This window comes from Benincasa hispida, chromosome 4 (genome assembly GCF_027475165.1).
Source record: "Benincasa hispida cultivar pf3 chromosome 4, pf3_genome.v1.1, whole genome shotgun sequence".
NCBI classification, from domain to species: Eukaryota; Viridiplantae; Streptophyta; class Magnoliopsida; order Cucurbitales; family Cucurbitaceae; genus Benincasa; species Benincasa hispida.
This window is the reverse complement of record NC_143481.1, coordinates 39,655,969-39,717,028: the sequence shown is the minus strand read 5'-3', so window position 1 is coordinate 39,717,028 and position 61,060 is coordinate 39,655,969. Positions and strand designations below refer to the sequence as shown.

The 61,060-nt window shown below is 35.1% G+C and overlaps 3 protein-coding genes and 1 pseudogene across 7 annotated transcripts; 3 read left to right on the top strand and 1 right to left on the bottom strand.

Moving 5' to 3' along the window:
• The first annotated feature begins 31,952 nt into the window (after positions 1–31,952).
• On the top strand, positions 31,953–37,270 carry LOC120074994 (protein DSS1 HOMOLOG ON CHROMOSOME V-like). 2 transcript variants are annotated; one of them, XM_090312895.1, is made up of 3 exons: positions 31,953–32,103; positions 34,585–34,711; positions 36,926–37,270. In XM_090312895.1, the coding sequence occupies exons 2-3, from the start codon at positions 34,621–34,623 to the stop codon at positions 37,051–37,053; spliced, it is 219 nt and encodes a 72-aa protein (XP_090169021.1). In that variant the 5' UTR covers positions 31,953–32,103; positions 34,585–34,620; the 3' UTR covers positions 37,054–37,270. The 2 variants fall into 2 exon arrangements, with proteins under 2 accessions (XP_090169021.1, XP_038884052.1); XM_039028124.2 differs by having other exon boundaries at positions 31,964–32,103; positions 36,914–37,270.
• A 1,156-nt stretch (positions 37,271–38,426) lies between these two features.
• On the top strand, positions 38,427–39,872 carry LOC120076198 (BTB/POZ domain-containing protein At4g30940 pseudogene; annotated as a pseudogene).
• A 3,564-nt stretch (positions 39,873–43,436) lies between these two features.
• On the top strand, positions 43,437–49,863 carry LOC120074933 (Zn-dependent exopeptidases superfamily protein). Of its 2 annotated transcripts, XM_039028040.2 has the most exons (11): positions 43,437–43,987; positions 44,490–44,547; positions 44,625–44,735; positions 45,018–45,155; positions 45,609–45,678; positions 45,923–45,978; positions 46,228–46,353; positions 47,585–47,724; positions 49,143–49,215; positions 49,308–49,382; positions 49,468–49,863. In XM_039028040.2, the coding sequence occupies exons 1-11, from the start codon at positions 43,836–43,838 to the stop codon at positions 49,780–49,782; spliced, it is 1,314 nt and encodes a 437-aa protein (XP_038883968.1). In that variant the 5' UTR covers positions 43,437–43,835; the 3' UTR covers positions 49,783–49,863. The 2 variants fall into 2 exon arrangements, with proteins under 2 accessions (XP_038883968.1, XP_090168988.1); XM_090312862.1 differs by lacking the exon at positions 46,228–46,353 and having other exon boundaries at positions 43,526–43,987.
• Positions 49,864–50,030: 167 nt separating this feature from the next.
• On the bottom strand, positions 50,031–54,445 carry LOC120074932 (Pentatricopeptide repeat (PPR-like) superfamily protein). Of its 3 annotated transcripts, XM_039028036.2 has the most exons (5): positions 52,343–54,411; positions 51,366–51,518; positions 51,190–51,261; positions 50,549–50,735; positions 50,031–50,332 (listed from the first exon to the last, which is right to left on the bottom strand). In XM_039028036.2, the coding sequence occupies exons 1-4, from the start codon at positions 54,158–54,160 to the stop codon at positions 50,625–50,627; spliced, it is 2,154 nt and encodes a 717-aa protein (XP_038883964.1). In that variant the 5' UTR covers positions 54,161–54,411; the 3' UTR covers positions 50,031–50,332; positions 50,549–50,624. The 3 variants fall into 3 exon arrangements, with proteins under 3 accessions (XP_038883964.1, XP_038883966.1, XP_038883967.1); XM_039028038.2 differs by lacking the exons at positions 50,031–50,332; positions 50,549–50,735; positions 51,190–51,261 and adding an exon at positions 51,609–51,727 and having other exon boundaries at positions 51,378–51,518; positions 52,343–54,445; XM_039028039.2 differs by lacking the exons at positions 50,031–50,332; positions 50,549–50,735; positions 51,190–51,261 and adding an exon at positions 51,609–51,714 and having other exon boundaries at positions 51,378–51,518; positions 52,343–54,369.
• Positions 54,446–61,060: the final 6,615 nt, after the last annotated feature.

Sequence of the window (61,060 nt, the reverse complement as noted above, 5' to 3'; positions counted from 1 at the left end):
TTGATGGGAGTTCATCCAGTAGGTCGGTTCCACCTCAAAAGTTGAGGGAACCTCAACGTAGTGGGAGGGTTGCGAACCCACCCGTTCGCTATCTGGGTTTCACGAAAATCCTTGCTATGGTAGCAGATGAAGACGTTGAAGATCCATTGTCTTATAAGAAGGCAATGGAGTATGTTGACCAGGATGAATGGGTCAAGGCCATGGATCTTGAGATGGAGTCGATGTACTTCAACTCAGTATGGGATCTTGTAGATTAGCCTGATGGGGTTCGCCGTATAGGTTGTAAATGGATCTATAAGTGCAAACGGGGTACTAATGGGAAGGTACAGACCTTCAAGGCTCGACTTATGGCAAAAGGCTATACCTAGGTAGAGGGAGTCGACTATGAGAAGACTTTCTCGCCTGTTGCCATGTTAAAGTCGATCCGCATCCTCTTGTCCATTACAACTTATTATAATTATGAGATCTAGAAAATGGACGTCAAGACGGCCTCTCTGAACAACAATCTTGAGGAGACCATTTATATGGTGCAGCCCAAGGGATTCACAACCCAAGGTCAAGAGAAAAAAGTTTACAAACTGAATCGGTCCATTTATGGACTGATACAGGCGTCTCGATCTTGGAACATACGGTTTGATGTTGCGATCAAGTCGTATGGCTTTGACCAAAACGTTGATGAACCTTTTGTCTACAAGAAGATCATCAACGCTTCAGTAGTCTTCTTAGTGTTGTATGTAGATGATATCCTACTCATTGGGAATGATGTAGGGCTACTGACTGTAATTAATAACTGGCTAGCGACCCAATTCCAAAAGAAAGACTTGGGAGAGGCTCAGTTTGTTCTAGGTATACAGATCTTTTGGGATCGTAAGAACAAAGTACTAGCACTATCTCAGGCATCGTACATTGACAAGATGTTGCTCAAGTACTCGATGCAGGACTCCAAGAAGGGCCTACTGCCGTTCCGGCATGGAGTCACTTTGTTTAAGGAAATGTGCCCTAAGATGCCTCAAGAGGTTGAGGAGATGAAACAGGTCCCATATGCGTCTGCCATTGGCAGTTTTATGTACGTGATGCTCTATACTCGTCCAGACATCTACTACGTTGTGGGCATAATCAGTAGGTATCGGTCTAACATAGGCCAAGGTCACTGGATCGTAGTGAAAAACATCTTCAAGTATCTTCGGAGAACGAGGGACTACATGCTCGTGTATGGTTCGAGGGATTTGATCCATACAAGATACATGGATTCTGACTTTCAGACTGATAAGGACTCTCGTAAGTCTACATCAGGGACAGTCTTTACTCTTAACGGAGGAGCTGTAGTATAACGAAGTACTAAGCAGGGGTGCATCACCGACTCCACTATAGAGGCGGAGTATGTGGCGGCTTGTGAATCTGTTAAGGAAGCCGTCTGGCTTAGGAAGTTCTTGACAAACCTGGAAGTTGTTCCAGATATATCTAGGCCCATTACCCTCTATTGTGATAATAGTGGGCCGGTGGCGAACTCCAAGGAGTCAAGGAGTCACCGACGTGGTAAACACATAAAGCAGAAGTATCATCTGATATGTGAGATAGTGCATCGAGGAGACGTGATCGTCACGCTGATCGCTTCGAAGCACAATGTTGTTGACCCGTTTACGAAGGTTCTCACGGCTACAGTGTTTGAGGGTCACCTACAGAACATGGGTCTCCAGGATCGCCCGCGACTAGACTAGAGCAAGTGTGAGATTTTCATGTACTAGGCTTTAATATGCCCTAGTTTATTGTTTTGTACTAAGTTTTTTGTACACCCCACTTCACTTTAGGACAAGTGGGAGATTGTTGAGGTTGATGCCCTAAAGTCTCTTGTTCTGTAGTTTGTAAACAATATATATGAACACCTGTGTTGTTAATATATGATATTTACTTCACTTCTTGTTTTTTCCTCGGTTATTTGTTTTATTTGCTTTACCACAAACTAATAAACATAAAATCCCTGGTTATCTGTATGTGACTCAAGCATGTATGTGGTGACATACAAGTGGATCATGTTTTATTTGCATTACCACAAACCAATAAACATAAAATCCCTGGTTATCTGTATGTAACTCAAGCATGTATGTGGTGACATACAAGTAGATCATGTCTTGAATGATAACCAAAATGGTTTGTAGTATATGGATAAAGGAGGGAAACTTTATCCTGGTAACGCTACGGACGCGACCCGCTTTGTGGAATGGTCACAAGTATTGTGACTTGTCACAGATGATCTGATCTTGATCATTCATGTTGGGGACATGCAAGCGGGGGCATCCTATATAAAAAGTTTATATAAGACCTGACCACGAAGTGTGAACATCTCGTTATATAATGTCATTTATGACAGAGACTTCACTTCATTAGGATAACCATAAATAACATGACCTCAATCCTGAGTGAGTTGGGAACTCCTGCCATTGAGGGCGATCTTTTGATTTGTATGGGTGCAAGTGGCCAGGTCGCCGATTCAAACATACCATTTTGGGGATTCGTCTGATTTAGGAGCTGAGAACTCAGCTACACAAGATGGAATTCACTCATTACCCGAGGTAGGGGTAAGTAGATAGATGGCTCCCTTAAGGGCTGATTTTGGGGCTTGAACAATGTGGCACCATACACCTTCTCTTGGCCCGAGAGGTGTTCACACGTAGTTGGACTATGTTGTATTATTCATTAGAGGAATCAATGGTACTTAAGAAGTGAGATGTAACTACAGGGGAAAAATGGTAAATTGGCCTAGCTATACTTATGAGCATCTGTGAAGGGTCATCGTACTCATGATTGGTTATATTTAATGGACATAGAAATATATTTGTGGTAAGAAGAGTTTAGCTGTTGGTCTTTAGTGGAATCACTGACAGTTGACAGATGGTGGATCTCGTGGCTAAAGAGTTTAGTCAGCTATTCACGTACCATTGGAGCTTCGAGCCACAGGTCCACTAAGTCACCTTGGTAGCTTGGATAAAGTCGAGAACCAATGTTTGGATTAATTTAAAATGTTCAAATTGACAAGAGGAAGTTCAATTATATATGATATAATTGGACTAGTTAATTATATATGATATAATTGGCTAAATGTATGAGATACATTAATTTGGAGGAAATTATATATAAATATGATTTATATCAAGTAGAGGAGAAAATACTATAGTAGATATGTGAATATCAAACTATAGGATATAAATATAATATGATTATATTAATTAATTAATTAATTGTTTAATTATATGATAATCAACGAATTTATCCACGTTCGGACGTGGGAAGTGGGTTGCAATGATTATGGTAACCGGCAGATTAAAAATGAAAATCGTTTTCATTTTTCATAATCGTGCATTCAAAGTTTCGTCTGCCCAAAAGAATTCATGAAACGATTGCGAGAGCCTATACGATAGAAGCTCATCCATCTAAACGATCGTCTATCTCACATTTTCTCAAACCGATCGAATACATTTTTCCTAAACGATCGTTCAGTATTTCATACACGATCGTTTAGCTCTTCTATACGATAAACATTTCTGCTATACAATAGCACAATTTCATCTCCCACTTGTTTATTGTCTACACGACGCGTCGTCCTCCGTCCTCTACCAATCTCACTAAAGCCCACTCTTTGGGTTTTCACTCCGAGGATACTTGGGTTTCACCAGTGGTGGTGTCGTCCCCACTGTAGTGTTCGTGTACGTTCTGATCGTGCTGTTGCAGTCGACATACCTATCGGGTGCTGGTAGATTTGTTGGGAGGGTTTTCGCTGCTTGGGATTCAGACGTTCGAAGAGAGTTTTCATCTGGTATGAACCCTTTCCTTGTTAATTATTGTGTTCTAAGCAAGCCGATAATTAGGTTTATATGCATAACTTTTTGTGTGAAATGTATATCTTTTGTGTTTTGGTCACTGTGAAATCGGAGCGATCTGAATCTGCTCAAGAAACTCTCGGTATGAGATCCTTCAGGACTATGATTTATTGTTCATTAGAGGAATCAATGGTACTTAAGGAGTTAGATGTAACTACAGGAGAAAAATGGTAAATTGGCCCAATTCTACTTACGAGCGAAGTATAAAGGGTCATCGCACTGTTGATTGGTTGTATGGACACAGAAATATATCTGTGGTGCAAAGAGTACAATGTCCATCTTTAGTAACCGACTGTTAACGAATGGTGGATCTCGTAATTAAAGAGTTATTCAGTTTTTCACGTTTCGTTGGAGCTTCGAGCTACAGGTCCATAAGGTCCCCTTGGTAGCTTAATGGATTCAAGTTGAGAATCAGATTTTAGGTTAGTTTAAAGTGTTCAAATTAACAAGAAGAAATTTGATTATATATGATATAATTAAATTGATTCAATTATATGTGATATAATTGATATGATATATTTGATACATTGTTAATTAGAGGAATTAATATAAATATGATTCATATTAAATACCATAAAAATAGAAAAAGAACTATGGTTTATATGTTTCATATGATGAAATATGAAAACTATAGGTTATAAATATAATATGATAAATTGGTTATTATATTTATTTATAATATATTAATTACATGATAATTAAATATTCTTTTTCACAATAACCGACTTCAGTGGGAGGTTATTGTCTGTTTGTGGTAACTGTGAGATAAAAGAAAAATAGTTTTCCAAATCATTAAGTGATTTTCATTTCAGATTGGTCTCACAGAAATACTATCGAGTAAAATTTTTTTACTAAACGATAGCATAGAGAGCATACACGATCGAGTACTGAATTTACTATACAATAGTTACTCGTTTACTCGTTGCTACACAATCGAGTAGCAAGTCTATACGATAGGCTTCTTCTTATTGAACGATCGAGTATCAAGTCTATACGATAGACTTCTTCCTTCTCCCACTTACTCGATCGTTTACTCAATCATTAACCTACTTCATTCCTCTATCCCTCACACAGAGCCCACAACTCCTGGATTCTCACACCGAGAATATCAAGGTAACTCTTGTGGTGGTGTTCTTGTTCCATTCGAGGGTCGAGGATTGAGTTGCACTTGATAGTGATCGAGGATTCTTCAATTCGTGCTCTTGTTTGTTCTGATCGTTGCGTTCAAGTTCGTGCTGTTGAACGAGTTGCTGAATGATCAAGGGATACTTGAAGAAAGAGTTTTCAAAGGTTTGCAACTCTATCCCTTTTTTAATTAAAGAATCATGCTTGTAATTTATTGTTTATGCATAATCTGTTCTTATAGACTGTAATTGTCTGTGTTCTTTCTCAATGAAATTTGGAACAATCCACTTCCGCTTACTGGTTCTCTATTTAGAGTTCCTTCAATTGGTATTAAAGCCAGGTTGTTCTGATATTCCAAATTCCATTGTTGTTTTGAACTTCTTTTACAGTCTTTGTGGGTTTTAAGTTTTCTACAATACATTTAAGTGTTTAGTGTGTTTATGGATGGTTTGATGGATGTTTCATGATGGTTGCCTCTGTTTTAATGCTTTCTTTTACATTTCAAAGTTAATTTTTTATGGCCTCTGTGTTTTTTGGCATAATTAACTTACTATCGAGTCTGTATTCAAAGTTTTTAGAGTGTTTTGAGTCATTCATGATGAAGTTTCAAAGCATGGAGATGTTGTTCACCTTGAGGAAGAAGACAAGCGTTGGTTGTGTCGTGTAGCCCAGGCTAAACTATCGTTTAGATTTGGCTAAATGATCGAGTAGAAAAGTTCTAACTCGATCATGTAGCATTTACTAAACGATCACATGCCTGATGCTAAACGAACGAGTAAAGAGTTTACTCGATTGGTTTGCATTGGCTTCTCGATCGTGTAAACGATGGTAGTAAACGATCGCTTAGTATATGATACTCGTCGCATGGTAGGTGTGCGCATTAAACGATCGAGTAGGCCAACATGCCCATCACATGTCACTGGCTATTCGATTACTCGGTATGTGATACTCGACGATTGCTCCTTGATTGCTTAGACGATCATGCTTTATCGCATAGTTGTCATCTACTCGATCGTATAGGCATTCGTTATACTCGGTACATTGCAAGGTCGAGTGGCCTTCATGCTTCATCACATAGTCAAAGGCACTTAATCCATGTTACACGATCGTGGTTACTCGCTCAACGTTACTCAAAGATCACAAGGAGTGGCTACACGATGACCAGAGGCTTCGCTCGGGCGGTTCAAGACCCGGTTCGCCTGTTTGAACCAGTTGACTAGATGATCTATGTAATAATTAGTTTTATTTTTTCTGTTTTGAGGCATATTATCCTGATCCATCAATTTTTCTTAATGTACATGAGATGTGTGTTTGTTTATATGACATATAGATTTAAAACCCACCTTAGGTTATGCATTTTTTCATGCATCATATATTATAAATGTTATAATATAGTAGATTGCATGATTAAATTACATTAAAGCATGCTCATGCATCATATAATATAAGAGTTATATTTATCCATGCATTAAGCATATTCATGTATCATCTTTATATTATAAGTGTTATAGTATAAAGGTGTATGAAAGTATGTATGCTTGGTGTTGGGATTGGTGTCCTAATTCTCCCGGAGTCTCGTTGTTTGTAATTTATACACATTGTTATGAATAAAATAAGAGTTATTTCATTCTGACATTTACTCATATCCAATAAACAAAGCTCCATGGTTATCATATGTAAACTTAAGCATGTATATGAGATATACAAGTGGGTCATGCCTTAAGTGATAACCTAAATAGGTTTGTAGTATAAGGATCAAGGTGGGATACCTAATCCTGGTGACATTACGGATACAGCCCGCTTTGTAGAGGTTTGCAAGTGTTGTGAACTACTACAGATGGTAGATCTTGACCATTCATGTGGAGACATGCGAGCGGACCACGAGATTGAGGGAGGTAACGAATGCAAACCCAGACGTTATATAATTCAACATACTGGGGAAGAAGGTAACATTCTCCCAAGACAATTTTAATTTGATAATTGGGTTGTGGTTAATTAAGGAAATAGTATAAAGAAAAACAAGCGGTAAGAGACTGCGACAACCCAAATGATAAGGATAGTTCTTGCAAGAGCGTGGAGATGACATTCGAGAAGTTCACTTTTACAAATGATGAAGATATCTTCAAGGTTGCATTGCCATTATTCATTGAAACGGTGATTATTGGAAAAGACAAGCAAACTCAATTTGATGTGAAAACATTTGAGATTTTAGATGACCTTGAAGTCTTTAGACATTATGACTGGTCGTCCGTCTTTTTTAAACATACATCGAATAGCATGAAGACTATCATACATGGGAAGAAAGAGGCACATGAAACAAAGAAATCAGAAAATGCTCCTCATACCTCATATTATATAAAGGGATTTGCACTTGCATTCCAAGTATGTAGTTTCATTTCCACTTTACTTTAATCTACATTGAATCTGTGTGTTATGTATGTATAACAAAGCTCCCACATTATAGGTTTGGGATTATGAAATTTTATCCACATCAATTAAGTTCATAGCCACCAAAGTTAATAGGGTTGCAATTCCAAGAATTCTTAGATGGACTTATTCTCGTGCTCCATCTTATAAATCGTTGGGTAAGAATGCTTTTAGCCTAAAAAAGTAAGTAACCGATTGTTTAGTAAGTCTTCGCATCTATCATAGTTTCATGCATTACTACTTACTCGTTTGCTTATGTACAGCTATTGTTTTGATGAGACTTGTACCGAGCACAGAGGAGATAAGATACAAAGAGGACCGACTGGAAGGACTCGATGTGATCCATGATGTTGAAGGAAGAAGGATTGAGGAAGTCAAGGGGCATGATCACTTTCTCAATACCCATGAGTCATTTAAGGGCACGATAGGTTCGATCAACATGTTGGGAAGAAAAAATAGCCTCTATCCGATGAATCCCATGTTGGTGAGCAAAATGGGCAACATAAGTCCTCAAAACACGTAGGCCAGTTTAGACTAACCATGAGAAGGGTAAGAGGGGATAGGATGAATCGTCAAATAGGCAACATAAGTCCTCAAAACATCGTCATTCCAAATCCTACAAAGTTCTTATGGAGGAAATTAAAGAAATTTGCAAATATTTGGTGAACTTGACTACCATGGTCTATCAGATGGGTGATACTTTTACTGTCCAACATCATCTAATGAGCCAACAGCTAAACGAAATAAAGCTGCTAGTCCATTGTCTATATGGGGTATGTATTTATATAATCTTAAACGATCGTTTGGAAAATTTTAAGTGATCGTTTGGAAAATCCTAAACGATTGTTTGGATAATCCTGAACAATCATTTGGATAATCCTGAACGATCGTTTGGTTAATTCTGAACAATCATTTGGATAATCTTAAACGATCGTTTAAAAAATCTTAAACAATTGTTTGGATAATCCTAAACAATCGTGTAGAAAAATCTTAAACGATCATTTATATGATGATGTATGATAACTTCTTTACTTATATATTTTGTGTGATTTGCTTAGGATAATAATGAAGGGACTCATGACGGTAATAATAATAATGGTAACAATGAAGAGAGTCATCATGATGATGGTAATAATAATAATGAAGAAGAAACTGGTAATAATAATAATAATGAAGAAACCCCCATGATGAAAAGTCAAAATCTCAATTTATTAGTGATCACTACGTGGTTGCTGAACACAAGACGACGAAAGAAGCAAAATCAGTGAAATACTTGAACTCGTTGTACAATCGTTTAATCTTAGGAGCCACTTCGATTTGGATCCAACCAAGGTTATAGAGAGTGAAACTCAAGGAAGCCATTGAAATCAAAGGTAAGGTCATTGTATGAATTAATTATCTTAACATTATACTAACTAATTTACGATTTAAATGTAAGAGAAAAATGACATCCTAAGCACTAAAAAAGGAAGAAACCAACCAAGTTTTCACCTGAGGATGTGAAAAGGGGGAAAAAGTCACATACGTCAGGTAACAAAGAGGGAGAAGCTCAACCACCTTCAAATGATCCTCATCCTTCAAGTGATCATCAACTGCCTCTTTCAAGTGATCCGAAACCACATCCAAGAGATCCTCAACTATCCCTTTCAAGTAATCCACAATCTCAATCACCTTTAAACTCTTATCAAGAAGCTCAACCACATGTAGTTGAATCTCAACCACATGCCCCTGCATTGGAATTGAAACCAACCACAAGTGTTATCAATTCCAACCCCTTGCTCCCTATACCTAACTTTCCCATAAGGACTGTTAGTTCCTATGACCTGTTGTTCCCAATCTTGAACGTGCTACAGAATGCATACAAAAAATGGAAAAGCCATCTAAAAATTAAAAATAAGGAGCAAACGGTGGTTTATACATTCCGAACCGAGGTGTTCTTCAGGACACTTGAGCAGAACACATGGGGTGATCGGGGATGTAAGTAATTCCTTAATGATAACTTAGAAAATTTCTATTAGATCATTTAGAAAATGTTAAACAATCGCTTATAACATTCTACAAGATTGTTTAGAAATTACCAAATGATCGTTTAGAAAATATTAAATGATCTTGTGGATAATCTTCAACGATTGTTAAGAAAATCGTCAACGATTGTTAAGAAAATCGTCAACGATTGTTTATAAAAGCTTGAACGATCGTGTAGTAAATCTTCAATGATTGTTATGAACAACTAAGCGATCGTTTAGAAAATCTGATTTATACTTATATTGTTCTTTTTTCGGATCCGAGTATGGATCTCCTATTGGTACACGCGCATCATAAGTTGTAGTTAAAACCTAATTCGTGCAAGTATCAATTCACAATGGTTGATTCTAGCTTCACGGTATGCAAAGTTTCACATCATTGTTGAAATAACTCTTCATTCAACTTTATATTTACGTATTGCTTTGCCTCAGGATGCATTAATGTCACCAGAAGGAATTTCTTCTAAGATCCGGCCAGAAGGTGTGGAAATGGAAGATAGAAAAATGGCAGACAGGTTGGATCAGGAAGCACACATGAGGTTTTGGGCAGACATCTGCACACATGAGGTTTTGGGCAGACATCTTATTTCATTGACTATGTGTTTGGACAACACAAAGAATATAAACCATCAAGGATAGATGTTGACTTTGAAGGAAATCGGAAGCGAAATTTCCATGAGCAGTGGAACAAGATTATTCCAAATCACAATCATGAATGAACAAAACATTTACAGTCAACTTCAAACAAACCATTATACAATTCAAATGCAGAAATTACAACATGAACAACATATAAACAATGAGAAAAGCTCTACGCACATAGGCAGCAGCGTCTCCATGCTCTGTTGCGCATGAATGCTCAAACAACAGCAACCTAGAATGCCTGATCTACACGACTGCAACACGGCATGAACACAGTGCAAACACTTCGTGCTCGTTCTCAACGATCTTCTCGGTCAGAAACTCCTCCACAACAGTGCGAACTCCTCTGCAGAACCACGAACGGCCTCCAGAAAAATTCGACGATGTCGAGTTGAGTCTGACACCACTAATAAGGCTGCCTTGGTATTCTCGATGTGAGAATCCAGAGGGTGGACTCTGTTCAAACTTAGTAAGAGGCAGACGAAGGAGGAAACACCGATCGCGTACACGACTGAGAAAATGGGAGTTGGCAGAGACCTATCGTATAGGTCGATGCCCAATCGTGTAGATAAAGCTAAGCGATCATCTAGCAAAAGCTATATGATCATTTAGTTCATCGTTTAGCTGGGTTTGTCGCCTACAGACACTACACGATCGTTTACTTCGGGCAAGCGATTGTCTAATAAAGCTATTCGATTGTTTAGTAAATACTGCACGATCGTTTAGCTCTACTCTGCAGGATCGTTTAGCTCTCGTTTAGTAAATCTGTATTTACTTGACGACCACCGTGAGTTTCTATTGCACAAGAGAAAACTCAAAAACTTTTTTCAATCGTTTGTAAAAACTTCTTTTGAAAATATGAAAACCATTTTCCTTTTAAACTCACGGTTACCATGATCCAATAACCACCTACTTATATGGTTATTAAAAGAAAATGAATTAATTATCTAATAATTAATATTATTATAAATATAAATGATAACAAATTTATCATACTATATTTATAACCTATAGTTTTAATATTTCATCTCATGAAACATATAAATCATAGTTCTTTTTCTATTCCATGGTACTTAATGTAAATCTCATTTATATCAATCCTCCACTAGATGTGTCTCATACATCATACCGATTATATCATATATAATCAAAATACTTCTTTCAATTTGAACATTTCAAATCAACACCAAGAACTGATCCTCAACTGAATCCATTGAGCTATCAAGAGGACCTCATGGACCTGTAGCTCGAAGCTCCAACGGTACGTGAATAACTAACTAAACTCTTTAGTCACAGGATCCACCATTCGTTAACTGCCAGGTACTCCACTAAAGACCGATAGTTGAACTCTCTTTACCATAGATATATTATGTGTCCATCTTAACCAATTAGTAGTGTGACAACCCTTCACAGATCGCTCGTAAGTACAGCTGGGCAAATAACCGTTATGCCCCTGTAGTTACATTTGTCTCTTTAAGTACCATTGTTTCCTCTAATGAAGTCTTCTCTTCCAAAGAGAAGTTGTGGCCACTATGTTCAAGCCCTGGAATCAGCCCTTAAGGGAGCAATCTCTCTACTTATCCCTGCTTCAGGAAAGAACTGAATTCCATATTATGGATTGAGTTCCCAGCTCCCAAATCAGACAAGTCTCCAAAAGGTAGGCATATTGAGTTGGTAATTTGGCCATTCTTACCCATACTAATCAAAAGACCGCCCTCAAAGGCAGGAGTTCCCAAAACACTCAGGATTGAGGCCGTGTCACCTATGGTCGTTTAGGTGAGATGTAAGTCTCTAGTATCAATGGCGTTATATACAGAGTTTAGTCATCTCGTGGTCTAGGCCTTACACAAGCTCTTTGTATAGGACAGCCCCGCTCGCACGTCTCCACATGAATGGTCAGGATTAACCATCTGTAGTAGTTTACAATACTTGCAAACCTCTACAAAGCGGGTCATATCCGTAGTGTCACCAGGATCAGGTATCCCACCGTAATCCTTATACTACAAACCTATTTAGGTTATCACTTAAGGCATGATCCACTTGTATATCACATATACATGCTTAAGTTCACATAAGATAATCAAGGAGCTTTGTTTATTGGATATGAGTAAATGCTAGAATTAAATAACACTTATTTTATTCATTGAACAATGTGTATCTTTACAAAACAATGAAACTCCGGGAGAATTAGGACACCAATCCCAACAGACTTCATATTTTGGCCAAACAACATTAGCTCATGCTTGCCATCAATATAGAAACGTGCACTATCTATGTATTTGACACCATGCTTAACTACATCGGTAGCGACACACTTGATGGTTATCTTCAGCTAGTGGCCAAATCAATACCTTCGATGTTGATTTCCATCGAATATGACAAGCAACGTAGAAAATTCAAGTATGGGCCATGGGAATTGAAGAGATCGAAGGCAACACTTCGATAGGGTAAGTCTTTTGACTATGGCATTTTTTGTGCTATATTTGTAGAATGTCTTATAACTGGTACGGATAAGGATCGGTTAAAACAAAATAATATGGAATTGTTTAGGAGACAATATGTTGCCCAGTTGTGGGCTAATCAATATATATGATAATCTTTACTTGAATTTCTTGACTTGAATTTGCACTATATATTTATGTTCAGCCGAATAATATTAAAAACAATACAATGAAGAAAAAAAACATAAATAAACGATCACACAGAATAACTAAACAATCATCTAAAAATAACTAAATAATCGCACAAAAATAACTAAAGGATTATCTATAAATAACTAAACAATCACCTATATATAACTGAGCGATCATCCACATATAACTAAATGGTCATTCATAAAAAAGTAAATGATCGCACATAAATAAGTAAACAATCGCACATACACAAGTAAACGATCGCACATAAATTACATATTTTCAAGCCTAGATGGGCCAATGTCAGGTGTTACTAATGTTTGTCTGCACGTTTTCTTGTTATGACCTCTTTAACCATATCGTATTCACCTGTGGATTTGTCGTGGCTCCTCTCCAATAGAAGGTATCCTAACGGTTTGACATTGACCCACACTTGGTATCTTTCGTGGTGGTAGAAGTTCGAAGTCTTCAAAATCTGATCTTCGACTCCATTCTTGTCTATGTCCAACAAGGAAGATTGGTTCTGCATAAGCAGCAAACACACACTCAACTGTAAACCATTTTGCACATACTGTTTGAACATTAATGTTTCTAAGGATTTTCGCAAATATTGCATGGAAGCACGGGATCTCCATGCAATTGAATTCCATACAAGTACATGGTCGTGAACGAAGATCAACCAACCCCCCAAATATCCATCGTCCACATTAATTATATGTATGTCCACAGGGGAAATACAATATGTACTAGACATCAGTTCTGATTTCTTAAGAATACTCATTGTGCAATCAGTAACATTTGTGCATGTCATTGCATGTGTACGTCAGACATAAAACTAACCTTGTAGCCTCTCACGAATATGCCCTAATAGCTTCATGATTCGTAGTTACTGTGCATCTTTCAACACTCCACTGAGGTATTATACTATATTTGTTGTTATCTTGTTATACCTACAATGGACTTGATAAACCCTTGCCCACCATTGTAATCCAATCTCCTCAAGATAGGTTGTCACCCTAGGATATTGATGGAGCTTAGCCCAAGACATCTAAAACTCAGACATTCTGTAAGCTTTCGCCACTAGGTAGACGTGTGGGATTATTTCCTTATTCTTGAATCTATCCATCAAATTGTTCTGTATTTGGTTTATACATAGGGCATGAAATGCATCAGGGACAACCTTTGCAATTGAGATGTAACGATCTGATATAAACACTACATTCGGAATGTCTTCTACCAACTCCTTCAAATGAGTCATGAACCAATTTCATGATGCATCGTTCTCACCATCTACAATATTGAAGCCGATAGAATATATGTTGTTATTGTCATCAATACACGTTACTATTAAAAATATACCTTTATACTTTTCGTAAAGATGGGTTCCACTAACAATGATTACTGGGTGGATGCAGTTCAAGAAACCCCTTGTACACATACCAAATTCCATGAGGATGTACTTAAAGTATTATTCGTCCTTTACTTTAACCGCAAAGATCGTACCTAGATTTGCAAGCTTAAATGCCTCGACATATGCCCTAACAGTAAATATGATCCTTCCAACGACCCTCGTGCAAACACCAATCTATACTTTTAGCTTAATAAGACCATTCGTAACTTATACACTCCAAAATCTCGTCAGACATTCTCAACGATATCACTTGAGCGATATATTTAACCAACTTGTTCGTATTTAGACTTGATTAAGTGTCCAATAACTCAACTTTTTGATTGTCGATGATTACCCATTTTCATTTTAAGAGAACTTGTATGTTCAGTTGGATATTTCATCACTTTGAAGGAATCACTTTTTTTCAATTTTTTTGCACGGACCCTCCACTTGCATTCCTCCACTGAACATCGTACAGTTAGTAAGCTCTTCTTTGACTTCTTTATATAGTAGTCAAAGTTCTTTTTTATTGCAAGTATTGACAACTTAATTGACAAGTCATATTTCGAAAAGAAAATCTGACTGACCTTTAAATCCTCGGCATTCAGACAGTCATAAGGTATTGTGATGAGGTCGTTATACGATGGGCCTTTTGGTGGTCTGGGTATATCTACAAATGGTTGGGTTAGAACGATGGAACACATTTGAACCGAAGGTATCATAACTAGTGGGACGGGAGCAAGTGTGGTTGGAACATGAATATAAAGTGTTGGAGAAGTTTGTGGTCTTGAAGATTGTCCATATTCATGGTCAGTATTGAACTGTGGAGTACATCTAAGTTCATTGTTGTGACCAAATCAAGCTTCACCTCGATCCTTCCCTAAGTTACATGGCTCAATATGACCATCCATTAAATACATGGTGAGTATATTACGTGTTGGAATGGTTTCATATCCAAATTTTTGAGTAGTTGGAATGGGTTGGTTCGTTGAATTGCACTATTGGTACATATACTCAGTGTATACTCCATGACTTTTGCGAGGTGTAATTGATACACATAACGACATCCGAGATGCATCACTGCCTTATAAAAAAAACTAAGATCTTCTCGTCGACTATGTCAATTGGAGAAGTCGGGACCAATAGTTTGTAGCAACATTTGATGTGTATACCAAACATATCTAGATCGATATTCAATCCTTAGTACATAATATTCACTAATTCACTAATTCACTGACCATTATATCATTTATGACCTTCAGACCTTTCATATGACCTCCAACATAATTGCTTCAACTAGTCTCATTCCCCACCAAATCGTACAAAGATGCGAAGTAGCGTCATTCATCTACAATCGAATTAACAAATTTTAAGAAATCACCCAGTAATTGATAAGCGATTGCCCAACTATTTATAAGTGTTCGCTTAGAATTGTATACGCGATTGTGTCTATACTACTAAATGATCATTCAGTATCATATACACGGTCGTTTATATAATACTACACATTCATGAAGTAGTATATAAACGATCATTTATATGTTATATAAAACATTGTTTATATAATACTAAATGATCATTTATATTGTAATGAACGATCGTCTATATATTACTATATGATTGTTCATGCAATACTAAATGATCTGGGGGACAAAATATACTATAGAATATCACTTACATTCTCTCCACTTTTGAATCTAATGAATGAATCTTGCTCTATACCCAAATATATAATGGAATGAACAAAGATGAAAGTGATCGACAATGAAGATGTTGGACTGAAACTTTGAGAAAACAATGGGAGAACTTCGTGGTGAGTTTGACGAAAAATGACTAACTGAGAATGATCTTCAATTCTTGATATCAATGTTATTCAATGCTATTAGTAGAATATTAGTTGGGAATAAATGCATTGGTGGAGTATTAGTGTTGCATTGAATACATATTGAATGAAAAGTTGAAGCAATCGTTGAAATAGGAAAAAATGTCGCACGGTTTGAAGAGTTTTTTAAATTGGAGGTAAATTTGGTATTTCACATAGATAAAAGGTCAATCATAGATAAATTTTTAGCAAGAGGTTATTCATAGAAATTTTTTTTTGAGATTTGGGTCATTTTATGAAATTTTTCTATAAGGGGGTGTTTGTTGTGCGATAAAAGCAGAGAGTTGAGTTGAGTTGGTAATTATTATCTAAAGAGTTACATTGTCTGTGTTTGGTGTGTAGAGTTGAGTTGAGTTGAGTTGGTAATTATTGTCTGTGTTTGGGGGCAGAGTTGAGTTGAATTGAGTTTATTGGAATGTACCATCGTGCAGCGAAAGTGACGGGGATCCATAAGCACTCTAATTCATTAATTTTAATAAAATGAAAGCATGCTTCAGCAAAAATAAATGAGTTTTGTGACATACCTTTGTAGAACTTCCTCGAAGCCTGAATCCAGCTGCAAATCTCCTCTGAATCTTGTTGTAGACCACCCCAAGATCTTTCCTATTATCCTCTTGGTGCTCTAGATTGAGTTGTGGGACTCAAAATAAGTCATAGTCAAAGGAAACTTGGAGAATGCTCACAGTAGAAACCCAAAGGAAGAATACCTTCTTCACCCGAATTTTCGGCTAAAATTCTATCGGTTGCATTGCTTCAAAATTACTCCAATCTCTTCAATATATTGCAGATACTCATACAAATAGATTTGTTGCATGAGATGCAACTCATGCTTGGAGTTAATGAAGCTTGAGAAGTGGGTTGTTAGTGAGCTACTTGATGAAGACAATGGAAAATGTTTTTTTTTTCCATTATGTGTTTTTCCTTCTTTTTCAATTTATCAAACATTGATTTCATAAATCAATTATTTTAATAAAATTGAAAATATTATTAGTTTGACAAAATTAATTTCATCAATTAATTTTCTTAATAAAATTAATAAATAATTATTTAAATAATTCTAATTAATTTAATATCAAATATTAGATTAATTTTTACACAATTCCAACTTCAAATAATCATATTTAAATAATATTTCTCCAATTTCATTTAATTCTAATTTGAATGATTCAAGTTAACTTATCACACTACTCTAGAGCTTATCCATTTACGAGCTAGTATGGGACCTCGCGGAACACAGATCATGGACTCCAGCGATCCGAGATTAATCAGCTAAACTCATTAGATCGAACTAACCCACATTCGTTAACTAATGGTTAATTCCACTAAAGCTCATAGCTGAACTCCCCGCACTGTAGATATATTATGTCCACTCAATATAACCATTATTAGTAAGTTAATCCTTCACAGGTTGTTCGTAATAATGGTTGGGTCGAATCTCTATTTTATCTCCAAAATTACCTTTTGTTCTTTAAGTCCCACTGATCCCCTAATGAACAATTGATTTGTGATCCAATCAACAAATCGAATCCCTCTCAGGCCAATGAGAGGGTGAGACCTCTTGTTCAAGACCCAGAATCAACACTTGAAGGAAACAACCTCTCTACTAATCCTAATCGGGTAGGAGTGAATTCCGTCTTGCACCTTATGTCCCCAGCTATTTATCCGGTCTTAACCCCAAAATGGGAGACTTATTGAGTAGAAGCAATTGGTCTACTCTCACCGTTTATAAATCAAAAGATAATCCCGAACAAACAGAAGTTCATAGTTAGCTTAGGATTAAGGTCAAGTTACCTAGGTCATCGCTTTGAAATAGTTGGTCTTAAACAGTAAACAACATTATAAAGTAAGAGTGACTGGTTTCGTGGTCCGATCTTGCACAAAAATCATTTGCACAGGAGACCCCCACTCCTCATGTCCCAACATGAACGAATTAGGATCACTTCGTTTGTAGCACTTTACAACTATTTGTAACAACTACAGAGTAGGCAACATCCAATAGTGTTATCAGAATAAGCCACCCAACCTTATTCATATATTATGGATCATTTTAACTATTTACCCGAATCTGATCCACTTGTATGTCTCCACATAAAGTTCAAGTACTCATATAATAGTCAAGGGACTTAGGTTTATTGGATTTATAAAAAACAATATATTCAATAACAACTTATTGAATTTTCAGAATAAGTTCTATTGTTTACGAGCCACAAGTTTTAGAACATAAAGCCTAACATAGTTCGGGTATCTGGTGCTATTTTTGTAAATGAAATTGATTTTGTCTTTTTTTTTTTTTTTTTTTTGCTATTATTGATTTTAATTTTCCATTATACACGTATTTCCTAACTTTTCTAAGATAAAAACAAAAAAAGAACTTCGAATTCTTTTCCATTTTCAGAACATAACAAATTCTCTACAAAGTATTCATATACAGAACACAAAATTTTTAATTCAATTTTTTATACACTCAAATAGAAGTGATTATTCCATTCAAAACCCCAAAGTGATTATTCCATTCAAAAACCCAAAGTGATTATTCCATTCAAAACCCCAACTTAATCATTAATTACCGTAAAATTTAAAAAGAACTGAAAGGATTAGTGACATCAAATGAAATTATTTGCATTGTTTAGATAGAAGGGTGACACTTAAATGTCAATCTTAAAAAACCAAAATCTTACAATTTAAATCATAAAACCAACTATTAGATAGTTTTTTTTTACCAATTTGTATAATATAGATTTACTTTTTTCTAAAATCGGTGGAATGATTTTAGAAATATTGATGTCTATTTTGTCTACTATTATGTTGCATCAGTGTAAAAACTATCTTAAATAAATAAATAACTTAAGCCATAATTTTAAATTCCACTATTTCATTAGAATTATGTAATATTTGAAATCGTCAAGGGATATGTTGTTTAAAACATATCGTTGAACTTTTGTTTAGTGAAACAATAATAGGACGTCGTATGTAATATTTTTTATACTAAGAAAAAAATGAAATAGAAGATGAATAATTAGATCTGAAAGAACAACCATAGAAAGGAAATAAAAAAAAAAAGAAATGAGAAGTTGAGAAAGAAAAGGGAAAATAAAACTCATACGAGCCAGACAGTGAAAGAAGAGAGAAAATAAGAAAGGCGAACTAGAAGGCGAAAGAAGAGCTTGTTGAGGTTGATGTCCTAAATCTCGTAGGGTCCTATAGTTTGTAATTGTAATGTACAAACATTTTATTTATGTAATAAAATATTCGATGTTTTATTTAAAAATTAGTTGCATTAACCACAAACCAATAAACTAACATCCAAGGTTATCTTGTAGCTTAAACATGTATATAGAGACATATGGGTGGATCATGTTTAAGTGATAACCTAAATGGTTTGTAGTAGATGGATAAGGTAGGATACCTTATCCTGGTGACACTATGAGTATGGCCCGTTTTTGTAGATGGTACAATTGTTGTAAGTGCTACAAATGATCTGATCCTGATCATTCATATGGAAACATGTGAGTAGGGATATTCTATACAAAGGAGTTTGTATAAGACCAGACCACGAAATATTTAGTCTCATTATATAATGTCATTCATAATAGAGACTTACATTTCACCAGGATGACCATAGGTAACATGACCTGAATCTTGAGTGAGTTGTGAACTTCTGCCTATGAAAGCAGTCCTTTGATTTTTATGGGTGAGTGGCTAGATCACTGACTTAACAAGCCTACCATTTTGGAGATTCGTCTAATTGGGAAGCTAGGAATATAGCTACACAAAAAGAAATTCATTCCTTCCCCAACGTCGAGATAAGTAGATAAATTACTCCCTTAAGGACTGATCTTGGGCCTTGAACAATGTGGTGTCACACCCTCTCCTGGCTCGAGAGGTATTCGATCATTGTTGAACTACGATTTATTATTCATTAGAGGGATCAGTGGTACTTAAGGAGTTATATGTAACTACAAGGGAAAAATAGTCATTTTGGCCTAGCTGTACTTACGAGCAATTTGTAAAGGGTCATCATCCTGTTGATTGGTTATATCCAATGGACATAGAAATATATCTATAGTGCGAAGAGTGTAGCTGACAGTCTTTAGTAGAGTGTCCGTCAGTTAATGGAAGGTGAATAATTTAAATCAAAGAGTTTAATTAATTATTCACGTACCATTGGAGCTTTAAGTTATAAGTCCATGAGGTCCTCTCGGTAGCTCAACAGGTTTTAATGAGAATTAGTTTTTTGGATTAATTTGAATTGTTCAAATTAATTGATGGAATTAACTATATGTGATATAATTAATTTAATTTAATTATATATGATATAATTACTATAATGTATTTGATACATTATAATATTAGGTATTTATAAGAGGAAATAAATATTTGAATATGATTCAAATATTAATTATATGAATTTGATTCATATGGTTAAAATTAATATAGATGTGATTTATATTAAAAGTCATTGGTGAGAGAAAGGTATGTTATATTTGATATAACATATAGTTTAATATATATTATATGATAAGGTAATTATCATATGAATATATATTAAATTAATTAATTATTTTATTTTATTTTATTTATTTTTTAATTAATGTTATTTGGGAGGGAGTTGTAACTCTCTCCCCCACTCTTTCTCTCCAGATCATGTATGTGGGTTAGTTACACACTTTATTTTTCTCTGTGTGATGAAGGAAAAAAAAAGATATAGAAAAATCTCACAGAGAGTTCTGAGATCTAATGCTCTTCATCTCTTTCCTCTCTCAATCGCTTCCCTCACCAAAATAGTTAGAGTCCACTCCTCCTAGATTGTCATCCAGAGAATATCGAGGTTGCTTTTATAGTAGTGTCCTTTTTGGTGTTCATGATTTTCACACTGAAGAAGAATTGTGAAGATTTTATTCTTCAAGAGTAAGTCTTCTATTCCTTTTTTTCTCTTCTTAGTTTCTCAAGCATGATGTATATTTTATTTAATTAAATGCATGATCTGTTCTGTTTCTCTGTAAAATTGCGTTATGTAAAGTTTTTAGAATTGGGACAGTCTGCTTCTACTACACTCCCTTCACAGGGATCCTTCAGAGAGAAGATGAGAGAATGAGTGTAAATGTGAAGAGACGCATGGGAGAGAGAAATGACAAAGTAATTGAGGGATTTGGGAGAGTAATGAAAATGTGTGGGATGGGTGAGAGTGAGAGTGATAAAATGGTGGATAATTAAACCCACCATTTTATTTTTATCAGTGGTCGTCGAAGTTGGGCACACAAAGGTGGTAGTTGGAGTATGCCGCCGAAGTTGCTTGTGCGAAGGTAGTCGTTGGAGTTAGTCGCTAGAGTTGCTGTCAGAAGGTGGTTGGTGGAGCTTAGAGTTCTTCGTCAAAGTTGGTCGTGCGCATGTGGAAGTCGGAGTTTTTTTGTACCAACGCGGTTGTTGGAATTGGTTGCCAAATTCTCACCGGAGGTGGTGTTTTGTACCAAGGTGGTTGTCAAAATTGGTTGTTGGAGTGTTTTCAGAGGTGGTTGTCGGAGCTTGGAGTTGGTCGTCGAAGTTGGCTATCCGAAGGTGGTCATCGGTGTTGGGAATGTCCTAGAACTCGCAGTTCGTGTTAAACAATCTATTTATCAATAAAATATTATTGAGTATTTTATTCAATAAAATTGTTGATTTTGCACTCTATTATGAAAATCCAATACTTTAACTTTATGTAGTAACATAAACAGAATCGAGTTAATAGTATATAGCCTAAATGGTTTGATAAGTATATGGATGAAATTGGGTATCTCATCCTGGTAACACTATTGGATGCAACCCATTTTGTATAAGTAATACAAATGATGTGATCCACAAATCATTAATGTAGAGGCATGTGAGTGGGGGCATCCTATGCAATGAGTTTGCATATAGATTAGACCACGAAATAGTCACTTTTCTTATTAATGACTGTTTACTGTTAAAATTGACTATTTCATATTTAAGTAACCTAGGATAACTTGATCTTAATCCTGAGCAAAATATGAACTCCTGTTTATTTGGGATTATCCTTTGATCGGCATGGGTGAGAGTAGTCCAATAGCAGTGCCCAATAAGCCTTCCATTTTGGGAATAAAACCGGGTGAACAGCTAGAGACGTAGCCCTGCAAGATGAAATTTACTCCTACCCATTTTAGAGTTAACAGATAGGTTGTTCTTTTAAGTACTGATTCCACCTCTTCAATAATCGGGGCCCCGCCTTCTCATGAGATAGAAAGGACATGATTCATAAGTAATATTATGAATCGAATTGTTCATTAGAGAGTTAGTAGAAACTTAAGGAACGAAATGTATTTACAGGGGTAAAACGATAATTTTGACCCAACTGTAATTATGAACGACCTGTGAAGGATCAACTTATTGATTATGGTTTATATGGACAGAAATATATCTACAGTGAGGAGAGTGCAACTATCAAGCTATAGTGGTGTGTCTTGATAATTAACGAATAGTAATTAATTCGATTAAAGAGTTTTAACGAATTAATTACATATCATGGGCGTTCATCTGTAGGTCCATCAGGTCTCTCTACTAGCTCATTAAATTGGAATAACAAATTGAGTATTGGTGTATGAAATTCGGGTTACGAATTTGAAATGTTCAAATTCAATTTTAGGGTTTTTGATTGATTGTATATGATACGATTATGAACGTTTATTTTAATTGAAATTAAACGAAATTGAAAAATCGATTAATATTTAAATTGTGATTTAAATATAAAATTGATTTATTGGTGATATTGTATTAATTTAATATCTAGATATTAAATTAATATTATTTTTAATTAAAAAGTTTAATTAAAAATCAACTAAAAATTAGTTTTATCCAATTATTTTTTTGAATTAATTTTACAAAACTAATTTAAAATTAAAAAATTAAAATAATAATGTTTTTTTAAAACATTTTTAGTTAGTGGATTTTTCCATTTTTTGGGAAAAGTCCACCGACCATATTTATTGGAGAATCACCAAATTTCATCGCTGGTTTTAATGATCTTCAAGCTGGAGCTGTTCTTTATGCAACCGTGCACATTTTCATGAATTTTACCTATATATTGAAGTTCCATGCATGAAGATCATCGAGATTGCTTAAATATATTTTCTAAATTGATAACTGAAAACCCTACTCTCATTCATCATCAATTCAACTTGTTTAAGTGTTTTCATCACACATTCCACCTTGATCATAACAGAGAAGATCTCGATGGTAGTCCTCTCGATAATTCAAGCTCTATCTTTGTGTTTTTCAGCTGATTTCGTGGAGGAATCTTCAAAGGTAATATGTGTTTCAAACCCTATTTTGAATATCATATGTACAACATGCTTAAAACTCAAATTAAATGTAGTTTAAGTGCTTATTGATTATGTAGTCTTTCGTTGCTTGATATATCATTCCTTCAATTGGTATCAGAGCATGATTTAAGCGCTTAAATATTGTTAGTTTGAGTTTGGTGGGTGTTTTTTCATAAACTGCATGAAATAATATGTTGATATGATTTTTCTAGTATTTTGGCATTTTAATCCTTTTAACTATGTCGTTTTTCTTATAAGTGGCTCTTGTTTGATAGGCCTTAATATGTGTTTAAGAGTTTGTAATTCATATGTGGTCATTAGAAGTTGAAATTAGGATGTAATTAAAGAAAGAAGTGAAGAAGGTTGAGCTGCAGATCTCCAATTCTTCAGCTATTGTTTGAATTTCCAGCAAGATTGGACCCAGTTCGAGCGAAATTTTGAATCAAGTTTGAGCGAGATTTCTAGCTCGAGTGAGATATCAAGTTCAAACGAGATTTTGAATCAAGATTGAGAGAGATTTCAAGATCGAGTGAGATTCTTATGGAAGTCCTAGCGAGATTTCAAGCTCGAGCAAGATTCTGTTGGAATTCCTAGCGAGATTTCAAGATCGAGCAAGATTTTGAATCAAGTTCAAACGAGATTTCAAGCCAGGCGCGAGAATCTGATGGTTTGAGCAAGATTTCGATGAGCCAACGAGGGATCAAGTTTTGAATGAGATTTCAACTTGCAACGAGAGATCAAGTTTTAGTCAGATTTCAATCCAAGCGAGATTCTTTAATCGGTTTAAGAAGGTTGACTGTTTTGACCGGTTTTCTTCAAACTTGACCTGATTCATTTTTTCAAAATTGTTTTGATTGGCCCGATTCAGGTGGTTTACATACGGTTCAAGTATTTTTTAGTCCGGTTTGGAGCTGTTCGAAGCGGTCTAGAAGTGGTTTGGAGCTGTCAACTACTTTTTTTTTTTTTTTTTTTTTTTTGTAATACATAGGCTTTTGTTTACTTAAAAATGCCAAAACTAAAAACCATATCAATATGTGTTTAATTGTTTATGCATGTGATGTATGTTATAATTAAATAAATTTTGTATATGCATACAATATGCCATGTAGATTTAAAAATCCCACCATAGGAAGCATGTTATATGCATTGAAAGTATGTTATAAATTGTTATAATATATAGTATGCATATATAGGGTTTTCTTTTAATATAAAGGTTGTATTAAAATGCCTTTGATGAATGTTGTGGATGTTTAGCATGTTTAATTTTTGTAAGTTGTTATAAAATTGAATTAGACTTTAAAATCCATAACAAGAGACACAACATGCTCACTTAGGTTAACAACTAGTTTTAACCGTTAAAATAGATTGTTAACTGTAAAATTTGGTTACAAACTCAAATCGGTTCGTAAACTTGTCTAAGGTTGGGGGTACTTAAGTTGACGGTTTACATAACACCTCCTACCTAGGGATTATGACCAAAATATTGAACGTTGTTAACTAATTTTATGAGTTTGTGTGAGTGATGTGAGGTTTAAAATTGGTTTAAACACTTAGACATCGTAGGGTTATATCTAAATATAAATGTTATATTTGGATAAAAATGACATAGGCTTGGGTTGTTTAAAAGTTAGTCGTTTTTTAAAACCTAAGTAAATAGATACCCAAACATTTAGAACACTTCAGTGGGAGATTAAACAATATATTCGATATATAGTTATTAGCTCTCACATCCTCAAAAGTTCACACCATGAGATCCATGCTCGGCTTCGAGTCGCTTTTACCGCGACTACTCTATTCGAAAAGTGTTTGCATGGGTCATAACAAGGTGAATGGGGGAAGTAGTTCCTAGTAAGTGGGTGAAGGAAATATGTCAACATTTTCCAACGGTCTCCTCCATTAGTTTGAACCGTGAGATTCCTATGTTACACCTATTGTCATTTTTAGGTGGCACTAGCTAGTTATTAACCACGGCGATCCCCAGGGAGGGTTGTAACATAGGATTCAGAACAACCCAGGCTTTAGTAAATGAATAGGGTCTTATAATTCCATCTTGGATATTGTCTTCCATTTCGGGGGCGTATTCATACCTTTCAATAAGATCTGAAAATGGCGGGTCACACTTACAAGAATTACTAATTGTTAGTAAAGATCTTGACCGGAAACAATAACCAAAAGATCTATAGGAGTAAAGAGTTATTCTGATATAGTATTTGGTCAAGAATTTGTCTGGTTTAAGTGAAGGAATTGTTGACTGCCCCTCGATGGTAACTGTTCTAAATCACTAAAGTATCGTTACAAATAAATAATGATTTATTGGATACTTTATTTATTTATTTATTTTTGCTAAAATTAGATTTAGATGCATAAAGTTTAATAGAATTTGTTTAAATTATTTCAACAATGTCAAATTCAATCATACAACTACTAGCTTCCGATAAATTTAACGGTGAAGGATATTCAAACAGGAAATCCAACATCAATACAATATTAGTCATGGATGATTTGAGGTTCGTGTTAACGGAGGAATGTCCTTTGGTTCCCAGTACAACAACAAACCGAAATGTTTGGGACATCTATGATCGGTGGGTAAGGGCTAATGAGAAAGCTCGGAGCTACATCTTAGCAAGTATATCTGATGTACTTAACAAGAAACACGAGGTAATGCCCACCGCCTGTGAGATAATGGCGTCGCTTCAGGAGATGCTCGGGCAATCGTCATCCTCTGTTTGACATGAAGCCATTAAGTATGTCTACATTACTCACATGAAAGATGAAACCAATGTTAAAGAACATATTCTTGATATAATGGTCCATTTTAATGTTGCTGAGGCGCATGGGGCAATGATAGATGAGACAAGTCAAGTGAGTATGATATTGGAATCTCTCCCGGAGAGTTATCTGCCTTTCAGAACCAATGTTGTTATGAACAAAATTACTTACAACTTGACTATGTTGTTGAACGAATTACAGACATATCAGTCTATGATGAAACTTAAGGAAAAAGAAGTAAATGTTATTTCTAAACCTAATAAGTTTTTTAAGAGGCCATCGTTTGGAACAAGAGCCACTGATATAAAAAGTTTGTTCCCTCTTCTTCTAAAAGCAAATCTATACAAATGAAGAAGAAGGGTAAAGGAAATAAGAAAACCACTGCTAAAAAACCAAAACCGAAAACAAAAACAAGACTCCCAAAGGAAAGTGTTTCCATTGTGGAGAGAATGTGCACTGGAAGCGTAACTGCTCAAAGTATTTGACTGAAAAGAAAGCGGAAAAGGTGAAACAAGGTAAATCAGATTTACTAGTAGTTGAAACATGTCCAGTGGAGAATACTTACCTAACCTGGATATTAGATTCAAGCGCTGCTAATTATGTTTGCACTTTTCTACAGGAAACTAGTTCTTGGAGAGAACTTTCTGAATAGGAAATGACTTTCAAGGTGGGAACGGGTGAAGTCATTTCAACTCATGCAGTGGGAGATGTCAAACTATTTTTTGGAGAATCTTTTATCTTACTTAGGATTGTGTATTATGTACCTAAGATGAAAAGAAACTTAATCTCCATTTCCTGTCTGCTATAAAATATGTATAGAATATCTTTTGAATCTAATGAAGTGTTTGTTTTTTCAAGAGGTGTTCATATTTGTTCTGCAAGACTCGAAAATGACTTGTACATATTAAAACCAACTGAAGCAAAGTCCATTCTAAATATAGAGATATTTAAAACAGTTGAGACTCAAAATAAAAAAAAATGAAAAATATCTCCTAACGCCTATCTTTGGCACCCCAGACTTGGTGACATTAATCTCAACAAGATTGAGTGATTGGTAAAAAACGGTCATCTAAGTCAATTAGAAGATAGTTCTTTACCTCCATGTGAATCATGTCTTGAGGGAAAAATGACAAAAAGATCTTTTTCTAACAAAAGTCTTCGTGCCAAAGAGCCTCTCGAACTAATACATTTGACCTATGTGGTCCGATGAGTGTAAAAGCACGAGGAGGCTATTAGTATTTTGTCAGTTTTATTGATGATTACTCGAGATATGGCTACATTTACTTAATCAGTCACAAGTCTAAAACTCTTGAAAAGTTCAAAGAATTTAAGAACAAGACAAAAAATTTGTTAAGTAAAATAATTAAAACACTTCGATCTGATCGAGGTGGTGAGTATATGGATTTACAATTCTAGAACTATTTAGTAGATCATGGAATTCAATCCCAACTCACAACACCTTGAACACCACAACAAAACGATGTTGCAGAAAGGAGAAATCGAACCTTGTTAGACATGGTCTGATCAATGATGAGTTATGCTCAGTTACCTCAATCCTTTTAGGGGTATGTAGTACAGGCTATATTATATATATTTTAAACGTTGTTCCTTCAAAAAGTGTTTCAGAAACACCGTATGAATTATGGAAAGGACGCAAAACTAGTTTATGTCATTTTCGTATCTGGGGTTGTCCAGCACATGTGTTGGTACAAAATCCTAAGAAACTGGAAACATGTTCGAAATTATGCCTCTTTATAGGATACCTTAAAGAAACAGAAGGAGGACTATTATATGATCCCTAAGAAGACAAAATATTTGTATCGACAAATGCTACATTCTTGGAAGAAGATCAAATAAAAACTCATCTACCTCGCAGTAAACTAATATTGCAAGAAATGACCAAAGATGATATACAAACATCAACAAGAGTTATTGATCAAGCTGGTCCATCAACAACTGTTGTTGTCCCGTCACGTCCATCTCAAGAGTTGAGTATGGCTCGACGTAGTGGGAGGGTTATTCATCAACCTGAACGCTATATGGGTTTAACAGAAACTCAAAACATCATTAATGATGATGGCTTAGAGGATCCATTAACCTTTAAAAAGGCAATGGAAGATGTTGACAGGGAACAGTGGATAAAAGCCATAGACGTTGAAATGGAGTCTATGTACTTCAACTCTATTTGGAAACTTGTAGATCAACCACATGGGGTTAAACCTATAGGTTGCAAATGGATCTACAAGAGAAAACGAGACCAAACTGGCAAGGTGCGAACCTATAAAGCCAGACTCTTGGCAAAAGGTTTTACTTAAAGAGAAGGGTTTGATTATGAAGAAACTTTTTCTCTTCTATCCATTGCCACATATTATGACTATGAAATATGGAAAATGGATGTCAAGACTGTTTTTCTGAACGACCATCTTGATGAAAGTATTTTTATATCTCAACTAGAAGGGTTCATCGACCAAGGACAATAACAGAAAGTCTGTACGTTTAAACGATCCATTTATGGGTTAAAACAAGATTCAAGATCCTGGAATATAAGGTTTGATATTGCGATCAAATCTTATGGCTTTGAATAGAATGTTGATGAACCTTGTGTATACAAGAAGATAGTTAACAAGACTGTAGTATTCTTAGTTCTTTATGTTGATGATATCTTGCTCATTGGAAATGAGACAAGCTTCCTTGCTGACGTAAAGAGATAGCAACACAATTCCAAATGAAAAATTTGAGTGATGCTCAATACGTTCTAGGAATACAGATCTTTCAGAATTGAAAGAATTGAACCCTAGCACTATCTCAGTCATCTTATATTGACAAGATGTTGTCGAGATATAATATGCAAAATTCCAAAAGAGGTATGTTACCTTTTAGACATAGAATTCATTTGTCAAAGGAACGGTGTCCTAAGACACCTCAAGATATTGAGGAAATGACAAGAATTCCATACGCATCTGTAATTGGGAGTTTGATGTACGCAATGTTATGTACACGCCTTGATATATGCTTTGCAGTTGGAATCGTCAATAGGTTCCAATTCAATCCAGGACACTGTCATTAGACTGCTGTAAAAAACATCCTCAAGTATCTAATGAGAACGAGGGACTATATGCTTGTATATGGATCTAAGGATTTGATCCTCACCAGATACACTGATTTTGATTTCCAGTCTGATGTGGATTCAAGGAAATCTACTTCAGGATCAGTTTTCACTCTCAATGGAGGAGCTATAGTTTGGAGAAGCATTTAGCAAAGTTGTATCGCTGACTCCACAATGGAAGCAGAATATGTAGCCACATGTGAAGCCGCTAAAGAAGCAGTATGGCTATGCAAATTCTTAGCTGACTTGGAAGTAGTTCCAAATATACACCTACCTATCACACTATATTGTGACAATAGTGATGTTGTTGTCAACTCGAAAGAGCCAAGGAGTCACAAACGTGGAAAACATATTGAAAAAAAGTACCATCTCATCAGAGAGATAGTACACTGAGGAGACGTGATTGTCACGAAGATAGCCTCTGAAGACAACCTTGCTGATCCATTTATGAAGGTCATCGTGGCTAAAGTGTTCGAGGGTCACCTGGTTGGACTAGAACTCCATGTAATGTAATCTAGGGCAAGTGGGAGAATCTCTATGGTATTAGTGATGCCTTAGTTTATTTTATTTTCCGTTTAAGTTTCTCAACATTGTATTGTATATATTTATTCTCACTGGAGTTTTAGTCCAAGTGGGAGATTGTTGGGAATGTCCTAGAACTCGCAGTTCGTGTTAAACAATCTATTTATCAATAAAATATTATTGAGTATTTTATTCAATAAAATTGTTGATTTTGCATGCTATTATGAAATCGAATAAATATATCCATGGCTATAGTACGAATACTTTAACTTTTTGTAGTGACATAAACAGGATCAAGCTAATAGTATGTAGCCTAAATGATCTGATAAGTATATGGATGAAATTGGGTATCTCATCCTGGTAACACTATTGGATGCGGCCCATTTTGTATAAATAATACAAATGATGTGATCCACAAATCATTCATGTAAAGACATGTGAGTGAGGGCATCCTATGCAATGAGTTTGCATATAGATTGGACCACGAAATAGTCATTTTTCTTTATAACGACCGTTTACTGTTAAAACTAACTGTTTCATATTTAAGTAACCTAGGATAATTCGATCTTAATCCTGAGCAAGCTATAAACTCCCTTTTATTTGGAATTATCCTTTGATCTGCATAGGTGAGAGTAGTCCAACAACACTGCTCAATAAGCCTTCCATTTTGGGGATAAGACCGGATGAATAGCTGGGGACATAACCCTACAAGATGGAATTCACTCCTACCCATTTTAGGGTTAGCAGATAGGTTGTTCTCTTAAGTATTGATTCCAGGTCTTGCACAATCAGGACCCCACCTTCTCATGATAGAGAAAAGACATGATTCATTAGTATTATGAATCGAATTGTTCATTAGAGGGTCAGTGGGAACTTAAGGAACGAGATGTATTTACAAGGGTAAAATGGTAATTTTGACCCAACTGTAATTATGAGCGACCTGTGAAGGATCAACTTACTGATTATAGTTTATATGGACAGAAATATATCTACAGTGAAGAGAGTGCAACTATCGAGCTATAGTGGTGTGTCTTGATAATTAACGAATAATAATTAATGCAGTTAAAGAGTTTTAGCGAATTAATTACAGATCGTTGGAGCTCATGATCTGTGGGTCCATTAGGTCCATCTACTAGCTCATTAAATTGGAATAACAAATTGAATATTGATGTATGAAATCCGGATTACGAATTTGAAATGTTCAAATTCAATTTTAGGATTTTTCGATTGACTGTATATGATACAATTATAATTTATTTTAATTGAAATTAAACGAAATTGGAAAATCAATTAATATTTAAATTATGATTTAAATATAAAATTGTTCTATTGGTGATATTGTATTAATTTAATATTTAGATATTGAATTGATATTGTTTTTAATAAAAAACAATTAAAAATTAGTTTTATCTAATTAATTATTTTGAATTAATTTTATAAAACTAATTTAAAATAAAAAAAAATTAAAAGAATAATGTTTTTTTAAAACATTTTTATTTAGTGGATTTTTCCATTTTTTGGGAAAAATCCACTAACCATACTTATTGGAGAATCACCAAATTCCATTGTTGGTTTTAATGATCTTCAAGTTGGAGCTAATCTTCATGCAACGGTGCACATTTGCATGAATTTTACCTATATATTGAAGCTCCATGCATGAAGATCAGCGAGATTGCTTAAATATATTTTCTAAATTAATAACCTAAAAACTCTACTCTCGTTCATCGTCAATTCAACTTGTTCAAGTGTTTCCACCACACATTCTAGCTTGAGCATAATAGAGAAGATCTCGATGGTAGTCCCCTCGGTGATTCAAGTTCTATCTTGGTGTTTTTCAGCTGATTTCGTGGAGGAATCTTCAAAGGTGATATGTGTTTCAAACCTTCTTTTGAATATCATATGTACAACATGCTTAAAACTCAAATCAAATGTAGTTTAAGTACTTATTGATTCTGTAATCTTCTGTTGCTTGATATATCATTCCTTCAATCGGAGTATGTCTTTGGAGTGTAGTAGCGGTAATCGCCAACGGAGATTGATGGGTGGAGATATTAAAAACAATAGAGAGAGAATTGGGGAGAGTTAGGGTGAATTGGTAAAATAACCAACTTAATCCTACTAAAATTTAAAATTGGTTGTCAAATAATGAGTTGGTAAAAATTACCAACTCAACCCAAATTTCCTTGGGTTGTGGAACACCTCCAAAGGGTTAAAGGTTAAGGATAAAGAATAAATTGAAATAGAATTTCTAAAGCAATAATGATTTAAAAAGGCATCGGTTTGCCGACTTGTCGCTCAAGATATCTCGATTCATTTTTTTCCACTGGAAATCAAGCAACTCGAGACTCCCTCGATCTTCCCTGCTCGACGGCTCTCACAACTCTCTCCCAAGGTTCTTATCTCCTTCTTCTCTCCATTTTATCTGCCTTGAATTCATGTCACATTTCTCACTCTCCGCTATGCTTTACTGTTTGTCTTGGGAATTCGATGTATTTGATGGCTTGCCGTATAATTTCTACTGTGATTCTCCTCAGAACTAAGGGAAAAGAGAGCGCACTCACATGAATTTGCTTTTTTTTTCTTCTTTTGCCTGCAGTCTTCTCTTCTGCGTCTGCTTTCTTCTCTGTTTTTGTCTAGTATCTGCAATCCCTCTGTACCGAAAAAGTGTTGAATGAGGCCACTCATATAACCATTTCGCACAATCAAAAGTGTCCAGTTTCTGTGCTCTCAATTACGTATCTGGAAAACAGAAAAGCTTTAGAACTTCAAAGATTTCATTTTCCTCTTCGAACAGACTGTTCTTTGAGAACCCCACCCCCCCACCCGGAAAAAAAAATGTCGTGTTCCTTTCTGAACCCAATTGCCAAATTGAGCCTTTTGTAGTATTAATTGATGTGCGTACTCATTTCCTTGAGGTTGAAGGTTCAAATTCCCCATACTTCCAATTGTAGTACTATAAAAAATGTAAAAATCCCCTTTAGTTCATGGAATTATCTCAGTGCAACTTTTAAGTGTGGTTAGATGGATGTGCTTGTGTACGTAGAGAATAGTGGGAGTGGGTGTTACTCCTTTTATTTTATAGTCATCTATTTTTGTAGATCTTTATGGTCTTATTGCTAGTGGGTCTTTAAAATTTAAGAGACATTCATGATTGTGCTACTAGTGAAATTGAAGTTTTAAGACACGTTTATTATTGTTTTATCCATGGACTTTCCAGCGACATTAGAAAATTTTATATGATGTGAATTTGAGGAACAACTAGCAGCTAATCTATTGTTTTTATAAGTCGACAACATCAACATATTACATAGGTTTTATGAGTACGCCAGTAGATTATAGAGCCTTTTGTTTCAACTAGTGATGGTATAAAATATGTGACTACGTCCACTATTAATAAATCTCTATATGTAGGGAGAGTTCAAAAAACCAGTGTAAAACATATTCTATTTGGTCAACCCAGCTCAACCCTTCTGGAATTGGCTTGCTGTGGAAATTAAGTTGGTTAAACAATCAACCCAAAAATTTGGGCTCATTGACATGGGTCTGGAAAATACTTCTCTCTCTTGGTTTGTAAGACTATCGAGATGCTTATGAGGGATTTCTTGTAGAAAGGGGTACATGAAGGAAAAGGGGCCTACCTTGTGAACTGCGATGTGGTTGAGAAGTCTGTGAACATGTGGTTGAACTTTAGAATTTAAGGACTCATAACAAAGCCTTGTTGGCGAATGGCTTTGATATTTCCTTCTTTAGTCTAAAACCCTTGGTGGAAGATTATCATGGGTAAGTACAGTGCCACCCCTTTGAGTGGCAGTCAAATGGTAATAAAGGCCCTTACAGAGATTTTTGGAAGGATATCTCTATTGAGCTCCCTTCTTTCTCTCATTTAGTCTATTGTGGTGTGGGGTAAGGGATGAAAATGTACTTTTGGGAGGATTAATGGGTGAGAGGTAGACACCTTTGCACCATGTTTCCTCATCTTTACCATTTATCCTCTTTGAAAATTTGTTTTGTGGCTGAGGTTTTAGTTTGGTCTGGCAGCTCCCTCTCTTTTTTGTTTGGCTTTTGTTGTCCTTTGTCCGATAGAGAAATGATGGATGTCACACCCTTCTGTCTTTGATAGAGTAGTTTGATTTTAGGATCATGAGAAGGCATATGTGTATTTGATGCCCTAACCCTTCTAGAGGCTTCTCTCGTATTTTTTTTTCCACTGTTTGATGGACCCTTTGCTTGGTAACTCTTGGCTCCCTTGAATATTAAGATTCTAAAGTTCTTTGTATGGCAAGTTATCCATGGGAAAGGTAACACTTTGGATTGGGTCTCGAGAAAGTCACCTTCATTGGTTGGCCCATATTTTTCTACCCTCCGTCAGAAGGCAGAGGAAAACCTGGATCACAACCTTTGGAGATTAACTTCATGCATTTTGTATAGAGTGATTTTTGGAGGCGTTTGGCTTTTCGTTAGCCAGACTTGATTGAGATGATCGAGGAGGTCCTTCTCCATATGCCTTTTAAGGAGAAGGGACGTTTCTTGTGGCTGGGGAGATAGGAATAATTAAATGTTTAGACTTTAGAAATTTGGAAAAGGATCCAAGTGATGTTTGGTCCTTTGTTTGATTCTATGTTTCTCTTTGGGCTTCGGTGGTAAAGCTTTTTTTTGTAATTACTTGATAAATATTATTTTTATCAGAAGTGGAGGCCCTTCCTTTGTTGGCCTCCCCTTGTGTGTGTGTGGTGGTGGGGAAGGGGGGTTGGTGTATGTGTCAATAAAAGGTTGTTTTCTCTTAAAAAAGAAAAAGTAAAGAAAAGAAAAACATGCCTAAAGTTGTGTATCTTTCACTTGTTAATGTATTTCAATTTTTTTGCTGATGTATCAGATTACTAAAGATTTGTAGATTGGTGTGAGCTTTGTGATGGCAACTGAACTGAAAGCAGCTTCTGAGGAAGTGAAAGTTGACCTCTTTGAGGATGATGATGAGTTTGAAGAGTTTGAGATCAATGAAGGTATGACTTGAAATTATTTGTCTTTTTTATTCCTTCCCTTTTTGGAATCCTTCACTATCGGTTTCAATTCGGTTTGGAAATCCTGTTATTGACTCAATCCTAACTGCTAGCATTCTTCACTTGGATGCCCCGTTACTGTTGTTTTGTTCACTCACTATTTCTTCAATGAAATGGTTATGTATCTCTCTAAAAAAAAAAAAAAAATCATTATTTTGCAGTAAATTCTTGGAATCCAGTGTTTGTAAAAAATAAGCCGGAATGTTTCTAAGCTCAATTGCTATAGTAACAATCATCGGGGAAAAAAACGTATTGATCATAATCAAGAAGAGTTGGAATCGTGTATGGTTTCTAAAAGATATGCCCTTTAAGTATACTATATTTAGATGGGTCTTTTTCTCTTTAAGAATTAAGCTATTAAAATCCTCTAGACGTTTGTTTTAAGTTAATGTAATAACGTGTATATTTTAGGGGGAAAAAGGTTTGTTTTGGAGTTAATTTATTTTTTAACATTACATATTCCTTGTATGCTCAAAAGTGCTTGGAGTACTACATAAAGAAGCTAGTGGAATAGCTTTTGAAGGGAGTTTATTCTGATTTTGCTTTGATTACTGAAATGGTCTTGGCAGAGTGAACTTTCAGAAATGGTTACTGTTACTTGATTGTTAGGAAGAGAATGAAAAATCTTTAGTTTTACATTCACGTCATCTTGTCAACTGAAACTATGATTTTGGCCAGCCCGGCCCAAAGAATCAAAGGCCCAAGCTTAGCCCAAGCCCAAGCCCTACGGGCCTCCAACACTAATTGGGCCGGGCTTGAGCCAGCCCAACCTCTTAAACATATGCCCATAGCCCAATCCATGGACCGTGCTTGATGGGTCAAAATTGGATTTGGCTCGAACTAGTCCTTTGGATCGGGCTCAAATTGGCCCTTCAAATATATTACATTATTAATTTTTATTTTAAATTTATAAATAGTCTTGAAGAGACTTATTTATAGAGTATGCACCCCTCCTTATTCTTCAATTTTTCCAAAGTGAGACAAGAATAAAGGGATTTTTTAATGGTTTTCACTTTACAACTCTCACCACCCTTACATTAATCTCTTTATTTATTGTTTTTAGTTCCCGTGCATGTGTAGAATTGAATTTTTTAAATTAAAAAATATTATTATTTATTGATTAGTATTAATAATTATATGTGAAAATATATATTGTTATATTGGATTGGGCTTTTGGGCAAGCCCGATGGGCCAATCCAAATACGACTCAAACGGGCTGGCTCATGGGCCGATCCAATTTAAAAAAGATAGCTCTATATCCAATCCAATTTATGAAAGGGTTGGATTGGGTTGGACTGGTCAGCCGTTGACTTTGGGCTGGGCTTGGATCGACCTTGGGCCGACTGATTATGATTTGAGGATCCTGCAAGTCTTGCATTTCCTTTAAAAAGAGATATTTCAGTGACAAGGTTTGGAGTTTGTTAAATGGAGCATTATATATTGTTGGTGTGTCAATACTAAACTTTTGATAATTTGTTAATTTCACTCCCCAAGGATGTGCTTGTATATGTCGCGCTAGCATAACACTGTTAACTTAAAGTTGTATGTTCTATACATTTCATTCATCGCAATGTACAAAAAATGCTTGTAAGTTTGGAAATGAAGTGAAAGATTTGATGAGATTGCCATTACCAGTTAAGAGTGAACTTGTGACTAGAAGCTGGGTGGGTGGGAGCAATTCTGATCTTGTCTGAGATCATTTATGTATCTTTTATTATTATTATTATTTATTAGCTAACTAAGAGTGTTTGGGCTTCTTAAGTGCACCTCGACTAATCTCACAAAATAGCCACCCAATTCTTTGACGTTATAGCATGTGACTGTCAAGAAACTTGTGAGATTTTGTTCTAGGTATGTAACCACCATAATGACCATCATAATGTTTTTTAACACATTCCTCCGAAAGTCTTTACTTTTTCACATTTGCTAGGGCAGCAATATTAAGGCAAGTCCGGGTGGTTCTTGTTCGGGAGCATATACAAGTTAGAACTTAGAGATCATTTCTTCCTTTTCAAAGTTATTTTGCAATTCTATTCTTCCTCAGATTATAGTGTAAAGCTTATTACTCTTCTTCTTGTTCTTGGCCCAACATCTTTAAGCCTTATGATATTTTTATAATCTTTCCCTCTGGTTCTCATTGGTAAGAATGGATTACAGAGTGGGAAGTGAAGGAAGGCAAAGAAATTACTCAGCAGTGGGAAGATGACTGGGATGACGATGATGTCAATGACGATTTCTCGTTGCAGCTTAAGAGAGAATTGGAGAACAATGCTGAGAAAAAATGAAGACTCTGGGCACTTTCTTTTTTATCTGCCAACATCTTTGTTTTATTTGCACTGTTTGACCTTTAAGATGGTTTGTTATGCCTTCGAGCTCTCAAATAGTGTCTCATTAATATTCTCAGATTCCTAACCTGAAACATTGTTGGTATTTAAGATTAGCATATTGAACACCTGTGGCCGTTGGCCCAGATGATAAGGGCATTCAGTTAATTTGGTGATAGTCTTTGCTTTTACAAGTCACTTCACTTTCAAGTTTTGTCAAGTTATCTGAGTTATCGGAATGTTAGAATTGAATTTGTGATCGGGTAATTGTTCCATGACGTTATCAAGGTATATCAGTAAGCTTATTGTGTAATGTTTTTTACTTCCACTTTTGAAGAAAAAAGGGTTTAATCAATTGGAAATATGGATTGTTTAACCGATTATAATTGTTAAGCAGACCTAAAATTTCTTAAATCACAACACACTAAGTCAATTTATAACGATCATAACATTTTATAACAATCTAATTCGACCAAGGAAGGTACTAAACGTACCACGTCTTTGTACTAAAAAAAACACACACACGTCCTCTATTGTATTGAGGAATTTTTAAGATTTCAATGCAATTTTATGAATTCGCTTTTGAGGTAAGGGAAAATATAATCTTGGTCCCTAGTTTCAGGTTTAGTTTTTATTTGGTTCATAAGTTTTAAAATATTATACGTTTAATCATTAAATTTTGAGTTTATTTTCGATTTAGTTTTTAAATTTCAAAATGTTATAATTTACTTTAAGATTTGAGTTTTGTTTTAATTTGATCCTCAACTTTCAAGATTTGCTTCCAGTCATTAGTGTTAATAATATCGTTTAATTAAATTGAAAGTATAGGTACTAAGTTGTTAATGTTAGGGATCGAAAGTGTATTTTAACTTAAATTAAAGTTGGAGTTCTGGAAATCCCAATTGCAACAAAGCTCATAAATCAATGGGGAGTAAAGGAAAGAAAAAAGGGAAAGGTAAAGTCCATTATTTGTTCACTTTACTTTTTTGGGTAAGAAAGTATTGTCCTCAAATAGAGACTAGCATTGCTGAAATAAAGAGAGGGACAGTCTAAAAGCAAAAGAAAAAGGTACGAAATTCTATATGCTGACCATATTCCTCTCAATTTGTTTTCTTTCATACTAAGAAAATTAGATGCAAATACTGAGAGAAACTTGTCATCACCACAGTTAAAAAGTAACTATGTGGACACACAAAGCAAAAGAAAAATGTAAGAAACTCTATCATATTCATATTGTTCTCATTTGTTTTCTTTCAAACGAAGAAAACTAAATGTTAAATACTACCAAGAGGCTTTCCATCACCAAATTTCTTGTCAGCTAGGATTGAATAGCCATGGCAGTTCAGAAACGAAAGGTGAGATTCAATGTGGGTGGCACGATATTCGAAACGACGGCGACAACCCTTTCTAATGCCGGTGCTGATTCGTTACTCAAAGCCATGTTAGATGATGCCTGGTCAGCACAATATGAGGAATTTGGAGAGCATTTCATTGATAGAGACCCTGCTTGCTTCAATGTCCTTCTTCATCTTCTTCGAACCGGCGAGCTTCATGTTCCTCCAACCATTCCCGACTTGCTTCTCTTTAAAGAAGCTCATTACTATGGACTTCTAGACCAGGTTCGCTCGGCCAGAAACGTCGAGTTAGACGGTGAGAATCTCAAACTTGCATCCTCCATAACTGGAAGAACTTTGCTGAAAGATCATTCATTAATAAGAGCAAGTGCCAATGGTAGTTGCTCAATTGCTAATGGCAGAGTTTTTCATGTCTATGATTGGATGCTCCAAGAACTCTCAATTGGAAACCTTGATTATATGAAGATTGTGGACATGGAGTGGTATGATTCAGAAAACATCTTAATCAGTGGTCAAAAGCATTCAAATCCAAACACTTTTGGTGATGGTGGTGGTGGAATTGGTCTCTTCAATCCACAAACTGCTGAACTTAAACATAGATTTAAGCTCACTCGAACTTCGTCTCCTTATAGATTTCATGGAGGAGATAATCAATTTTCGATAACGAAACCTGGAAATCTGGCAATCAACAAGTCAAACAACAAAATATTTTGTTGTTGTAAAGATGATTCATACACAAAAGTGGATGGCATTGGAGTTTGGGATACAACAACAGGACAGCAAATTGATTTCTTAGAAGCTGAACGTAATAGTGAGCTTGGCGACACTTTCAAGCTTCAATGGCTGCCAAGTAACAACTGTTTAGTAGCGGTGATTGGCAGTCCTCGAAGCAATGGAATAAGGATATTCGATCCAAGAGCGACAGAAACAAATTCGAATCATTGGGAACACCATCCATACCAGGTGATACATCAAGGAACATTAGTAGATGCAATGGGGATTGAGGAAATGAACTGTGTTTGTGTAATGGATGAGAATGGTTTTTTTAGTTTTGTGGACTTGAGAAAGCTTGGAGGTGAATCTCAAATAAACAGAGTTTGGAGGAGCTCTGAAAAAGAAGAGAAAAGGGAATGGTTTCCTTCGTCAGTTGAGAGTGTGTTCATTGAACATGGTGGAAAGCCAAAGCTGGGATGGCATGGAGGGAAGGTGTTTCGTTCTATAAATAGTGTCATTTCAGTGTATTGTGGGTTTGGATTTGAATGGGAATTGGCTTCTCAAGTTCAACCCAAATATGGAGGAGGACTCATCCATGACTTTTCTATAGGAGGGGATAGGTTGTTTTCACTTCAAGGTTTGGAATATAATCTCTATGAGATTAATGTATGGGAAACACCACCATCACCATTGCCACCATTACTAATATAGCCAATAAGTTAATTGAACTAGTTGTTGTGATAAACTATGAAAGAGAGAGTTTGGTTAAGGTATTATAACCTCATGAGAGATTTAGATCTCCACTTCTATGTATTATTAGACTGAAAAAAAGACTAAGAGAAAATGGAGTGAAAGGATTTTAGTGGAGGAAATCATGAACATGTGTTTTAATTTCTACTTGGTATATGTTTATTTTATATGTTTTAATTTTTAATTTGCCTGATGTCAAGGTATTGATGTAATTTTTTAAAGTTCAACTATATTTTTGAGTCGAGGTACTACGATTTTTGTCTAATATGCTAAGGGTAATGGTATTTTCAAACTTTTTTTTTAAGTTGATAGATTTTTAAACAAAGATATCAACAATTTTGATTAATTTTAGCACAAAATACATTTTTATTCTCTGGAATTTGAGTTTATTATCGATTTGATTCTAATACAACTTTTAAAAGTTCAATAATAATTTTAAATAAAATACAAAGTTCAGGAATATTTTCTATATTAACATTGTTTTATTTACGAAGGCATTTCGCCTTTAATCAATTGGGGAGATATTTCAAACTTATTGGTCCAAGGGAGATCTCCTTGACCCTTAGGAGATGTTGTTGGTTCACCAACATGAGTTGAGTTGAGTTGGTATAATATACTAACTCAATGTTTGGCCCAATATTGGTGAAGTTGAGTTGGTATATTTTACCGACTCAGCACAACTCTCCATTCTTTCAATGTTTTCAATGGTTTCATCTATCGGCCAGCCACATTGCGAGAACCAACTCTAAGCTCCGATAACCACCTTCGATGGAAACTCCGACGACTAACTCCAATGACCAATTTAGGGCTCCTGCAACTACCACCAATGACAACTTCGGTGACCTAATTTCGACTACCACTTTCGGGCGACCAACTCTGATGATCAATTTTAGGCTTCGGCAACCATCTTCGACAACAAATTCTGATGACCAATTTCGACAACCACCTCCAATTATAAACTCTGATGAAAATCAACCTTTAATAGTCAACTTCGATGACCACCTTCGAGCAAGCAACTCCGACGACCAACTCCACGCTTTGAAAATCACCTCCAACGAAAAACTCCAATAACCAACTTCAATACCACCTTCATGCGACCAACTTCGAGCTCTAACAACCACCTCCAACTACAAACTCCGGCGAAATTCATCTTTGACGATCAACTTCGATGACCACCTTCGTGCGACCAACTTCGTAATTCCGAGAACCATCTCCAACAAAAAACTCTGACAACCAACTCTAATACCACCTTCATGCGACCAACTTCAGGCTCCGACAACCACCACCAACTACAAACTCCAGTGAAAATCAACTTTGACAATCACTTTCGACTATTATAAGATCGATGACTGTTAAAGTATGTTACAGAGTTATTGATTATATAAATAATAATATTTTATCTATATTAAATATAATATTTATACGTAGAAATTTGTAAAATATATTTTATTTAATTGAATTCATATATCAAATGAGTGTTAATAATATTTGAAAAAATATATATATAGTTGAAAATATGTAACATATAACAAAAAAAAGCATAAAATTGAGATTTTTTTCCTAGAACATTTTATGGTAAAAAATAGTGAAAAAATAGAGATTTGTTTTTTAATGATTCCTCAAATTTGGAGGAATTAAAAGTGAAATTATTGAAGAAATGTGATAGCATTTCATTAGCTACTAAGATGATGAGAGAGGTTCAATTAAAAAAATTCATAACAGAGTAAAAATACATAACAACAATAGGAAGAAGAAGAAGACAATGATGAAATTCAAGGAGCAAAATTATGAATAAAAAGTTTTTATTTCTTTTTGGGTTTCCGTTTTATTTAACTATCAAGAAATGTAGTGAATTAATTTTTATTCATTATTAAAAAAAAAAAAGGAAAAGAAAGAAAGGAAAACTTTAAAATTAAAAGAGAAAAATTACAATTCATATTTATTCAACACAAAGATTGGTAGAATTATTGAATAAGAAAGTTTTAAAACAAAAATAGTGATTATAAAGACAGATTATTTAGAGTCCAAAAAAATTGTACCAAATATCCCACCATGTACATATAAACTAAATTCTACACTCTAGACACAAACATATGAACCCGGACCAAATAACTCTACACATATAAACTTTATACATATATATATATATATATATGAACTTCATAGACATATGAACTTCAAACATCATATTTCAACACAGTGTCCCAAGCAGTTTCTCGATTTCTTCTATATTAATACAGGATAATGTGGCGAAGAATAATCTTTTCCTACCCTTATATATATATATCGAAGAGTATAATTATATTTATATATAATACCGTGAGGTTTATCCTTGATCTTTCTTCGAACTCCCATTTTGGACTAGCACTTTCATGTGGCATGATTGTTGTCTCATTGTTGTTATCCATTATATGGACAACAAATCAATAACAGAATACAACCATTTTGACAACAGAAGATTCAACTCAAATGAGATATTTTTGGAGAAATGGGACCTCTGTTCATTGTCACTTGTAAATGATGATTTTTTTTTTTTCAAAGATGTATTATTCTTTGATCTAATCCTTCTTTCAAAAAGAACGATTAATAAAGAATATTAGGCTCATTTGCAACCTTTTGAGATGGAGAAAAATAGAAATTTTCGGTTTATACTCTTTAATTGAAATATGCATGTAATTGGTGGTTAATTTTTAGGATTAAAAAATTGTGAAGATTGTTTGATGATGAAGTCCAACAGTTTCTCTAAAGTATACTCCAAAGTTAAAAGCATTATGGATGTAATTAAAATACAGGAAAATACCTTTTTGTTTTAGTTTCAATTTGATATCTAAGTTTTAGAATGTGTTAAACTTTTAGTCATTAAGTTTTTTGAGTTTTGTTTCAATCTAGCACCTAAGTTTTGAAATGTTACAATTTCATCCTTAGAATTTGAATTTTATTTCAATTTGGTCCCTAAATTTTAAGATTTACACTTTTAACCTCAATTTTTCACTAGATACTCATTTTACATCTTTAGTGTTTAATGCCTGCTAATTAATTTAAGAGTAAAATAAATACAATTAATTAAGTCTAACCATTTTTTTATCATTATTAAATTAATTTTAAAAGTTCATTTCATAATTATTTTAAATTAAAATAAAAAGTAAAAATAAATAAATAAATTACTAGTTCTTCAAAGACAAACAGAAAATGAACGAAAATTTCATTTTCAATTTTGGTTTATCTAGTTGAATAAATTTTAAAACTAATCTAGTTTACCGTTACTTTTTTTCTTTTTAAAAAAAGTTAGTCATATTTAATCTCCTTAGTAAATTTTGTAAATATATTTATATAGTATCTTTTTTAGTATTAAAAACTATTTTATTATTCAACTAAATTTGATAACAAAAATAAATTTAAGAATTATTTAAAATATAGAGATCAAATCTGGACAGTTTAAAGAAAAGAGATTGAAAATGAAATCTGACCAAAACTACATAGACTAAAAATGTTATTTAAACCAAAGATTTTAAAAAATGATGGACTAAAACGAAATAAGGAGTAAAGTTTGGGGACGAAAATATAATTGAAACATATTTCTTAAGACAAAAACGCACAACGCACGGGAGATCCACAAAAACTCTTGTTTTTCGCATATTGATGATTTGATGTCGGATTGAAATTGTGCAGCCAAGCCAAGCAGATGGTGGCCCAATCACTTTACTGTTGAAATTCTCTGTAAGAAGTTTCTTACAAAGCTCTATTGGGGATGATCATTGTAAAGCCTGCAAAATCAAGACCGTTGAACGTGCACAAAATTCCATATCTTTTCCCTCTTCTTCCTCTGCTTTCCCTTTTCATTTCCTTCCTCAAAACCTTCCAACAATGGAGCCACTCTTCAACTGAAACAACACCCACGATCGGTTTTCCCCCTGTTTCTGCCTTATGGGTCGTCCTCTTTCTTCTTTTTTCCCTTCCTTATGGATCAGACTCTTCTTCTTCTGCTTCTGCTTCTTCATATCTTTCATTTGTCTTTTCGTTACTGCTGACGATCCCGACAGATTAACTCCAATCAACCGCGATCTTTATCATTCTAGGTTGGTCATTCTCTGATTCGGATTCCTATACTTCTTTTTGTTTTCCTGGTAATTACGATGGATAAGATTAGGTGCTAAGTATAATCTGCCGGTTACTCTGTCAATGGTCGTTGTTGTTGCTCTTCTCTCTTTGGAATTTGGGTATTTAATCATATAACTCATGCAGATTCTCTGTTGTTCTAGAAATTTGATATAGTGGCTGGATTGTGTCTAGATGTGTATGTATCTAACTTTCCCAATTCTGAAAAAAAAAGGGGAAGTTTGATCTTATGACCATTTCTTTGTTAACCTCTATTTTAACGAGTCCGATACAACTCTCTCCTGATCCAAGTTTTTTGGAGAGTTTCATATTAGGCCCTTTATCTTTGTTAGAAATGAACTTTGCAGTCATATGGTTATCATGGTTTTTCTGTAATAGTGATCTATTCATTTGGCAATGGTCTACTTGGATTCTTATCTGAAAGTTTTCCAATTTTGTTGGGTGATTGATTGGATCTTGCAGTGTTGATTTGATGAAGGAGATAAAAGCTTTGGTCCATCGACACCCAGATAAGCTGACTGTATGTTCTTCTTGCTGGTCCTCCTTTATTCAGGCTTGATGCTTTGGTTTAGGTACTTACTTTCAATATTTAAGCAGATAGAGACAATGAAGTCTAGAAATAAGGGCTATGTTGCAGAGATTCCAGTTGTTACTTATTGCCATGGAAGGAATAACATTGATGACACGTCAAAATTTCGGATACTTCTTGTAAGTTTTGTGTTGAATTGCGTACTCGTTTGGTCTTTTAGGCTTTTATTCCCTTGGGGTTCTTTTGAGACTGATGTTTCATCCATGTAGAAGTGAAAGCTGCAAAGGCTTCCTGCCTGGTGTACTTCTTGATCTAAATTAGAATGGGCTTGGTTTAGATATTAGTTTTTTATTTGTCCTTTTCTTCTTTGTTTTTTTCCTTTCCTTAACGATTAAGGGACATACCATCTCAGATTGGCAATTGCTGGTGTTCTTGACAGATGATTCCTCCTTGTCTTCCAGAGTTTTGGACAGCATGGAAGGGAGCTCATAACGACAGAAGTTGCACTAAGAATTCTCTCAATCTTGAGTGAAGAACAGTTGTTACCTCATATGGATCGAGCTTCCTTAAACAACACACTTGATAAGCTTGTCATTAAGGTATGTGTGGAGGGTGCAACTTTTTAGATTGATAAATGGAATAAGTTAATGGAGTAAAAGTATTAGTGGGATGCTTCAACTTTCCTCCTCTTCCACCTAACTTCCACCTTTCTTTTTATGTAGCAATGAAGTCCATGTTAACCCTGCATTGTAGATGATGCCACATTTGCTCTTCTTTTTTCCTTTTGAACAAGAGGAATAAATGAAGAGAGTCTAATGCTCAAAATACAAATTTAATTAGGGAGTGAAAATCATAATAGAACAGAGCACAAGAACCATTGGAGAGATACAAAAAAGAAACTTCCACAATGAGAAAACCCTAAGCGAAAATGGCAAAAAGAAAGTAGAGTGATAAAAACTTGAAAGAAATCTATGCTCTTAACTGATATTGGTGCTTCAAACTCACTTGTTACTGTATGCATAAATAATGTGTTTGCTTATGTATGTTGTCAGGTGGTGCCAATGGAAAACTTAAATGGGCGCAGGCTTGTTGAGGGTGGGGATCTATGTGAAAGAAGAAATGGTAAGGGCTATTTTCAAATATAGTAAAATGGGCTAACTTATTTATAAATATAGTAAAATGTTATTGTTTATTAATTATAAACAGTAATAGACAATGACATTTAGCTATATTTAAAAATATTTCCAGTAGTTTTTCCATTTAAAACAATTACTCAAATGGTGTTAAAGAAGATTTAATCCATTATATGGTCATACAAGGTCTTCAAAGTAGATATTGACATGCCTGAGTTTATCTTCTATGGCAGGGAGAGGTGTTGATTTGAACAGGAATTGGAGTGTTGATTGGGGTAAAAAGGAAAAGGTTGGTATCTATCATCTGGTTTGGACTTGAAATGATTTGACCAGGTTTTGATATAGTCTGCAGCCTGAGTTACGAGTTCCTACTGAGAAGCCAAGGAGAAACTATCATATTCATTTCTTGAAACAAGGCTTTTTTTTTCTTCTTTTTTTTCCCAGGCTCCATGGATTTCAGTCTGGCTTTTGTGAATGATAGTTGTTGTGATACTTTCTTCTATTCCAAGCATGTTAGTTATCCTTCTCCCTATTGCAGGATTATGATCCTTATGAGGAAAATCCTGGATTTGCACCTTTTAGCGAACCTGAAACTCAAATTATGCGAAACCTTGCCTTAACATTTGATCCACATATGTGGGTCAATGTGCACTCTGGAATGGAGGTAAGAAACAACACTAGTATCATTTGTGTTTGCTAAGTCCAAGGTACTAAGACAACAAGATTTAGTTATTAACCTGGATTATGATCGGTGATTTTCTTTTTCATGAACACAGACTACAGTTGCTTTTTCCTTTACTGACACCTTTTTTTAGTTCCTTTTCTTTTAAAATCACAACTTGACAATGTGGTAAGTTTAGTTTAGTTTACTCATGAAATTGTACTTCAAAGTTTCATGAATTACATATCATTAAGTTACGAGTTCAATCTCTGAACTCTCAGTTACATTTTAAAAGTCTTTGAACTTTGAAAATGTCTAATTAATCTCCAAAATTTCAATTTTTTAAGTCCTTGACGTATTTCGAATCTCCCTTAGAACCCTAAACTTTTAACTTTTTGTCTGGCTTGTTTGTGGATTTTAAATAATATCACATAGGTCAAATATCTGTTAGCATAAAATTGAAAGTTTAAAGACCTACAAAATACCTTTTAAAGTTTAAGAGTCAATTCAAATAGACACAAATATGATAGTTCAAGGAGTAATTTAACCGACAAAACAAATACAGTTAGTTTGAGGCTTTTGAAAGTAATCAGTTTTGCTTTGGTTGATAAACAGAAATCCCAACACGAATATTAATCCAATTTACTAGGGGTGAGCATGATAGACCGAAAGACCGACCAAGTCGAAGGCAATTGGTCGGTGTCAGTTTGGGAAAAATCCAAACTGACAAATTTTTAAAAAAACTTGAAGAATAAAACCAACAAAAATGACTGACCGACTAATGGCCAGTTTGTACTCCTCGACGGTCGAGGTTGATTTGAACATTTACTAAACCAACTATAGTTGCCGGTGGCGGTTTGGTTGGAAAACCAACTCAGACCAACCGCTGTACACCCATACAATTTACTAAATAAATGAAATGAAACTCGAATTTCTTCATGTCAAACCAGCACAATGAACAATCTCATCAGCTCTCTTTCCAATTTGTTAATTTAATACTACTACATACAACGGATAGTCTTCTTTACAGGTAATAGCAGTTGAGGAGGAATTGTTAAAGAACTGATATAATCCTGTTTATTAAAAATGAAAATCATAACAGGATCTAAGAGGAATCATGTTACTGTTATTTAGTAACTTTCCCTCTCTGCTCTTGTTTATCCGTTGAACTAAAAGTTGAGGTTTTTCCAAGCACATTTCATTCAACTTGCTGCTTTTGATTGTTATCCTTTAGGCTTTGTTCATGCCTTATGACCATAAAAACACGACTCCTGAGGGCGAAATTGCTCAACAAATGAAACTTCTGGTTGAAGAGCTGAACAATCTCCATTGCCACCACCGCTGTATGATTGGATCAGGCGGAGGTTCTGTCGGGTTAGTTCACTTCTTCATTAACCCTTTTCTTTATTGCGATTATGATTCTACTTTATTGCAATCATATTGTAGTAGATTACCATTTTACATCTGTTTTATATGTATTTTATTGGCATTTCAAAGTTTTCGATTACAATTATGATTTTCAAGCAGTTGCTGAAAAAAACTTTATTTTATTCTATTAGTCCACCTTCTTTATCTATCTACCAGTACATTGTGTCGAATGAAGCAAATTTTGTCCAATCAATGTGCCACTTTTAGTTCAGAAATGTAGAATGAACCTTTTACAATGCAGTTAAATATTACTGAGTTAGAGAATTCTTAGGATCATAGCTAGAAGTTTAGAAATGTAGATTGAACTTGGTGTGTTTGGGGTGAGAACTATTTTAAAATTATAATAACCACCTCTTGCTATAGTAAATATTATTTTGTATTCCTCAATTAATTGTTATTAACACTATTATAAAACTCTTATTTGCTATAATATTTATTATTTACTACAGTTTTTACTATTTTACACTCATCATTTTTTTATTCTTTACTATAGTGTTTACTATTTTCTTCTCAAACTAAAATAGTTTACATCTCAAATACATACTATTATAACTCAAACTAAAATAATCTACCTTTCAAACACAAAATATTATAACTCAGATAATAACCAACTTTTTGTCCCAAATGGTCCCTAAATAAATTAGTTTATACTCTTAAACTTTGATGTATAAGTTAAAACTCCAAATTAATAGTATAATTTAGACTCTAAACTTCTATGAGTAAATCAATTTAAACCCTACCTTATAACTATTTTAATTTGATTTCATTTAAAATCAACTAAAAACCACCTTAAAATTATTCTTCTCTAAAAGTCTTCACAAACGAGTAAAAACAAAATTCATGCACAATTATTCCAAATTTTTAGAGAAAAATAAACAAAGACGAGAAGAAGAAAAACACAAAAACACTTCTATTAGTGAAAAACTGCCACTATCTAGTTGATTCAAATATTTTTTTCTAATATCATATTAATTTCTTGATCTAAAGAAGTTTTGATGTCTTACACGTGTAAAAGTTATACATTAACATTTTAAAATAGAATTTTAACTAATGGATTAAATTGACTCACTTATAAAAATTTAGGGTCTAAATTGAGATTTTAAGTATTGTAACTTCAAAGTTTAAGATATAAGTTGATATTTTCCCTAAGGTTAAATCTTCATTCAGAATGCAAGGTTAATTCTACAACTTAACCAGTTCATTTTCAATGAATTCAACCTTTTAGATGCCCCTTGGCTTAGTCTGAAGGCCAACTGATTTGAAGCTTTTGTTCTTTTAATTGAATCCCTTAATTGCTCTTGTAATACCATCCTCGATGCGCAATTGGGTCTGAATTTCTTCCTGCATAATCATTGTTTTGTAAGGTATCTGGCACATGGGACAGCCACAGATTTCATGTTTGACAAGGCAGGAGTTCCTATGGCTTTCACATTTGAGGTTTGTCAATCAAGAACTGCTATGTAACTTGCATCAAATAATCTTGGTTTTGGTCTTAAAGTAGGCCTCTGTTCATCATACTTTTATATCAGATATATGGAGATGAAGCTGCCTCATCAAAAGACTGCTTTAGAATGTTCAATCCCACAGATCCCGCTACCTTTAATGTATGTAACATCTCTTCTTGCCATCTTGACCAATTGTTGTCCATGGAAATCCTTGGCTGAATTCAATTTTCTTCTCTGTTTTCAGAGGGTTCTTGGCGATTGGTCTGCTGCATTTTTTACAATATTTAAGCTGGGTCCCGAGTACCTTGGTGAGACCAAGCTCCATTCAAAGGGAAACTTAGACAAGTTGGTGTCGATTGATGAATATCTTGAAGGTTACTTGATTGAGAGGAGCAGCAGATATGGGAAGAAGAGGGAGGTGATTGACCTAGGGATGCAAGAAATGAGAACTTATTTTAGGCTATTTTTGTTGTCATCAGTTTTATTGATGTTCATGTTTTGTTCTAGAATTTCTAAAAACAAGTTCACTAGACCACTTGTTTCTGCCATTTCCCTTTGAAGATGTGCTTAGTTTCTGGATTCCACATGTTTATTGCCATATTTCATTATAAAAGAGTTATAGATGATCTCATATTTGTCAGGGCAGTGAGTTACTATTACCAAATATCTAAGTTACATTTGTATGGTTTTCTTCACCTTCTCCCCTAAATATTGCAACCTATAAACCTAACATCAAAGTTTCTATCTTTAAACAACACAGAAACATTGGCTGATTTAGCATCACTAAAAGAATGAAAAGAACAGTCATTGAAGTGAGGTCCTTGGATAGATTATTTATTCTGCATTTTACTGTATAACGTAAGAATGGTGTTAATATAAACAATAATACAAGAATGATTAACAGATGGGAATTTTCCTGGTGTTTCTAAGACCCTTCACCTGACAGCCGGGTGGGGTGGATCTGTGTCATTTAAGGGAGCTGAAGGAGAGGCGAGCATTGAGAGTTCTACTGTAGAAATGCTACTTTTTGCTGGTATAATGCCATACTATTTGTGTAAGATCAAATATTTCTCCAAGTCATAAGGATATGACTCAGCTTTTGGCAATTCCTGCAAAAAAATTCCAGGGCAGACTCGAACATTAGTCATGACTGCGAGACAGTGTGCATGAAATTATGAGCATGAGTTCATATCTCAGCACATGAATTCCCAAGAAATTGTAGATTTTGATACCAATTCATTAAGTGCAAAAAACACTACAGATTCTGGTACCAATTCATTATGAAACTGCCAAAAACATCACATCTTAAGGCCTTTAGTGCGTACCTACTATAAGTATTGGTTGGATAAACGCAAGCAAATTTATTCTCCAGGGTGCATGATTACAAGATCGGGCGGGCAACTATAAGCTTAGTGTACGCTTCATGTATCTGAGGGCAGACCGCAACATGGCTCTGGCCTTTCCATCAGGAGTACATCCAGACAAAATCATCTCTTCATACACAGCCGGAACCTGAAACGCAAATAATGCATTTTCTAGTTAGACGTTAAATCATTAACATCCCCTCCTTTTTGTATATTTCAAAACTCCAATTGAAAACATGAAATTTGAGGTTGCTCGGTGATTTGAGACAAGCACAAGGAGCTGTGGAAAGCAATTTGTCATAATTTTCTATTCGACAATGTGGTATTATAACAAATTAGAAATGCTGCAACTGAGTAACTTTAACACAAGGTACTGCGACATCAAAAGTTGTGCATCCAATTTTCAAAAATAGTCCGGCTTTACTTTTTAACATTTAATCTTGACAATATCTCCCTTGAAACAATGGAAAAAATTGGAAAAGACATTGAGTAGGATCCAATACAATGAACAATCAGAGATCATATTCACCAAATAAGCGAACTATATGCATAAAATAACGAGCAAATTAGGAAAAACAAGCTGGAGGGTCAAGTTCTTCTACCTTGTCAAATTTGTCAACACGAATCAAAGCTTTCATAAGTGTTGTATATGTGACAACATCAGGCTTCACATCCTGCAGTTGTAGGACCAAATAAGTTTGGATGATGAATGGATAAGCTTTATATTGATATTGGGAATTGAAAAATGCAAACGTTACTGTAAATACACTACACTTACATTTTCCTTCATGTACTGCAAGATTGAAAAGGCTTCAATGTCTCTCCTATCCTCGCCAAATGCATTGATCAATGAATTAAGAGCCAAGAGACTGGGCTTTAATCCATCTGATCTCATAACTCTATATGCATTTACTGCCTGCTCTGACAAACCCTGCCAAATGATAAAATGGAACAATACTAAATGCATGCTCAAGAAACAAATTAAAATTTATATTCGGATACATAAATTTATAATTACAACCATGATTGGGGAGGCAAATCTGGTGATGGCCCAATGACAGATAGGCGTATTTATATAAAAATATCATTCAGAACCATAGGCTCCAAATCGGATGGTGAACTTGTTTCTGTTGCCAATAACTACAGCCAATTACAAAACAGAAGAAATAAAGCCAACCTTTTAAAAAATTACAAAAGTAAAATCTGCTGCCAATAACTACAGCCAATTACAAAACAGAAGAAATAGCGCCAAAAATTACAAAAGTAAAAACAAATTTTACTTTTGTAATGTTTCTAATATTCAAAAAGCGCTTACAATCCTACTTTTGCAAAATATTAAGAGTACTGCTATTTACAAGGGAGTCATATTTTGACTATGCTATTGACTAAGAATTCTGATTACAAGTTCAATCTGTTTAAGATGTGAAGCACAAATGGAATGCAAACAAGCATCTTACAATATTCCAGTACATTTGTGCATCATCAATTTTCTCAACTATCTGATGATTGGCAGAACATCTTGTCAAGCAATGAATTATGTATAATATTATTTTGTTCTAAAAATTTCCATCCATTTGTAATACAATATCAGCAGTGGAGAAAAAAGTATGAACAAATGACATATCCATACATAGGAATATGTTCCAACAGTAAGTACCTTTTCATTGGAATTATAAAATATAACTATCAATTTCTCAAAGAATAAAGATTTATACCAAACAATTTGCGAGATGATATGCGGGAAGGATGACATACTCTTTGAGCAAAGGCATTGATTAAAGCATTATACATTGTTGAGGATGGTTTCAGCCCAGCAGACTTCATGGCCTCCAAGCACTCAATTGCATCATTAAACCTCCCTGACTGCCCATATATATCAACAAGTGTAGTGTATGTTATCACATTGGGAAGTAAGCCCTGACTCTGCATCTTTCCTAACAAGATTTTCACCTCGTCCCATTTTTCCTGCTCTCCTAATGAATTGATCATAATATTATATGTTGTGGGACAAGGTAAATAACCACGCTCCTGCATTTCCTCAAACAACTCTGCAGCCCTGTCATGGTATCCATGCTTACAATGACAATCTATAAGCGTGTTCCAAGTAACAACATCTGGTTCAATCCCCTCAGAGAGCATCCGGTCATACGTTTCCATAGCATGATCAAGGCAATTGAATTTCCCGAAAGTGTCAATCATAACATTGTAAAAATGCCTATCAGGTTTGACATTGCTGTTCTTCATTTCCCTCAAAACTTCAAATGTTTTCTGCCATTCGCCACGGTCCCGATAACTAGCTAAAATCCTACTGAAAATAAAGGAGTTGGGCTGTACATTTCTAGCTTCCATTTGTTTCAACAGATGTCTTGCACTTTCCCATCTGCCCACATTTGCATAAGCATCAACGAGAAGACCATATGTGTGCTCATCCGGTGATAATCCACTCTTTTCCATCTCTGAAACAATAGATTCTGCTTCTTTCAAAGAACCCTTTCTAGCATAACCTTTAAGAAGTGCATTAAAAGCCTTAATTCTTGGTTTCAATCCACCTTCTTTCATTTCCTCAAATATAGCCTCAGCTTCCTCTGTCCGCCCATGATTTCCCAACGCAGAAATAATAGCAACAAAAGTAGAAGTTTTGGGATTTAAACCACTCGCCTGTACCATGGACAAGAAATACAGAGCTCGGTTAGGATCTCCAGCTTTCGCAAACCCCAATATGATATCATTAAGGAGTTGCCCATCGAGTTCAATTTTATCAGACTCAATCTCTTCGTAAAGTTTTTGCAAGATTGGGACATCAATCTTATTCGTGCGAGTAAGCGACTGAATTATCAAACTATAGTTGACAAAATCAGATTGATAACCATCCTGTCTCATCCTAGACATCAAATTAAGGGCCTTCTCCAAATCATTATTGCGAGCACAAGCACCAATGAGAGCATTATACGTTAAGGGGGTTAGGGTTTGCTTCTGGGAGAGAATAAAAGCTTCATAGAGCTTCTCAGAGCGGCCAAGTGCATGAATGAGAATCGAGTAAAGCAATTCATAAGAGAAACACAGATTATGTTTCTGAAGCCATGAAACCACCGCATAACCTAGCCCAATCGAAGAGGAAGAAGAGCAAAGAGACTTAAGTAGAGAGTGCCAGAGAGGCGCCGGCACGGCCCTGTAGGCCTCAGCAAGCTGGAACTCGGTGGGGTCTAGGGAGGTCGGAGAAGCCGTATCGGAGTCAGAACCGGAGTTCAAAGTAGAGTTAAATTCCACCTCCGAATCGGAATCGGACTTGGGATAGAGCGAAGACCGGGAAAGGAAGTCGAGTAGAGGAGTGAAGTCGTAGTGGCGACTCTGAAGGGAAACGGGGTCGTTTTCGAAAACGTCGAGCTCGAGGGCGTCGGAGGAAGTGTAACAGGTGACGACGGAGGAGGAGGTTGTAGCGGTGGCGGAGATGAAGGGAAATGGGAGATGGGTTGTTGTAATATGGGGGTTCTGGTGGTGGAGGAAGACGGTGGGAGAAGGGAATTGTATTACGGGAAAGCGAGTGGAGAGTGGCAATGGTGAAAGAAGAAGCATGTTATCGGATAATTGAATTGGGTAATCGGGAAAGTTGTGACGGCAGCGGCGGCTCCACAAGGCAATGGAAATTAAGGCTCAATTATTCCTGCCGCCGGCAAACTAAGTCTGAGAACTCGGAACAGATTGACAATACATGGCATAGAGTTTATCATCTTAAACGTCGTCCTACGTAGCATATGATATGATATCGTCATATTCATAATCTGAGCCTCTCAGGGCGTGTTTAGCATCTCGCAATTGTAATGGATGTCGCCCACTTTAGGCAAGTGGGCCTATTTGATTACTTTCATGGTTATTTACTTGACTCTATATAGGGTGTTTGACAATCAAAAAGAATTGGGTTGAGTTGGTATTTTTTACCAACTCAATGTTTGACAACCAACTTTAAATGTTGGTGGAGTTGAATTGGTTATTTTACCGACTCTCCCCGATCCTCTCTGCCTCTAATGTATTTAGTGGCTAAGATTGAAGTCGTTACCAATTGGCCCTGCTCTACGACAGTCAATGAGGTGCGTAATTTCTGGTTACTATCGTAGGTTTGTAGAGAATTTCTCCAGTATGGCCATGTCATTGACCCAGCTGACCAGGAAAGGGAGTTTCGTTTGTTTGGAGAAAAGCGTGTGAGGACAATTTTCAGGACCTCAAGCAGAGGTTGGTTTCTGCCCCAGTGCTCACCATACCAGACGGTTCCGGGAACTTTGTGATTTATAGTGATACTTCCAAGAAGGGTTTGGGTTGTGTGCTCATGCAACATGGTAGGGTGGTCGCCTATGCCTCCCGCTAGTTGAAGAACCATGAGCGCAACTATCCTACCACGACTTGGAATTGGTAGTAGTAGTGTTTGCTCTGAAGATCTGGAGACACTACTTGTACGGGGAAAAGATCCAAGTGTTCACCGACCACAAGAGTGTGAAATACTTTTTCACCCAGAAGGAATTAAACATGAGGCAGCGCAGGTGGCTCGAGTTAGTAAAGGATTATGACTGCGAGATCCTCTACCACCCAGGTAAGGCGAATGTGGTAGCCGATGCTCTCAGTCAAAAGGTAGCTCATTCGGCCGCCTTGAACACTAAGAGGGTTCAGTTGTGTAGAGACCTGGAGCGAGCAGAGATTGCGGTAGCAGTAGGGGAAGTCACTTTGCAGCTAGCCCAGTTGACGGTGCAACCAACCTTGAGGCAGCAGATTATTGATGCTCAGCAGGGTGATCCTGACTTGGTTCGTTTTGTGCACTGGAACAGTGTCGGTTGTCGTCGATTCACGGCAGTCCGACCAAGCGGTCTGTTGAGAGTAAGTTGTTTTCTTGGCAGCCCATTGTCATTTGGGGATTCTTGGGCCTAATTTGTTATTGGTTTTAGGAACGTGTGTCGGTGAAGGGACTTCTTAAGTAGAGTAAGGTCTTGTTTTGGGACAGTGCGTTATCTTGAGGTAAGGGGTTTACTGCTGATTGTCGTTGTTAGGCCTGCTGTGAAATATTTTATTTCATATATGAAACTGTGATGAAATCTGTTATGGGTGTTATGTTGAATTCAGTAAGTTGAATTTGAATTATTCTTGCTGTGATGGATCTGGATGTAAGGATTGAAGGATACTGTGATAAGGTTGAAGCATGGATATAATGTGTTAAGGCCTGATGTTGAGTACTGATGTATGAGTTATATAATATGCTAAGACTTGATGTATGAATTATGAGTAGGCTGAAACAGTTGATGAAAATATGGGGAATGGGGTTAAAGTTTAATGTTGAGTCATGGCCTTGATTGCATGTTTATGTTTAAATATGTACTGATGTTTGTAAGCTTATGCCCATATGAGATTTTTTTTGTGACTGTTAGTATACCATTGGGCCATGCACATCGCATGTGTGAGCCTTCGGGCCACACCCTATGTTTAAGTACGGTGTCCTTTTTGGGATCACTACTTATAATTATGCTATGACCTTTGAATCACTACTTATGAAAGTGTGTCTTCGGGTTCGCCCCTTATGTCTATGCGTATGCATATGTTTATGATGTCGTTGTGCATTTTTGGTCTAATGGATAAACTAATAGGTCACTGAGTGGGCCCAGTAGTGGACCACTTACTGAGTATATTTTTATACTCACCCTTTTCTCTCCCTATTTTTCAGATAAGAGTAACGATAGGTTGGCGAATGACAAGAGAGATCCATGACCTGGCCATTAGGACGTTTCACTGCTTCCGCATATAGTATTATGTTTGAAATTCTAGTTTAGAAGTTAGGCGTCTTTCATTATTATGCAAAATATATCAACATTATTATTTGACTATTTAATTTTTAACATTTGTTTTAGTAGAAACTAGGGGTACCCCGACCGGTAAATTATTTCATTTTATTTTTGCTTTAGTTTATTTACCATTATTTACTTACGTTTTCTCGTCCTTGCTCGTTGAGCATTATTAAATAAAATTTTTGGCTCTTTAATTTGATGATTTAAAAGGCATTGTACGATTGAGTCTATGCATGCATGAAGTAGCGTCCTAGAAGATTGTAGGAAACTAGGGTCGTTATACCACCTATCGGTCTCCGTTGACGATTATCGCTACCACACTCCGGCGACATACTCTGATGACCACCTTTGGATGGCCAACTCTAACAACTAACTTTGAGTTCTGACAACCACCTCCGATGATACTCTGACAACCACCTCCGACGACACTCTGGCAACCAATTCAACAACCACCTTGGTAAAAAAAAAAAAAAAAACTCTAACTTCCACATTCACACGACCAACTTCGACAAAGAACTCTGGGCTCCACCAACCACCTCCGACGGCAATTCTAGTGACTAACTCTAACGACTACCTTTGCACAAGCAACTTCAGCGTTATACTCTGCCTACCACCTTCGTGTGCCCAACTTGGATGACCACGGATAAAAATAAAATGATGGGTTTAATTATCCACCATTTTATCACTCTCATTCTCACCCATTTTTCCATGCGTTTTCATTACTCTCCCAACTCCTTCAATTACTTTGTTATTTCTCCCGTGCTCTCTTCACATTTACCCCCTTTTCATCATCTTCTCTCTTCTTTCGCCTTCTGGTTCGACTTTCTCATTTTCTCTTTTCTTTCTTTGTTTGGCTTATATGGGTTTTATTTTCCTCTTTCTTTCTCAACTCCTCATTTATCTTTTTTTTTTTTCTATGACTATTCTTTTAGATCTAATTATTCTTCTTCTATTTCACTTTTTTAGATCTAAAAAATATTACATACGACGTCCTATTATTGTTTCACTAAACAAAAGTCCAACCATATGTTTTAAATAACCTATCCCTTGATGTTTTCAAATATTACATAATTCTACTGAAATAATGGAATTTAAAATTATGGCTCAATTTTTTTTTTTTTTTTTTTTTTTTTTTTATAGAAAAGATAGATTGTGCACTGATCCAACATAATAGTAGAAAAATAGACATCGATATTTCTAAAATCATTTCACCGATTTTAGAAAAAGGTAAATCCATGTTCCACAAGTTGGTCAAAAAAGACGATAATAGTTGATTTTATGATTTAAATTATAAGATTTTAGTTTTTTTTCAAGATGAACATTTAAGTGTCATCTCTTCTATCTAGAACAATATCAATAGTTTTATTTGATTACATTAATCCTTTCAATTGTTTTTCATTTTTATGGTAATTAATGAGTAAGTTGGGTTTTTGAATTGAATAAGGACTTCGATTTTTTGTGTTTAAAAAATTGAATTCAAAATTTTGTGTTCTGTCTATGAATGCTTTGTAGAGAATTTGTTATGTTTCGATAATGGAAAATAATTGGATTTTTTTTATCTTAGAAAAGTTAGAAAAATATGTGTATAGTTGAAAATTAAAATCAATAATAGCAAAAAAAAAAATCAATTTCATTTACAAAAACAATACCAGATACCTTAACTCAACTCAACTCAACTCTGCATCTAAACACAGACAATAATTACCAACTCAACTCAACTCTGCACACCAAACACAGACAATATAATTCTCTAAATAATTTAACTCTCCAGGTAATAATTACCAACCTAACTCAACTCAACTCTCTGTTTTTATCGCGCATCACCCTAACTGGAAAGGAGATGTAGAGCCCATGTAACTACATTACTCCCAACCTAACAATTCAAGTTGTATTCCAATTACCTTTTCTGAATTGTGTGGAACCCACACAAATTTTTATCACATATTTTGCTCCTCTCTCGGGACACTATGCCTCAGTTTGAGCTCCTTCTTCATCATCATCACAATTGGGATTATCACCAATTTGGTATCAACTTCTCCAGTTAGGGGACGTTTTGGGTAAGGAATTGATTATTATAGTTGGATTATTATAATTTGTGTTTGAGGTATAGATTATTTTAGTTTGAGTTATAATAATATGTGTTTGAGGTGTAAACTATTTTAGTTTGAGAAGAAAATAGTAAACACTGTAGCAAAGAATAAAAGAATTATGAATGTAAAATAATAAATAGTAAACAGTAAATGCTGTAGCAAATGATGGTTTTGAAATAGTGTTAAGTGTAACTAATTGGGGACTACAAAATAGTATTTACTATAGCAAAAAGTGGTTATCATAGTCTTGATAGTTTTTATCTCAAACACCCCTTACACTTCATGCTCTACCTTGCAATAAAAAATGTCCATGTTATCTAGAAGTACATGAAGGAATTGAATTCTTTTTGCAGAAGCGTGTGATCACTTTTGCATAATTTTGTTACAAGAATTTTACATAGAACAAAAAAAAAAAAAAACATAGGTTTAAGTTTAACAAGAAAGATAAGAATGCAAATTAAAATACCTTTTGGAGAACTCTTCTACAAAACTTCACCCAACCTTAAAAACACAACAACATAAACCAAGTTGATTTAGACACCACCAATATGGTATTCTCCCTTATTCTCTTGGAACAAGGGGGATTGTAGGATCCTTTGAGAAAGGGTAGAGAGAAAACACAGAAAATTTTCTCTATTTTGTTTTTTGTAGAGAGATTTTTTTAGAGAGAATGTGAGTTAGAATTCTTCTAAGAGAGCTCTCAAACAAAGGTAATTTCCTTCTTAAAAACAGAGAGAATTCCCCATTTAGGAAAAACAACACGAGACCACTCACCCCTGTCACCACTCACCAACTTTGCAAGGGAATTATTTTCGTTTCTTTTAATTAATAAATAGTTAATAAATTAATTAATTAATTAAATTAAATTTAATAATATATTTATTAATTAAATATAACTAGTTTAATTAATTAATTAATTGAATCCAATTTAAATAATAATTAATTAAATATCATATATTTAATTTAATATATATATGAATCATATTCTAATATACATATTCTCTCTTAACCTATAGTTTTAATATGAATCTAATTCATATTATTGTGATATTTAAATCTTATTCAAATATTAATACTTTCATATTATCAAGTTTTAATTTTGAATCTAATTAAAAATTAACTTTATATTATTATCAAATACAATCAATTCCCTTAATCAATTTGAACATTTCAGATTCTTTCAATACTTAATTTCCTTGTTTAATCCATTGTGAGCTAGTAGAGGGACCTTATGGACCTACAGTTACAAGCGCAAATGCTTCGAGATTAATTAATTAATTTCTTTAATTATATTAATAAACATTAATTAACTATAGGGCATACCACTAAAGACCCTTAGTTGCATTCTTATGAACTGTAGAATATTTTTGTGTCCATTGAATTAGCTATTTAATGTAAGTCAATCTTTCACAAGTTGTTCGCAATTTCAGTTGGGTCAAATTACCGTTTTACCCTTGTAATTACCTCTTGCTCCTTAAGTACCACTGGTTTTCTAATAAACAATATGTTTATGGTCCAACCATAAACTAGATCCCTCTCGAGCCAGTGAGAGGGTAAGACTTCATTGTTCAGTCCCCGAATCAGCACTTTAGGAAACAACCTATCTGCTTACCCTAAAGTCGGGAAGAAGTGACTTCTATCTTGTGAAGTTATGTTCCTAACTCCTCACTCGATATTTTCCCAAAATGGTATGCATATTGAGTCAGCAACTAAAGTCAATCTCACCCATACAAATCAAAGAACGACCCTCATGAACAGGAGTGCCTAGCTCACTCAAGATTAAGATCGAGTTATAAGGTTATCATTTGAAATATTAATCTCTTCATTTAATGATGTTATAAAGAGAAATTATACATTTCATGGACTAGTTTTATACAAACTCATTGTATAGGTGTTGCATTTTGTTTGATGTGGTGAATGTTTGCCTTATGTCGTGCTCTAAATCCTAAATAAGATGAAGATGTTACTCTAAACGTAATATTTTCTCTAACCAGACCCAAGTGCAAGCCTAATCAGAGTACTCTCAGTAAGATCTAAGGTCGATCACAGGGATGTACAACTAAAAGATGATGAAATGATTGTTTGATCTTAATGCAGTGGGTTACTTTTCAAGTATGAGATGAAAGTAATTTTTACCAACTAATGGGTTACTTACACTATCGATGGAATAGATGATGATATATGTGGATGATGATATATGTGGATGATGATGTATGTGCAATGACAATTACAAGTACTAAATGAAGTAGCATGCGTTGAGAATGGATATAATATCAATGATTAGACAGGATTTGAGAAAGGTTTACTAACATTTTCCTAAGTAGTGCATAGGTCATGCATTCATGCGATAAACTTTAAAAAATATACTTCACCTCTCAGTGTTTTGAGCCATAATGTCCCATCTCTAGGATGTTGGGGTTGGTGCCCTAAATCTAGTAGGTCTCATAGTTTGTAATTGTGTTGTACAAACATCTTATTTATCTAATAAAATATGTGATGTTTTATTTGACATTTAGTTGCATTAAATCCACAAACCAATAAACTAACATCCAAGAGACATA

Bases quoted from the DNA above. Each gene is read 5' to 3' on its own strand.
- LOC120074994 (XM_039028124.2), top strand. From the start codon at position 34,621: ATGGCAACTGAACTGAAAGCAGCTTCTGAGGAAGTGAAAGTTGACCTC. The intron at 34,712-36,913 runs GTATGACTTGAA...CTCATTGGTAAG, and splicing joins AGAGTTTGAGATCAATGAAG to AATGGATTACAGAGTGGGAA.
- LOC120074932 (XM_039028036.2), bottom strand. From the start codon at position 54,160: ATGCTTCTTCTTTCACCATTGCCACTCTCCACTCGCTTTCCCGTAATA. The intron at 51,519-52,342 runs GTATGTCATCCT...ATCATTTGGCAG, and splicing joins TCAATGCCTTTGCTCAAAGA to GGTTTGTCAGAGCAGGCAGT. The intron at 50,736-51,189 runs GTAGAAGAACTT...TTTGCGTTTCAG, and splicing joins GTGTTGACAAATTTGACAAG to GTTCCGGCTGTGTATGAAGA.
- LOC120074933 (XM_039028040.2), top strand. From the start codon at position 43,836: ATGGGTCGTCCTCTTTCTTCTTTTTTCCCTTCCTTATGGATCAGACTC. The intron at 43,988-44,489 runs GTTGGTCATTCT...TGGATCTTGCAG, and splicing joins CGCGATCTTTATCATTCTAG to TGTTGATTTGATGAAGGAGA. The intron at 45,679-45,922 runs GTAAGGGCTATT...CTTCTATGGCAG, and splicing joins TCTATGTGAAAGAAGAAATG to GGAGAGGTGTTGATTTGAAC.